General features: G+C 40.7%; 1 protein-coding gene across 1 annotated transcript; it reads left to right on the plus strand.

The window, feature by feature from the left end:
• The first annotated feature begins 39,418 nt into the window (after positions 1 to 39,418).
• Positions 39,419 to 41,279, plus strand: LOC147888604 (uncharacterized). The gene is made up of 3 exons (XM_087392986.1): positions 39,419 to 39,540; positions 39,723 to 40,188; positions 40,647 to 41,279. The coding sequence occupies exons 2-3, from the start codon at positions 39,747 to 39,749 to the stop codon at positions 40,949 to 40,951; spliced, it is 747 nt and encodes a 248-aa protein (XP_087249112.1). The 5' UTR covers positions 39,419 to 39,540; positions 39,723 to 39,746; the 3' UTR covers positions 40,952 to 41,279.
• Positions 41,280 to 72,089: the final 30,810 nt, after the last annotated feature.

The following is a 72,089-nucleotide window of genomic DNA, read 5'->3' on the forward strand; positions in this document are numbered from 1 at the left end:
GAAGCATAAACCACTGATTCATGGGTGTTGGATAGTGGTGCCTCCCGTCACATGACCTGCAAAAAGGGTCTATATTGTTCCATGCAGCCTCTATAGGAACCCATCACTATGATAGTTGGAAATAACACAAAATGCCCTGTTGAGGGTACATGTACAGTTTTATTTTTTTCTATAGATGGAGATGTTAAGAAACTATCTAATGTGCTATATGTTCCACAAATCAAGAGAAATTTGCTATCAGTTGCTTCCATAACTGACCTTGACCATGAGGTGAGGTTCAACAAGATAGGAGCAAAAATTTTGGATAATGCTGGCAATCTTGTTGGCACAGGAGTAAGGAGGAACAACCTGTATGAGCTAAGGGCTCTTACAACCACCGCTGGAGTGGGCACAAGTAGACTTTGGCACGAAAGATTTGGCCACATCAGATTTGCAATGTTGAAGGAGAAATAGAAGCAAGGTATGGTTGCTCACTTACCTGCAATAGCAGAAATCAAAGAACCGTGTGAAGCTTGCATGATCGGCAAGCAACAGAGAGAGGCATTCCCACAAGAAAGCAAGAATAGAGCAAACGCTCCTCTAGAGTTGGTGCATGTTGACTTGTGCAGTAAGATGCCTACATAGGCCTTGGGGGGATCTTCCTATTTTTTATTGATTGTCGATGACTATAGTAGGAAGATGTGGGTGTACTTTCTTCGCGAAAATGCTCAAGATTTTGGTAAATTGAAAGAATGGCTACAGCTTGTTGGAAATGAAATAGGGAGAAAAGTGAAGAAAATCAGATCGGATGGTGGTGGTGAGTTTATTTCTAGAGAGTTTGGAGATTTTTCAAGAGCAAAAGGATCAAGCAACAAACGACGACACCACATATGCCTCAGTAAAATTTGGTTGTTGAATGCCGAATGCGGACCATTATGGAGATGGGGAGGTGTATGTTAAAAGGTGTTGGATTGCCAAACCACTTTTGGGCCGAGGCTGTCAATACTGCAGTTTACATCCTTAATCGTGGCTATACAAAGGCACTCAAAGGTAAAACACCACATGAGGCTTACAGCAGTAAGAAGCCATCTATCTCCCACTTCAGAACATTTGGGTGTGAATAATATGCGCATGTACCAAACAAAGAGAGAAACAAGCTACAACCAAAAAGCACCAAATGTATCTTCTTAGGCTATTGTGATGAGAAGAAAGCCTATAAGTTGTATGATCGAGAGGAAAAGAAGATCATGGCGAGCTGCGATGTGGTGTTCAGGGAGCAGCCACATGCAGTGAAGGCAGAGAAGAGCTCTTCCACTTTATCATCAAGCAAAGAGGTAATTCACTATGGACTTGTCCCAGGAGCTATAAAGGAGGAGGAAATATCAGATGATGAAGGTATAAGTCACTAACCTGTTGTTACACCACCGAAAAAGCCATTGCCACGATGGGTAAGGCAACTCTATGACCAAGATAACTAGATGCCTATGTCTATTGAACAGCATGCAGATGGACCAAGGCGGTCTCAGAGAATCGAGGAGCAAAGGAGGGCTTCTACTCACATAGTCTATATGGCCTTGATGGCTAAGATTATTGCAAAAGTAAAGGAGCCTATGAGTTTGGAGGAAGCACTTGGAGAGTACGATTGGAAAAACGCTATATGCAAGTAGAATATGACAGCATGATGAAGAATGAAACTTGGGAGCTGGTAGATCAACCACCTAACAAGTGGGTTTGGAAGGTAAAGTACAAGGCTGATGGGACTTTGAAAAAGTACAAAGCCAGATTGGTTGCACAAGGATTTTTGCAGGTTAAAGGATTTGATTTTGAGGAATCTTTTGCTCCGATTACTAAAATGACCACTATTCGCACAGTACTATTAGTGGCTGCTCATAAAAAGTGGCCAGTTTATCAAGTGGATGTTAAATCAGCATTCTTGAATGGTGACCTCAAGGAGGAGGTGTACGTGGCTCAGCCACCAGGGTTTGAGGCCCTCCATTTTGAGAACAAGGTATGTAAGCTCAAGGCTTTGTACGGGCTGAAACAGGCCCCAAGAGCATGGTACCAACAAATAGATAAATTTTTTCATAAATTAAACTTCAAAAGATGTGCCTCAGATGCTAACTTGTATGTGTACACAAGAAAGGTGAAAAATCTGCTATTATTGTTCTATATGTGGATGATCTCCTTATTACAGGTGACTATGAAGACATGATCTAGCAGACAAGAAAAGCATTGAGCACTGAGTTTGAGATGACAGACTTAGGCTTCATGCACCATTGTTTGGGGATTGGAGTCTGGCAAGAGCCAGGCAAGATCATCTCTCAGCAGAAATATGCAAGGGAGATCTTGAAGGCATTTGGTATGTCCGAGTGCAAGGAGATAGCTACACCTATGGAGGTAAATGCGAGGTTGTCTATGGAGGATGCCGCACCACCAGCAGACATCAAGAGGTACAGGAAGTTGATCGATAGTCTCATCTATCTGTGCAACACCAGACCGGACATCAATTTTGTTGTTGGTGTTTTGAGCAAGTTCTCCAATAAGCCCCGAGAGAATCATTGGAATGCAGGGATGCGGGTGCTCAGGTATGTAAAGCGTACTCTTGATTATGGCATCACTTATGGTATGGGCACTTCCTTGGCTGGTCATTGTGACTCGGATTGGGTTGGAGATGATTCTAGGAAATCAATTTCTAGATATTGTTTCTCTTTAGGTTCAGGTATCTTCTCTTGGATCAGTAAATAGTGGCATTATCTTCTACCGCAGCTGAGTACAAGGCAGATTGTTTTGCCGCTTGTGAAGTAGTGTGGCTGAATAGGACCTTATGGCACATGGGAGTGCACGAGGATGAGGCAACTGTGCTGAGGTGTGACCATCAAAATTGCATGGCCATTACTAAAAATCCAATGTTTGATGCGCGCACAAAACATATAGAAATTCAGTACAACTATGCGTGATTTGATCGAGGACAGGATAGCTACCAGGCATGCCACGACCCAGAGATCCTCCCCTTCCTTGAACCACTTGGCCTCATGCAACTCGTGGACCGCCTCCCTTGCTTTCTCGATCTCCACCTTGTCACCCAGTTCATGGATAATTATAACTCCATAACTAAAGTGACTAACTTCTAGGACGAAAAGGGGAGGACTCATCATTTCCAACTCGACATCGACGCCGTTAGGGCAGTTTTTGGTTTTCCAATGATGGTCGAGCCCTTTGTAAAGGTCTAGAAGGCACAAGGGTGGGATCCCCTTCGATGACATCAAGGATCCTAGCTACAAACATCAAGGATCCTAGCTACTACAAACAGGCCACACGAGTCCTCCGGTTCCTCACTAAGATCGATATGGCCACCACACCAACTGACCTGACTATTTTCATAAGGAGCTCCATGCACAGTGCCACAAACCTATGCAGAATATCGACAACACCATGATCTTCATGTCCCTAATCAAGCATGTACTTCAAGTCCAGGGGCCAGCCAACCAGTATGGAGCTGCCGTTCGCAACCCCCGCCATCCCATTCCAACCTCAACAACCGCTCCAGCACACTCCACAGCAAAGCAGCAAGCCAAAGCTTCCCAAAGAGAAGAGTTTTCATGCGCGACCTCCCAATGGGCAGAAATTCAGATTGAAAGATCCCATGAGAGGGCAGCAACGGCTGCAGCACGCCAAGGCCTCCAAATCTCCCTTATTGCCTCGCAGGTCATCCCACCCCCTTGGGTAACCGCACACTTCTTGGAACAGTAGCAACAATAGCAGCCAAACAAAGGGCCACAGCCGAGTCTTGAGGACCAGCTGTACAAGGACCTCTACTTCTAATTTGATGAACCAGCTGGCCCAAGCACTCAGGTTCTGCTCCCAAACCTCAACCTGAGTGCCCTCCTGACGGCCATCAAGCCCAAGGCCCCCGTCTTAGAGCCCACAAGTCCCTCCAGCGTCGGCTAGTTTGATATCCAAGAGGCCCTCGGATAGTGCGCGTCACCAGCCTACTACAAACTACTTCAAGAGCAAGATCTGGCCAGAGTCACAGTCAATGGAAGACAGATTCATCAACTTCCTTGTCCAAGGTGTTAGCATGGCAAAGAACATCTTCCATCGGTGCCAGGAGACCTTGGCTGAAACATCCCATGTGGCATCTCTCGCCCAGCAAAACGGATTTTTCAGCTCACTCAAAAGCTCGAGGCAGAGAAGTCTAAAGTCCTCACCGTCCAAGAATAAAGCCAAGCCATAAAAGAGGCAGCCGCAGCCTTGACAGAGTAGAATGCAGCACTCGATCAAGATCTTGTGAGCGCTATGGCTCAGAAAGAGACATACGCCCAACAAAGTGAAGTGGCGGAGCAGACACTAAGGGAATACAGGACTGAAGCAGATCAGATCCAAAGTGCCGAAGCGCACCAGATCCAATCCCTCCACGATGACATCCAATCCGAGGCAAGGGGATGTAATTACTTCTTCCACCAGTTGCAAGCTACTCGGCGTAACCCTTCTGAAGACGTGGAGATGGACAGTCAAAGAGAAATCGAGTATGAAATGGTTGTAGAGGCCTCTGTTGACCTCACCACACACGCACTTGAACAACGCACAGTGGAAGATGCCTTCCACTTCCATCACAATCTCCTCAAAATCACCTCCGTCAACCCCTTACCACATAGCTACATTATAGATGTTTTGTGCCGCCATTCTCTTCCTGGCCACCCCATCCTTGCTATGGCTTATTTCAGCGGAGATCTTAATATTTGTAATAGACCAAGATATCTTACACTTCCCCTTGCACCCTATTAGCCTAAATTTTTGGATGTGGTGTCGATGTATCTTGGAATCCTCCCTTTTTCCCATTGAAAATCGCATTTTGAACCTCTCTAAACCCGATGACCTTCTGTCGTGGGCTTACAGTCCAAATTCCATGGTTGAAGGCCTCGGTTGGCTGCAAGAACGCGGTCATGAAGAGGCAGTCCAGGTACACCAATATCTATTAGCTCATAATGTCAGCCACTAGTATCCTCCCATGGGTATCCTCATTTTTTACAATAAAGTCTTGGAGGTCGTGAAAAAGATCAATGACAATGGATTTAGCCAGTTCAAGACAGAGCATGTAGCCTATCCTCGACAACTTTCTGAGGAGGAATCCAATACCGCCATCACCATCTTCAACTCTACTGCCCAGCCGAATACTACCCATCTGCCACATCTCGCCTGCAATAATAACCTCCCACCACCTTCCTCTCTCTGTACATACCTCAACTTCCCTAACCCCTCTACCTCCGCACCACCATCCCCACCACACCCATCCATGAACACACACGTGGGGCGATGGAGACACCTCCTGACTCATCTCAAGGGCCTCCCGATGACTTAACTCCTAAGCAAGTCCAAAGAATCCTTTGTGCTTCCTTTTCCCCTCAGGATCCTTTTCCACCAGACATGTAGCCGATGCAGATAGAACCAGAATAATTTCCAATAGAGTGGGATGACCAAGTTGAAGACATTCCAATCAGCAACCCCAAATGGTTCCGTGTTCTCCACAAGTGCAGGCCTTTCGAAGACCTCACTTACCTCAGTCTGTGAAAAGGAAACTCTAGAGTTTTGATCTTAAAGCAGTGGACCTCATGGAGGTGAGAGAATTGACCGCATTCATTGAGCAGACCTTTTGAAGGTGACAGGCCTCACACCCCCCAGAGACACGCGGCAGATACCAAGAGTTGGATCCCAAAGTTGTACCCATCAACGACACCAATGCTAGGGTACGACCAGATTGGAGGATTCCATTTTTTAAAGAACCAAATTTTTGGCTCGTGTACTCCCAGACAAGTAGCTCCCACAAGATCCACCCCACCTATGTGCCCTTCGTCGTTGTTGTTGATGAAAGTGGAGCGTGTTTTGGGAACTCTGAAAGAATGACCCAAACAAGAGATTTGAGAGGGCAAGCCTTCTAATGCCAAGATTATCCCATCTAATTCTATGATTACCCAAAGGTCCTAGGGGATATACCTTCTAATTCTAGGATTATCCCATGTAAACTCATAAGGTTAAAACAAGTGCCATTTTCAACACATGGAGAATCAACAACAGAGGCAGAGCAACAAAAGTCTGAGACAAAAAAAGAAGAATGAGAGCGTTGCCACATTTGGGACTTTTCCCAACTCTTGTAAAAAGTGCCAAGCGCTCACAAAATATGGATGAAAGTCATGGATGTTGTAAAAAGTTCCTTGGAACCTCGACGGCCCAAGAGAAATTGTATATATGAAATAGAATAGTGGAGAGTGGTAGAAAGGGAGTGAAGGAATAGGGTTGGCCCTCCCTTCAAAAGGTGATATATATGAAAGGCCAAAAGTTTGACTTTGGTATTCAATTGTTGTATGCAAGTTTTAAGGAATGCAAGCTCCCTCTCTTTTTCAAAGAGTGTTGTTTATGGTTTCGCATGTTGTTGCCTTTGTGAATGCCTCTTATCCCCCTTCCCCTCTCTTGTCCCCATCTCCCCTCTCCCCCTCCACTCTCCCTCTCCCTCTTCTCCTTCCATCTCCCCTCCCCATCCCCCTTCTTCTCTTGAGGGTGACAACTCCATAAGCTATTAGAGTGACACCCTTGGATACCAAGTGCTTGTAAGGCTCTCACAAGGAGTTGCATGGTGTAGAGACTCCATCGGCATTCTTCGCATGGTTAAAATCCCATTTTCCCTTGTTTTTCACCATGCATGACACATGAGGGTCAAAAAACATGCATCAGGGTGTCTTATTTGAACGTGCATGTGTCCGATGGGTGATCCACTTTGCATGGGAATCAATATCACCTACTTTGAGCCCCATACAAAGTATCGTGCCTATCGAATCTTATTTGCATATTTAGGATCCCATTTTCCCTTGTTTTTCACGATGCATAACACTTGAGGGTCAAAAAACACACATCCGAGTGTCTTATTCAAACGTGTGAGTCTCCTATGGGTGCATCACTTTGTGCAAGCATTAATATAACCTCCTTTTAGCCCTTGTAAAGTATTGTGACCATCAGATCTTGTTTGCATGGTTGGGATCCCATTTTCTCTTGTTTTTCATGATGCATGACACATGAGGGTCAAAAAACACGCATTAGGTGTCTTTCTAGAATGTGCGAATCTCTGATGGGTGTGCCACTTTAAATGGGATGCAATATCACTTACGTTGAGTTTTCATCGATGATAATTCTACTTTGTTGGTTGTAGAGCATCAACATGTAGATCGACCTTTCACATCTTTTCAAGTTTTGTTGTGCTCTCTGATTCACGTATCAATAATGAAAAGACCATGGTTCTTTATATATATAGGTTGGGATAATGCACTAGAATGGATCTCCTCATATGTCTTTACTCAAATTTCTAGGGGCTCCATTTTTTGTTATTTAGGATTCCCATAGGAGTGCTACCTGGCAGAAAATACTTTTGACTCCTTTTCCTAAGCTCATCTCTTTGTGGTGCACAAGTCTTGGAGAGTGTTCTTGGCGAGCACTAAGTTAATAACTGATTAGTTGCTAATGGATCTCTTGGTTTGAACATTTGGTTGAGAAAATGGTAGTACGCTAATCAAGTGGCTCCTATTCAAATTAGCCCAAGGATTTTATGACCTTACGATATTCTCCATCAACCTTGATTTGTCTTATGCTCGACATGGATGTGTAAGGGTGCATGGGACCCTGATAATGGAACGTCAAAAAGTATTTCTCCACCTTGGAAAGTATTTCTCCACTCACCGTGGCCCCTCCCGCTCCCACGAACGCTACGCCACCTCCAAAAATCAATGTGCACCGCTGCAAGCTCTCACCCTCTTACTCGCCACTCCTTGTATCCAATCTCTCACCTCCAAGGCCCTCCAAGGATGCCGCTATTGATCGTCTCTAGAATTGAAGGGTAAGCGTCCTACCCATTCCAAAGTAAGTGTTCCTCCCCATTCTAGACTTGACAGGTAGTGAGTAGCAAAATCATCCAACAGCAGTTCTAGCCTTATGACAATTCTGATGGGACAGAAGCTTCAAGCACATGATGGAGAATACATGTTGCAATTATGATCTCTACCTGCCATGTCGATGTTGAGTTACGTCACAGTAAGCGTATTTTGGGGAAAGTGAAGATTAATGAGAATATGTAAAGTGAGTAGGCTTGCACACCTCCAGGTCGCTTGAAGCAAGGATTAGAACCGGATATTGTGCATTACACCTTAGCGAGAAATTCTAAATCCGTCATGAGATAGCCTGTGCACATAGCCTTCTAGATATCTTCTTTTTGGCCATTTTGCATGGCATTGGCGATATGATGAGGAAGGTTTCCTGCCACAAATTTTGCAACTCTTTGTCCCCCATGCCCATCAAAAACGCCGAAAAAAGCCTATGATCATAGGGAATGGAGTTTAGCTTATGAATAAGCAATGAGTACCTTGACCCGTCTACAACCAGCTAGGGACCTCTCTCCCTCTCTCTCCCTCCCTCTCTCTCTCTCTCTCTCTCTCTCTCTCTCTCTCTCTCTCTCTCTCTCTCTCTCTCTCTCTCCATTAATATGCTCTTTATCGATGGCTGTAAAATGAAGTAACAATGAAGTGCGTGGAGTGCCTTAACTTTGGAAGGGGCTGTTCTCGGTGGGTGCGGTGCATGCACCCCAAGGTGGTGGTCCAGACCACCACTCAATTCTCAAGCTAGGTGCTCAATCCGGCTCCAGTGCTAATACAAATCCCTTCAGGCCCCTTTGAGCACCTAGGTGCTCGTTTCTCCACCGCACTGGCCCGCATAGGAACAAGCCCGAAGAGTAGTTTTATACCAATGCATCTCTCTCTCTCTCTCTCTCTCTATCTATCTATCTATCTATCTATCTATCTATCTATCTCTCTCTGTATCTCTGTCTACTATCCAGGGTGAGGCCCGTGGTGGCTCCAGTGCTAATACAAATCCCTTCAGGCCCCTTTGAGCACCTAGGTGCTCGTTTCTCCACCGCACTAGCCCGCACAGGAATAGGCTCGAAGAATAGTTTTATACCAATGCATATCTCTCTCTCTCTCTCTCTCTCTCTCTCTCTCTCTCTCTCTCTCTCTCTCTCTCTATCTATCTATCTATCTATCTATCTCTCTCTCTCTCTCTCTATCTCTGTCTGCTATCTAGGGTGAGGCCCGTGGTGGCAAGCCATAGAGTAAAGTGAATTTCTTGCTAACGCACAGCTTAGAGGAATTTGTTTGCTCCTTCTCCACCATATTCTTACTTTTCCTCAAACGTTCTACCCGCCCCTCATTCTCATCATTAGCATTGCTCAGTTCTCCTCTCTCTCTCTCTCTCTCTCTCTATATATATATATATATATATATAATTTATATTTATACATTTATATGTAATCTATAGATAGATAGATAGATATAGATATAGATATATATGTATATGTATATATCTTTATTTAAAGTTTATATTTATGTATATTTATTTCTATATATTTGTGTGTGTGTGCACGCACGCATGTGCGTGCACGTATATATCTTTATTTTTATTTATATCTTTATATATTTGTATTTGTATATATATACATATATATTTATATTTATCTATTTACTCATATATACACATATATCTATATACATAAATATATAAATCTCTCTCTCTCTCTCTCTCTCTCTCTCTCTCTCTGTCCTGTCTCATCACCACATTTGGCCCCGCTCGCCCCGTCATCTGGCCTGTCGTCGTTGCAGGCCACTCTTCCACACCTCTTGCCACGTATATTTGGGGCTCTCCTCTCTCAAACCTCTCCGAACCTCCCTCGAGCCTCCAGCAAGCCTCCGTGAGCCTCCCCCGATCCACCCTCTCCTTTAGAAATATAGAGATAGAGATGGCGCTTTCAAAAAATTTGCCCATATTTAGATAAATAGGAGGAAACTTGCATTTAATCAAGCCATGAACTTGCACTCTCTCTAGGAAGAGACCAGTAATTTTGGAAGGAATGATCAATTGTAAATGCCACAGGTTAGAGTAATTGCTCACATAGTTGATCATAGTAGCGTGTGCAAGCTCGCTTGTGTTTTTGTGATTGTTGAATCAAGCAAAGGTTGTAACGAGACCATTTTTGAAACACCTTCTTTTTACTTAATTTGAGACAACCAAAGGCATGATTAGCTTGATTGTTCATGGTAGGACTATATTCTTCTTTCCTCCTTAATTGATATGCATATTCTTAGCTTCCTTTCCATATAATTCTGATGTCTTTTAAAATAAAGGCAAAGAGAGAGAGAGAGAGAGAGAGAGAGAGAGAGAGAGAGAGAGAGAGAGAGAGAGAATTCCATGCATATAATCTCTCTTACTGAATATAATTACAAATTCCATGGTTATAATTTTTGCAGAAAGAATATAATACCATTTTTAAATTTAAAAATTATTACATTTTTTCTCACTCATACAGCACATCTTCTAAGCGTAATCAATATATTGTTGACTTGATTGTGATAATCACTAGGCTGGTGGAGGATACGGGTGGAGTTCAACATCTTCCACGCATGGCTTCCTCATCATCACTCCCTGCCAATGCGTATGTCAAAATCCCCCTCTCCACTCCTTTCATTGCAAACCATTTTTTCTTATTGAATGATGTGCTTTTTGTGTCTTCTCCACATTGCACGATTGGATGCCAGTCTACACTCTCTCCATTAGGGAAAAAGGGAACTCATTTTGGGGCCCTGTAAGAAATTCACTATTTTTTGATTTATTTCTCTCCTAAAAGACCTCAAAAATAGTAAAATACGGAAACGTGGCTCAGAATTGTCAGTAAGGACTACAGAACTGTCATTTCAAAAAGGAATAAGATAATCTTTTGTCTGACTAACACGATTTTGTATTAAATATCCTCTTAGATTTTTTTTTGTTTACCAAAGATTCCGCATCTCTTTGGCCGACGTGTGTAGGTCTTTCATAAAGAGTCCATCACTGAACTTAGTGATTGCAAGTTTTCAAAATATTCACATGGATACTGCCACACTTCCACGATTCATGTTACAAAATGACTATGAGATTGAAAAACAAACTTCGCAACCTGAGAAGCACAAAAAATGGCCGATACTAGTGAGTCACTATCTGAGAAGAAGCGATTACACCATCTTCACATCGACTTAGAAGAACAATATGCTCCAGCACAAAAAAGACGAAAGGATACGGTGTTGAATGCTCAACAGCGGGAAAATATGAGAAGAGAAGGGCTTCAACATATTGACTTATGGTGCGATGGAAGCATATATCCAAAATGTCAAGTAAAAAACTCTACACCTCCATTTGTCAATCCCACCACATTACTAAGGTTTGCCAGCGATGGACAAAATGGACTTCTTGGTTATATTTCAGCGCAGTCTGCATTTGCGGAAACGTATAAAATGATGTACCTACAAGAAAAGGGGGCCAAGATGGAGGAGATAGCCATTCGTGCAAAATTGGAGCAACAGTTGCAGAATGAAATTGAGGAGCATTCAAAGAGTAAAAAAGAGTTGACAAGAGCAAGAAAGAAGAGAACCGTGCTTGGAGACAGACTACGTAGCAGGAAGATTAAAAACATTGCAAATTTGAAGGCTGGGACTGGTGGATGCAAGCGACGAATTCAGGAAGCAAGGTTAGATTGAAATTTATCATTTTGTATACTCAAAAAGGCTCTCTTCCAGACTATATCTATTTCGTTGAGTGTCGCAAAATAAGAATGGAGGTGCTGAATAATATAGTCATATTGTGTTGTTACTACAGGAAATTATTGGAGCCTGCAAAAGAAAATATGGACCCGAACCTTCTTCCTGTTAAACAAATGAAAGGATTGCTTTCTTGCGGTGTAGCAAAAGGTTTGATTGAGGAAAAAAAATACAAAACAGTCAAACGCAATGTTGTAGAGGACTTTGTATCCAATAATCAAGTTGATGGCACTATAATCCAAGAGGTTCTTGATGTTAGTGGAGTTAGCAGGAAGGGATATAGTTCGATTTTCCATGCGATATCCTCAACTTTGAAAGATCAAAGGATTAAACGAGTTTTACTGCCAAATCCAGCAACCGTGTGGAGGATAAGAGGTCATTTGAATGAAAGTATAGATGAATTTATTGGGCAATATATCCATATTGAAGAAATATTTCATGGTGTTAAAGGAACCACTGTGTATGATCCTTGGAACAATATATTTTTAGAACTGCAACAACTTCAAAAAAGAATGGTCGAGTTTTATGGAATAACATTTGAGGAGTGCAAAGGCATTTTGAAATTTGTTATCAAACTGGATGAGTGTGAGGTTATAAAGGAAAAGAAAATGGAAAGAGTTACTATTACATTGATGAATGGAGCGATTGATGCATCATTGACTGAAGCGAGTTCAAAGTATTTTAGTGTGCAGTCAGAGAAACACATATGGTGGTTAGGCTCGTTCCAGGTATGATCATGGGTTGTTTTATACTTGATTTTGGTCATTGTTTTCAAATCTGATATAGTAATACTTTTGTTTTCTATAATCTCGGAGGTGAAGACCGAAGACCATGAAACACTAGATTGGGTGTTTCACCACACGGAAATACCAAGAATAATCAAAAGGGCGAGAATCTCCATGTTGCAGGAAAAGGTGATTTTCAAGTAGAGTGGCACATGGCCGGGGATCTTAAAACACTTAAGTGCATGTATAACATTAGTAAAGGAGGCAACTCAAAGTCTCCTTGTCTTTACTGCAAAGAATCAGCTCAAGTAATGGATTCAAAATGGTGGAAGAGAGCACCTAATAGAGATAAAGTTGACCCTGACTTCAAGGCCATTCTGGACATTCCACTATGTAATGTTCACATCTACACATTGCATGGTCTATGTCGAATTATTGAGAAATTGGTATTTTTATATATTGGATTTGCTTGGAAACTCCGTCCCGAAAAAAATAGAAAGGATGCTCTTCAAGCATTGGAAAAAGTGTTATCCGATATAGGTCTGCATGGAGGAGATGTTCAAATCACAAAGGATTTTAAAAAGTCGACCAATGGCAAGGAGGTACCAATCAAGCCCTCTATTGGTGGTGTTAAGGCAAGAAGATTCTTGTCTCGACCCAAACACAGTAAGCAAGTAAGGCAAGGTAGAGCAGTTTCAAAGATTAATTATGGATTGTGGAAGCAAGTCCATAATGCTGTGAAAGATCATGAGGCAGATGGGGAAGCACGAAATAGGAAGGCAGAGGTGTGGAGGTCTCTTGATCAACTCTTCATGTTCTGTGACAAAGTAACATGGACAAAGGGTGATTACAAGAACTTTGAGGAGGCAATTAAACATTTTGGAAAGTCAATGAAAGACGCGTGGACAGCCTGCAATATAACTCACTACATGGTAAGGTTATGTCTTTTTCTTTTACTTAAGTGTGATCTTCTTTTTTTTAATTACTTACTATGCATTCTTATAGTTACAAATGAGTCCTATTCATGTTTACTTGTCCATTTATGGTTTCTAAATATCTTTGATTCCCTCCATTGTCTATGTCTCTCTGCTGCAATTGAATTGTCTAGAGCTTGTCTTCGTCTTTGCTTTTGGGCTAGAAGAAAAGCAAGCTTGATTTTGGAGCTAGCAACTTTTCTTTTAGCATGCAGCCTCTGTAGTATGCCTCGGTAAAACCATTGGAAGACTTCCTTCAGACTATTCGCCTTCTGACTCCCTCCATAGTGTTGTGTGTGTCTAAAAAATGCATTACGTGCCATGTAGTGAGACTTCTCCATGCCCTGGGTAGACCAAATAGCTGGGCATCCATACTTTTTGACAAAATAGGGAAGGTGGTTGTATATGATATGCTGGGAATGAGTGAAACTATTCATGAGGAATGTGTCAACAATAGGAATTTGCAGCAAAATGCGATATGGGCTGTTTAGAGAACTATAAACCACTCTCCTCGCATTTTGTTGCAAATTCTCAAGTTCTGTTCATGTGCATGTCAAATCAAGCACTTGGTTCATCTCAGTGATTCCTGGACACTATGATCTCATATGCAAGAGAAATAATGGAATGAGTGAAACTTTTCATCAGGAAGGAGTCAACAATAGGAATTTGCAGCAAAATGCGATATGGGCTGTTTAGAGAATTATAAACCACTCTCCTCGCATTTTGTTGCAAATTTCTTGTTTCTATTCATATCAACCTACAATCTAATTTCTAGGTGATTTACCACATTCTTGAACAGTATTAATTGAAAATGTAAGAAGAAGGATGGAGCTGAGTGAAGACATTGGGACATCAAAAATCCAATGGATGGAAGAAATAAATGTTGAAAAACATTGAAACCAAACTAGAATTCTGACCTTTTTTTTCCTTTTCCATGCTGATTGAGTTGCACTGGTAAATCTCTTGCTCTTTCTCTAGCTTGAACTTTGCACTCTAGGTAACCTGGAGATCTGGTAGTACTGTCTTCAGGCAGGTTGCAGTCTGGATGGAGTGTGCTGGGTAGGAAAGGATCAGAGAGAAGGAAATGGAAGATGTGAGGGTCGTGGCAGGGATGAAAGATTGGGATCCAAGGGAGGGAAAAGTGGTTGTGGTATTGATGATGAAATCATGAATGGCACAAGTTCCAAGGAATAAAGTGTACTTTCACACGTGCCAAATTTCAAACTCCAAGAGATCTGGGTCCCATCCACACGTGTGAAAAACGACTAGATTCCACACGTGTGGGATTTAGTGATTCTTTAATTCTATTTGCACTTATTTGTGGTATCCTATTTTAGACCTCTTGCCCTCCAGTTTCTGCTCTCTTGCCTCCGTATCTCCATACTCTGCAGCATCAGCATCTTGTCCAGCAGCACAGGTTCATCCTCAGCACAGATTACTCCTCAGTAGCACAGCACATCCACAGATCGATTCCAGGTCAGTAACAATGGGTTCTCCCCTTTGTCTCTGCAATCTTCTTGCCTAAAATAGAAAAAATACATCCTGTATGGAAATGCATAGACTCAAACAAAGACAGAGAAATCACTGTAGGAATGCAGATCTTCAAGTGTGATATTTGCATGTGATCTTCTTGCATAACCTCCATTCATACTGTATTTGGTTGGAGAAACATAGAAATCACTGTAGGAGTGCACCAGCATGTCATTTAAAAAATTTGCAGCAAAATGCGATGTGGACCTGTTTGAAATTCCAAACTGCTCATATCGCATTTTATTGCAAATTTCTCTATTTGGCTTCTTCCACCCCTGTGATTGCCTTTTCTTTGTTAGAACATGTTCTGGTTTTGTGACTTCCATAGCTGTAATCTTCTTGCATAAACTCCATTCATACTGTATTTGGCTGGAGAGACAAAGAAATCACTGTAGGAGTGCACCAGCATGTCCTTTCAAAAATTTGCAGCAAAATGCGATGTGGACCTGTTTGAAATTCCAAACTGCTCATATCGCATTTTATTGCAAATTTCTCTATTTGGCTTCTTCCACTTCTGTGATTGCCTTTTCTTTGTTAGAACATGTTCTGGTTTTGTGACTCCCCTTAGTCTCTGCAATCTTCTTGCCTAAAATAGAAAAAATACATCCTGTATGGAAATGCATAGACTCAAACCAAGACAGAGAAATCACTGTAGGAATGCAGATCTTCAAGTGTGATATTTGCATGTGATCTTCTTGCATAACCTCCATTCATACTGTATTTGGTTGGAGAAACATAGAAATCACTGTAGGAGTGCACCAGCATGTCATTTAAAAAATTTGCAGCAAAATGCGATGTGGACCTGTTTGAAATTCCAAACTACTCATATCGCATTTTATTGCAAATTTCTCTATTTGGCTTCTTCCACCCCTGTGATTGCCTTTTCTTTGTTAGAACATGTTCTTCATGTCTGTGATCTCTTTCCAATCCTTTGTATGTAGTTTTTCAGAGTGATGGCAAGAACCAAGTCAACTGCAAGGCAAGTTGGCAAAGGACCAGGTCTTGCAGCAACAGCAGCTGGGGCAGGTGCCAAGAAGTTTAGTGTGCCTCCAAAGGGAAGAGCTTCACATGGCAAGAAGGGTAAGCCAATGAGCTTGCTCAAGCAAAAGGCCAAAAGATTGAATAAGGGTGCAGGTGTGCTAAGGGAGATAAGGAGGCAACAGAAAGCCATAGGCTTTGCAATACCCAAAGCACCCTTTCAAAGACTGGTGAGAGAAATTTGTGACAGTTGGAACCTTGGGTTCAGGTGGAATAGAACTGCCATTCTTTCCTTACAGGAAATGGTAGAGGATTACCTGGAGAAATATTTTGAGGATGCAATGCTTGTAGCAGCCCATGCTCACAGGGTGACTTTGATGGCCAAAGACTTCAACACTTTGTCCAGAGTGAGATGGAGGTATGACAAGCTGGTTCATCCTGTGGAATGGCAGGACATCAAAATGAGAGATATATTGCTAATTCCACCTACAAGGAAGGTGAAGGTTGATGAGGTAAAGGTTGTTGAGGTAACACACTCAAAGAACACCAGAGGGAAGGCTGCTTATGAGGACTCACTGAAGCAGCAAATAAAAGAAACAAAATCTGTTATAGATGTGGAGACTGGAAAGAAGGAGCTACACATACATAGAAGGTTGAAGGAGCTGGGCCCTGATGTAGTTGTACATATTGAGGATGAAGTTTCAGTCAATGATTTTGATTTGACAAAACAATGCTTAGCAGCATTGGCTAACAAGAATGAGTATTGCTCAGATACTCTCATTCTTGCAATGCTCTAGTAAGTGTCTATAAATTTTACATTTTTTGCAAATCAATCCTCCTTGTAACTCCTTTATAACCTACCCTAATTATGTTCTGATCCTATGCAGCATGATGAGAAGCTGGCTTCACCCCTCTACAACATACAGCCCATATTGTTGATCCAGCCATTTCTTCTAGATTAAGAGATGCAAAGGAGACTCCCATGAGTATTTCCAGCTGGTTCAAACACTGCAATTTTGAAGTAATTGATATTTTGCTACTTCCATACCATAGCAGGTATGTGGGTGACTACTTCTTTTAAGATTCTTCTTTAATATTGGGAACTCTTGTAGCCTTTCATTTTCTTATGCTTTTTTCCTTATGCAGTGACCACTGGAGTTTTGTGTCTATTGACATCCAACAGAAGCAATGCTTTCTATTCAACTCTCTAAAAAACACACATAGAGAGCTGAAATTGTAAGTGCTGTGTGTGCTTTTTGAACTTAAAACTTCATTATTTTGATACCATACTAACTAAATTATACATATTGCAGTTGTATTAGAAGGCTATTAGATGCATTGGATCATTGTCCTCCAAATGTCTCTCTTTTGGATTCAATAGAGCCAATAAGTCTAGAGGTAAAAAGTCTATTAAATGCTATGTCTTTGAACTTATTGAATAATTTTGTTTTGTGCTGATGCTCACAGTTTCTAACATTTTTTTCTAACTGTACAGACACCACAACAAAATGATTCAAGTAGCTGTGGATGGAGGGTGCTGATCAATGCAAAATATATACTTTCAAGCTACTTTGAAAAGGAACAGCCAGATCTGGTAAGGAAAAATACTTTTCATTTAGCTTGAAGATAATTCATAATGATACAAAGTGTTCTAAATTATCCTCTGCCATTGCAGATGAAAGAGGATAGCTTCAGCCCCAACTATGTACATAATTTTAGAGCTCATACAATTTGGAGGTTTTTGAGCTATGCCTCCCCCAAACCTATTGTACCAGCTACTGTGGAGCTGGGTGAAAGCTCTAAAGTACAAGAAGGTGTCATACACCTTGATCCCACAGATGAAGCACCTAATGCTGAGGACCAGAAGCCACAGGAGCAATCACAGAGTGCTGAGGAGGAGCAGACACAAGAGCAAAGACCTACTGCTGATGTTGAGGAGAAGGTGGAGAAGTAGCAAAGAGAGGCTTCTGGGGCAGTGGAGGAGACAGGATGGAGCACGGACAGGATGGAGCAGCAGAGAGAAGATCCTCCAGAAAATGTAGAGCAGCCTCTGGGTGAAACTGTACATAAATAGAAAATGGATGTTAGAAATATGTTCTACAGATTCAGCTAAACAATTCTGTACAAAATCTTACTTGATTGAATACAAAACCTTTCTTCTCGGGGGGGTCAGTCATCATATGTAAGCCTATCACGTGAGTTCAACAGAAGGATATTTTTTATTCCTAAAATTTACAGAAATAAATATACATAAGGGACTATTTAAAATAGTTTTGGAAAAAATTTACAGATTTGTATAGAAAAGGGGTACATTTTATTAATGAAAAAATTTACAGATAAGGGATTTTAAATATAGGTCTTGAACGCACGTGATATAGAGGGTTTATACATAGTGACCCCCCCGAGCCTTTCTTTATGGAGTCTGTGTTATCTCAATTTTAAAATTTTCTATGTCTTTGCATTTAACTGAGCTCTCTCTTCTTCTGAGTAACTGCAAAAAAGCAATATGAATTAGAGTGGTAAACTAAACTAATAGCAATGCTTAATGAGACTAGGATAAATCAGATGGTGTACCTTTCTGTTGTTGTAGATAAATAAAAAGTTGTTTGAGATAGAACCTTCAGTCTCAAACAGAATGTCACTGCGCAATTGAGCTAGGGAGCAACATTCTCTTAATGAGATATTGGCTACCACATCACCATTCTCAACAACATCAATATCAATAAGTTTATTTTCTGCACCAAAAGACTCTTCATCTTGATCCATTGGGACAAGCTTTGTGCCTAGCATTGGACTGCGCTTGTAATAAAAAGAGAAAATAAAATTTTGTGATGCAACCATGTACTTCAGTTGCATAGAAGGTTGGACCACCTCACAAAACACTGAACTACATGTCTTCTTATCCCAACCTTTATCCAAAAATTGTGGCATGCATGCCGAATTTGTTGCTTTAACTGTGAACATTGTTTTTGAAACCTTTACTGGAAAGGTATTAAACAAGTCTACAAAAACTGTGAGAGGCATGCACAAAGAAATTTTTACTATCCTAGTGGCAATATTGGGCCTCAGAGCTTTTTGTACTTCTGTAAAAAGCTTCGCCTTATATGCCTCTGTAACACTAGAATGTGGGTGAGGCCAATCCACCGAATTCCACACCGGAAGGTCTTGTTTTATTAATACACCATGTGTGTTAGCTTTGTCCAGCAACTGATAAAAATGATCAGTAAAAAATATACCCGATTGAGCTAGCTCTGTTGCACATCGACCTTGGTATTGTTGTTCTCCTATCGATCCATGCAGAACATCTATAAATCCCAGAATACAATCGATGTTTTGCCATGTCTCATACGATGAAGGATATAAATCTGAAATAAAACAACACAAGAATGTCAATAAGCTAAGAGAGAAAGCTTCATCTTAAAAATCCATACACCTCATGAAGAAAAAAACCACAATAGAAAAATATACAATTAGGCCTGTGTTGTGGAAGATTTTTTGGATAGTCTCACAAGACAAGTTCTTTATGCATGTACACGTGCTGAATCAAAACTTCTTTCACGGATATCTTCCCTTTGGTGATTTTAAAATCTCGTACTCTTCCCTTCCACGATGCCAAGAAAATGTTTTTTGTCTGGGGTCTTTTTCTTTTGCTAGGTTGCATGAGCACCCATGCTCCTTTCGAAACACTAAACCTTTCCCAAGTTCCTTCTGTTTTGATTGTACTTGAATTCTCTACCGATGAAATAGAAGAAGCAGGTCGACGGGGTAAGGATGTTTGGTATAATTCTACCTTCGTAGCATTATCATCCACAGAGCGTCTTCCACAAGAACGGCCGTGGTTTTGGTTCACCATGGAGATTTTCTGAATCTGTAACAATAGCAAAGTAATGTAACTAAGATAACAATTTGAAGTTTCAAGAAAGAGAAAGTGGGCAAACAGACAGTTGACGAGAAACATCTTACTCTACGCCAAACAGGATCAAGGGAGCAGTTTTGGAAAAGAAAGGCTGTTGCACAATGAGGCAATGGTGTAGAATGGTAGACCTTTCGCACGAAAGGCGGCACAACATTTGAAAATTCAAAGGAAGGTGGAAGCGGGAAGGATCTTGTCAGATAAAATGTCAGTTTAGATTCTATCTTCTTGTCCAAAGATCTTCTGAGAATAAAAAACCAATCTCCTCATTAATGTAGCACGCTTGTACTTACATAAAGTATTGTTTCTTTTTTCTATTTTCTCTTATTTTCGTGAATTTTCAACGTTACGTTGGCCTTCTATTGATTGGTTGAGAGCTTATTTTTCCAAACCGTAAAAGGCCCCAAAATGAGCTCCCTTTTTTCCTAATGACTGTCATGTGCACAATACCTACATACGTTTGCAATACATTGTTCTCTTTAATGTGGACATTTGCCTTTGAAATAGACTTGCATTAATCGATTCCAAGCCCATATGCTTGTCCAAACTCAAACATGGATATCATGTAAGCAAACTCTAATGTCCACCAGAAGGTAGCTTTAGTGCGAGTCAGCTAGATTGGGAACTAGTTGAGGATGCTTGCTCCCCCTACAAGGTTATGCATGTTGCATATGTAAATGACTTTATTGAGGGAGAGAGCAAGAACCCTGATGTTTGCACCTTCTTCTGCATTGACATTGATGTGGCTACCATCGTGGCAAATGATGTGTCACTGTGGATAAGAAGATGACGTGGCAGTCAGCTACCACATGGCTAACCTATGGTCCAGTTGGCCTAACCATAGTTAGAGTAACCCAATATTATTTGCGATGTGGACTCACCCATCTAAACTAACCAAGGGTCACAAAGTGTAATAGTGGCTATATCCAATCGGCCACGTGTTGATTCCTATGAACCTTGGAGAAGGAGAAGATGAACATGAAGATGAACAAAATTGTGAAGGCATCAATGGCAGGAAGGAGGATTCACAATCCTCTCATGAGATCAGGAAGCAAACGGGCTATCATTGGGGCTATCGTCTCAGGGGCGGGCACCTCCAAACTATGTGCCTTCCCTGTCTCTACGGCTGCAAAACCTCCCTGCTTCTACACTTCCAGTCTGCCTGCTTTCTGCTCACGGTTCCTACGTGTATACTGGCTGGCGAATCTTCTGCTCGTACCGATTGCATCTGCAAAACTGTAACATGTGTGCTCCCTCTGAGCTCCTGCATGTGCATTCGCACGTCCACTGTGTACACCCGCACGCATTGCGGATAGATCGTGATGGTTTTCTGGGCTCCTGCGTCTTCTGGTCGCGGATAGTTTTTTTGGGTTTCTGCAAAACTATAACAGATCCCGCGCCCCCCCTCTCTCCTCTTCTCTTTCTCTTTCTCTTCTCCTTCTCCTCTCCTCTCCTCTCTTTTTATTAAAGAGTGAAATTTGCCCCCTTCACAAAAGGGAGACTTATCATTGGGCCAACAACTAGGAAGTGATGAAAATGTAATGATTTTTGCTTATATATTGAAATCTCGAGAACTGTAACTCTCTAACCGTGGGGAGTTTCCTCTTGCTGTAAAGAGCAAAAGTATTTCATTTCATGTGCTCTATTCACATCTCCTACTAGATCACCGATTCGGAACTTTTCCAAGTTCACTTCACGGACGCACACCACACGAGGAGGGTGGATATTTATGTCACTTCTCGACGAGTTTAAGGATTTGGTGCCTGGTCCTCCGTGCCTTATGGCTACTAATGGGCGAGATCTCTTTCTTGATCTTCATGTCGATCTGCAACAACTGATTGTATAGTACATTGCTCAAGGAGACGACGGGTGGGATGATACACCGTGGATGATTCAAGGTGAAGAACTAGTGATACGTTGGGAGGACTTTGATTTTAATTATACTCATTGTGTGGTGATCGAGCAATTATACTCATTGTGTGGTGATCGAGCTACTTGCTACTTTGGAGGTAATTAAAAGGGTGTCCTTCTTCGAAGAGTGGGATGCTCCCCAAGCTTGGGGGGAGATTTGGCGCATCTGCTTGTTAATTCCTATGGATAAGCTCGTCTTGAATGGTTTATTCTCAATCTCACTACAAAGGTTTCTAGGGCTCGGCTATGGTTCGTAATGTTTTGACCAAGGAATCCCTTTGTACCTAATCAACCCTTTGTGCCTCATTTTGAGCTTACTGTATTTTACTTCCGTCAACCTAACCATCTAAACAAACCCCCCCTTTCCCATCCCAACACCTCTCTACTATAACTAAAATTCTGCCTACTACTCTAACTAATCTCTCTCTCTAAGTAATCCCTTCCTTTTTCACTAAAAGCCCCCCCAAACCCAAACCCAAACCCAAACCGTTATTCCTTCCTAACCAAGACCATAACCAAACCCTTCCCCTTAACCTAGCTAGCTCCCTAACCTAACTAAATACCCTAACCAAACCCCCACATCCCCTCACTTTCCCACCACCATCGCTTGCTGCATTGCTTCTTGATCAACGGATGTTTCGTTGATCTCCAACTTAGAGGGTGAGGTGGAAGGAGTGGCCTTTGGTCTTTGTCTTGGTGCTGATCGGGATGAGTTAGGAGGGAACAAGGTGGTGGTGCAAGAAGATCCTATAGATACACTTCGTGTGGAGGATGTGGAGCACACTAAACGATGCCAACGTGATGAAGAGCTTCTTGGTGATTTTCTATTAGGTAGTGAGAAGCTCCAGTACTTGGATATGTTAGATGATTTTCCATGTCTCTTTGCAAACAAGCTATTCACAGGTTCGACCAGTCTCTCTTGTGGAGCACAAGATTGAGTTGAAGCCATAAAGCAAGCCAGTTGCGCAATGCTTAAGGCGATTGGGGGTGATCCAAGCTGAGGCACTAAAGAAAGAGGTAACAAAACTACTTGAGGCGGGATTCATCTTTCCTGTTGATGATTCAAAATCGATATCTCCTATAGTTGTCACACCAAAGAAAGGAAATAAGTAGCGGGTCTGTATGGACTTTTATCCTTTGAATGCATGCACTAAGAGGGATCATTTTCCTTTGCCATTCCAAGATGAAATACTAGACCTTTCTTCTCCTGATGCTGGACTACAACGTCACTTGGGATGTTATCATATTCATTCTCCTTTAAGGAAGCAAAGAGAAAGATTTGTTGTGGTTTTCTTTGTGTGAAAATATTTTCTTCATCTCTCTTTGCAAGTGATAAGGGTCTTTATTAAGATTGGGAAGAGCAGGAAGCTAAGAGGTGCGTGAAGTTTCATTACCCCCAACTTCATGTCACAGTATATATACATGGCTGTGTATGGTTGGTTGCGACAGACTTGTGGCTAGGGGCATGTGGCTGGATGAGGACATGTAGCGGTTTTTTCTTTGAGGACATTGCGTGTAATTTTGGTGTGTCGATCTTGGATGATTTTTGACCGTTGATGTGTTGGTGGCACATGGTTCTTTTGGACCATTGATATGGAGCATTTGATGTGGTGTGTGTCTAACACATGGTGCTTTGTTTGTTGCTAATTTGATGGGCGTATGTGTGTGTGCCAATTGGTGCGTGGTGGTTTGTGTGTGGCACGTGTGTTTACTAGTGGAGCACATGGCTTCTTTCGATTGGGTGCATGATTTTGGTTTGGATCTCGGCTATGGTTCATTTGAGTGTGGTTTGGATGGTTGGATGTCTTTTGTTTGAATTGCTTGGTCTCTAGTAGGTTTTGTGCATGTTGTTTAATGTTTGAAGTTTGGCAGGGATTTGAGGGATGGTGTTTCACTGGTGTTTCATTGCAGATGGCCACAGGGAGGTTTTGGTGTGGTGTTTGGAAGGCGGTTTGGGTTTTGGGTGTTCTTCGAGGTGTGGATGGGTCTCTGATGGGTAGTCGGCTAGTGCTAATTATGAAGATTCTGTAATTTGCCTTCAATGGCAATGTTGTTCTTTGGTTTGCATCTTGTTGTTTGTTATTTAAGTTTATGTTGGCTCTCTGTTGTTCATGTGGCATATTTGTGTGTTTGGTTTCCTCATGGAGGAGGTAGATCCAGCCTCGTTTAGTTTGGGAGTGCCCTAGATAGATTCATTAGCTATTGGTTGTAGTTGTGTTGTTCAATGTTCGATTTCTGGTGGGGGGTGTTGTTCTAGAAGTGTGGCTCCTATGTGCGTGTTTTATTATGTGTGTGTTCCTTTCTTGCCTATTGTGACGAGGGGGCAGAGCGGTTTGTTAGGCAGTGTGGGATTAACAAAAGTCAAGGTAAGGATGATTGGCGAGGTATATATTCGATTCTTGGAGGCAACTTCATGGTTACCATGTGAGTGTGATATTGGAGAGTCTTGAGTATTGATTTCTTGATGAGATGTTGCAAAAGTTCTTGCTCCAAGTCATTAAATTAGATGGGTCTTTATACCCACCTGCGAGTCTTATGGCAATGTAGAGGTGTTTTGGACACATCTTGCATCATGAACAGGATGCTCAAGTAGTAAGTTTTAAAAATATAGAGGTTCCTATCGATATCGTTAAGAGTCCTTTGTTCCAGGGGAGTCAGTGTGCCTTGGTGAGACGGTTATGAATTGCACTCTGTAGAACATGTCTTGCCGGGAGAAGGATATGGACTTTGTGGATGGGTTTGGTGAGGAAAGAAAATTATGGATGACCTCGGGGGGATCACTCATCATATGTAACCCTATCACATGAGTTCAACAGAAGGATTTTTTTAATTTCTAAAATTTACAGAAATAAATATACATAAGGGACTATTTAAAATAGTTTTGGAAAAAATTTACAGATTTGTATAGAAAAGGGGTACATTTTATTCATGAAATTTTTTACAAATAAGGGACTTTAAATATACGCCTTGAACGCACGTGATATAGAGGGTTTATACATAGTGACCCCCCCAGGTGGATGACATAGATTTCTCTGTGTACCATCCGAGAGGCGTTCAACGCCCTTTCACTTTTTATTACTTAAGCTGATTTTGCATTCAAGGGGGGGGAAGGAGTTGCATAGTGTGTTGCGTGTAGATTTCAGTAAGAGTTCGGATGAATTGGGTGACTACATCAAGTGAGTATGTTCGATTTAGTTTTTGCTCTCATGGTTTTTTGCTTGTGTGTTTTGTTTTTTACTTTTGGTGGTTGTGTACGATTGAGTAAGAACTATGTAGTACTCCTTAGTAGAAGACAGATTTCTGGCTTGGTGTTAAAGTTAATGAGTCTGATGTGGTGTGCACTTATGAATAACTTCTACGTCATCTACCTTCTCTTGATGATCATTGTCCAAATAGTAAATTCCTGTTTCTGTAGTGTATAGACAAGTTTGTCTCTCAGGTTAGTTTCGTTCTTCTATTTTGTTTTTTATGAGTTTGTTATTGCTTGTGGTAGTAATTGAGTGTCTGTTTTTTGTTTGTTGTGTTTTAGGTCTAGTTCAACACTAACCTGGTTAGTGAAAAATCACTTACTAAGCTCGTGAAGTCTATGCTTGCAACTATGAATCCTTCATCTGGTGAGAGGTGGACTAATAAGAGTGTACGATCGAGTACTATTACAAGGCTATGTCTGTGTCAAGTGCCAGAGGAAGTATGTCAATTAGTTATGGGTCATCATAGGGTGTCATCTTCTCGTCATAAGTATGACAAAGAGCAACAGTATCAAAGTCGTTGCAACTCAATCTACCTTGCCAAATCCTTATGATCTGTTCGAAAATTTACAGAACTATGCAAATGTTCTTTGAGAGAGTGTTAGGATATTCTGTATGGGATTATTGCTTCTGATCAAGCAGTTGGTTTTGTTAGTGGTTGTGTTGGTTTATCTTCAAGTGATGTTGTTTGACTTCTATTTGGTTTTTATTTTTTTGTGTTATGGGATTATTGTTGTTTGGTTTGATGTTTGTTGTGTGTTTTAGTAGGTGTAGGTGTCTCTATGGGGATAATCTTGGATCTAATGATATGGATTTTTCTGTGACTACAAGTTTTGGTTGTGGTGTTCTGGTTTCTGGTGGTTCACGCTTTAGTGTTAAGGATTATTTTGATGTTTCTCCTGGCATGATGATGAAATGTTGTGATGATAAAATGGGTGGTGTTGTCTCTATTTGTGATACTATGGGTGTTTCTGTTGGTTTTTGTACAGGTAGTTTGTCTTTTTATGTTGATTAATTTGTTGTTTGTTTTGAATTGGTGGTGTTGTCTTAGTTTTTGAAATTGTCATTTTGTAGTTTTGGATTTGTCTTCAGGAGAGAATGGTGGTGTTGGTGTTGTTTCAGAAGTTATTGTTGATGCTAGTGTCGAACACCTATTTCATTAATTTTGGACTAGTGCACTGTTCAAATTCGTTTCGTGAGATAATTTTGGATAAAGCATTTTAAAAAAAGAGGCTCTTATAAAACAAAACTTTGATCAAAAAGTAAGATTTTAAAAAATCAAATTAGAAAAAATGACGTGACATGTTATTAAAACCAGAGTACATTAAAAAAAGAGGACATCACATTGTTAAAAGTGACAAAAAGTAAGATCAAATTAGAAAAAATGGTGTGACATGTTATTAAAACTAGAGTACATTTAAAAAAAAGCATGACACATTTGTACAAGAAGTAGATCATATAACTTAAAGCCATATGGTGTCAAAAAACACCTTCCATTAGCTCAGCCTAGAAGATCTGATCTTTGTCTCTCTTGTCTATTACAACTTTACATTAGAGAACTAAAAAGTCTTTGTGGAACTGTAGTTTCATTTCTTGTCTATTACAGTTACTTTAGAAAACACATAAGTCTCTATGGAATTAAATTTCCATCACTTGATTATTACATCATTAGAGAGAGCATATGTCCTCGAAAGTGTCTACTGGGGAATTGGCTTCATGAAAACAAGCAAAATTTAAACCTGCAGGCCATGCGTAACCAGGGCTAGCATCGCAAATCTCCTCACAGACTCTCCTCATGTAAGCATTCAACAACTCTTCTTTTCTCTCTTGGCTTTCCTCATCTTCACCATTTTTTTCAATACAGCTTCTAGCCACCGCCATATCCTATACAAAAATTTAATTCTTAGCATAAGAAGTATGTGATTAAAAGAAGCGAAAAAGAAAGCTAGGCATATTCACCTCTTCTGCTGAGTTCAAATCAAGTAGCCATGTACGTAACATATCCTCCTCGAATGACTTTCCCTTCATTGGTCCATACAAAAGGAATCTAAGACAGAATTTGAGTTCAGTAAATAAAGTCACGTAGTAACTAGTCATTGTCTTAGAGGGAAAGTGGGAGAAGGAGAGTGAGGGAGTGATAGCGAGGGATGCACAGTGAGCCACCCCTCCTTCAAGAGTGATAGAAAGTGAGGGAAGACGTAAAGTGAAAGACGAATACAAGTTAATGAGAAAGACTAGGATGTAAGAAATAAGAGAGTGTTTATGGAAGGACTAGGATGGAAGAATACAAGTGCACTAAGGCACGATGTGTTCGCTATGATAAGGATAAGGGTTGGAATAAAGTGAGTGGAGATTGTTCAACTAAATAAAACTTTGCAAAGCATTGGGAATGCTGTACTTTAAGTGAGTGGAGCATTAGAAATTGATACTTTGGAGTGAAATATATTACAAATATTACATCATCACATATTCATATCAAAATTCTCATCACACAAGGTTATATTTCCAAATAATCACATCATCACACATTCATATCATAAAATTATGTGCATGAAATAAATATATAAATATCATGACTAAATGCCACTTAAGTAATGTCACAAATTGGTGTATAATCAATAAAAACAAAATCATGATTCATACATTGCAACAAATAAATGTCAACCATAATATTCATGGAATAAACAATATCATGAGAATATGCTCCTCATGCATATATACAAACACAACATCATGCATGCATCACAACTCTTCTGATGCTTCTAGTGGAGACTGTGGCAACTCTTCTGATGCTTCCAATGGAGGCTATGGTGCTCTAGATGTACACTCAGTCTCTACTTCTTCTGTAGTATGTAGTGCTTTCGGAGTAGACTCAATATCCTCTTCCTTAAATGCAAGCGGAGGCTATGGTAACTCTTTTGATGCTTCCAATGGAGGTTGTGGTGCTATAGGTGTACACTGAGCCTCTACTTCTTCTGTAGTATGTAGTGCTTAAATACAAGCGGAGGCTGTGGTAACTCTTCTGATGCTTCCCATGGAGGCTGTGGTGCTGTAGGTGTACACTGAGCCTCTACTTCTTCTGTAGTGTGTAGTGCTTTCACAATAGACTCAGTCTCCTCTCCCTTAAATGCAAGCTTTGATATTGCTTTAGTTGCACATTGTATTCTAATGGTAGCAATTAGGTCGAATGATTTCAGCCCTAAACAATTGTATATCCTCCTCTAAATATTTGAGCTCCAAAGAGTCAGACCTGTGGCTTAAGTGAGAAAATTTCTTTGAAAATCAACATGCAGTTATAGGCAACTCTCCACCCACAACTATGCCCATCTTTCTGCTCTACTACTAAACGCTTTTGGAAGTCTAGCGAGTCTTTATAATGTCATGTTTCTCTAATAGCAGATACTAACTTCTCAACCGACTAGCTCATCATGACATATTAAAAAAACTTAGTGTGTCTATTACATAAGGTACATAATATAGAAGTAACAACAGATTAATAGAACACTTACGTTTGCATTGAGCCATGAAAGCCTGCAATCGAGTTGAGAAACCAACAATAGTTGTCTTCAAGGTCCCAAACCACTAGACTCCAATGTTCCCTACATGAATAATTAAGAACCATTATTATTTAACACAATGTTGCCAGTATAAGCTGAAAATAAAGGTTGCCATGATACTTACATCTCGTGATATGCCATAAATAGGACTCGCAGGCCATGTAAATATAAAGGTTGTAACCATTTATAAACATCGGCTATCGTCTTTCTGCTATCGCTAAGGTCTGTGCTTCCTCACATCCAGATGGCCGACACGTCAATAGAGGTGTGGGCCATTCTAAAGGATCTATACGTGAGCTCTACTGAGACCTCAGGGGGGTCACTCATCATATGTAACCCTATCACGTGAGTTCAACAGAAGGATATTTTTTATTTATTTAAAAAAAAAAAAGATACATAAGGGACTATTTTAAATAGTTTTGGAAAAAATTTACAGATTTGTATAGAAAAGGGGTACATTTTATTAACGAAAAATTTACAGATAAGGGATTTTAGAAATAGGCCTTGAACGCATGTGATATAGAGGGTTTATACATAATGACCCTTCCGAGATTGAGACTTTCACAAGCTCCACCATCTCGCTTCTCTCTCTCTCTCTCTCTCTCACGCAAACACACACACACACATCTATGCAAAACTTAACCACAATGTTTTAGCATTTTCACTCCTAAATTGGTGTTAGCTTTTGCTCTTTTAAAAAAAGGTGATATAGTTTGAGCGTTCAAAAAAAACTAAAAAGAAGCGCATGCTCTCTCTCTCTCTCTCTCTCTCTCTCTCTCTCTCTCTCTCATCGTGATCCCTAATGGTCCCATGCACAAAAATCACACCTAAACTTGGATGTCACATGTGTGCATCTTGAGAGCGTGTTCCTACGCACTTTGAGAGCTTGTAAACAATTTCGAAGGTGCTTTGAGCAACAAGTTTGACTATGAAAAGCTTGTCCAACAAGCACATACAAACATTACCAAACCCTAGCACGTTGCTCCAAACAGTATAACACATAATTGTTGTTGTAGACAGATACTGCCAAGGAGTTCCAATAGTAGTAACAATATGTCCATGAAGCCATTGCCTCAAACTGATGTTATTTACACTGTCCACCATGGCCCATCCTTATTGCCTATGTCATAGTCACATGAGACGAGAAATGGGGACAGGGGGCAACTAGAATTGGTAGCCCCTATGACTATATAGTCATATGGAACAAGGATGGGGATGGGAAGAAGCTACTTAGACTGATGGTCCTCAACCCAAAAATGGCCATTCCCTATGATAGGGTTTATAAACACAAAGTCAAAGAGACTCTCGATTGGTACACTTGCCTGTAAAAATACACATGGATGTAGTAATCCTCTAGATCCATATCCATGCAAGAGCATCACAAGTGCTCAAGTCTAGTTTAGATGTCTTCTAGGGTAATTCAACAAAATGTGCCACAATAAAGTGTGCTGTTATTGATATAATGAGCTGGAAATCTAAAAGTGTCTCATGCCCATAGCCAAAAGGTTTCTTCATAGTGAGAAACTCTAGGGCGCTCATGATAAAGGTGACTCGGGGACAAAATTTTGTACATGTATTCTTGCTAACAATAACAACGCATAAGAAGTCACGTCATAATGTAAATTAACAATGATTTGCCTCCTCTCCATTTTCTTTGACATTAGCTAGTGCTGTACGTGGTCCACTTAACCTTTCCTGAATTTTAACAAGCAATGTGGTACACTCTTCATGGCCCCACTTGAGAACTTGGGTGGAGTGCATATTTTTTAAAACTTGCTTGACACAATATATCCTTCTAGCAAAAGCAATTATGACAGTTCAGTAGTAGTGTTGATGGAGCGTATCGATTTATGTTGGTACTAAAGTATGCATGCCCCAAGCTGCTGGAAATTAGTGAGAGAGAGAGACACATAGAGAGAGAGAGAGAGAGAGAGAGATCCTAACAGAATGATGTTTTTTAGCAAATACTTTGCATCAATAGCCTTTTAGAGGCTATTGACTTGTTTACGATGGAGATAAGCACATGAACTACAAGTTTGATACTGACACAAGGCTAGCATGCTTTTCTCGTCTCTTGGAGTATTGGTATTACATGTGATCTGACAAGGCACGAGGAAGCAATGCACTCAATCATTTATAGATCAATGAGTGTTTGATAAATAGTTTTTCATGCTTCTATATGTTCATCCCTCACTGTAAGCAATAATTAGCTATGTAGATTGAAGGTGGTGCTTGATCATGGAGCTCACCATTTAAACATGAAGAAGCAAGTTGAGAATTGCTTTATTCTCGTGTTGTACCATTCGAATATGAGAAATTTAGGCTAAACATGTTGAAAATAAACACATTCCTTTATAGCTTGAGATAAAAACCTCAGAAGTTGTGACTTCAAACCTCACCAAGACAACACATGCTATGACCCACCTACCAGTCGGACACAATATTTCAGTGCCACCTTGACACTATAACACTGCTCAAATCAAAACATGAGGAAATGCTGGGGATTTATTCTATCTCGTGTTGAGTTGAAGATGATACTCTCTTAAATGGAGATAGCAAGAAACAAAGACTAGGGGATATTTTATAGATGCTTTACATGGATGGAATCGGCCTTGCATTGTTTTTGGAATTATCATCGTAATAAACCAATTTTGTATGCTACTGGTGGATAGATGGGTTGAGTTGCTGGTAGTCATTGTAAATTTTCTTTTGGTAATATAATGATCCCGACATTCTTTATAGCTTAAGCCCCCCACCCCCCTGTTTCACTCATGGTTGGGGTGTTCGGTGGTTGTGACTATACCTCTCTTGTGACAAATTCTTCCTTAAATTCTAAAATTAACATTCTCAAGATTTTCAAAAATTAGTTATATCCATGTCCCCCTGTGTGTGCAGGGTTTGCAATACTGAAAATGCATGTAAAAATAGCAGTTGAACCTTTTTCTATGAACGCAAGGAAACCCCACTAATACATGGAAAGTTTAGATTTTTAGGAGGGTTATTGGAGTCTTAGTGAGCCTGACTTGATCCTCGTTGAGCACTTGGTGTAGCCCTCTGCCATGAATAATGGAGCCCTCCCCCCACAAGCGTTGGGTGGGCTTAGAAGTGCCTCTTGTGTAACAAATCCTTCTCAAATTCAAAAAGTAACATTCTCAAGATTTTCAAAAATTGTTATAATTGGATATAAATTGATGTGAGGTTCACTAAAAATCATTTCCTTGTCAAACTCATACCCTGGGCACATGCACTCCTTTGAGCATCAATCCGACAGAGGTGGTCTAACGTGGCATTCAAAAGTGTAACGGAAGTAAGTAGGAGGGCTTATCAGTGCCTGACCTATGCAATCGGAGTGCACAAGCAGGCAACGGCTGGTAAAGCCTAGATAACCACTCAAAAACTACCATGCTATGGTTTAACCCATATTTCGATGAACGTCCATCTCCCATAATGCATTCATAACATGTGCCCGTAACTCGATGTAGGTTCGATCATCTTCTGGCAGCCATGTGCCCATAGTTTTGATAGGTCTGATAGGCAACATCCTTGACAGATTTCAATCTCCAGCAAGCATGTGCCCAATCTATCAGAGGCTGTTCACGAGGATCACAAATTGGCAACAAATTGCCAACTGGTCACATTCACGTGCACAATTGCCACAAAAATCTTTGAAACTTTGTGGAGACATGTTGGGAAGCATGCAAAGGACAAAATTTTTCAGTCTGCCTCGATCATTGCTGCCAACAAGCAAGAGAATGTGGGGACCTGTGTCACGTGTGTGCACTATGTATCACCGCTGCACAGCAGAGCTGCCAAGATGCCGATGGGGCGTGTGGCAACTGCAACTGAGCATCTCAACCGTCTAGTTAACACTCATCCCCAGATGGCCCTCCCCCATGATCTGAATAGGAGGAACATATTTTGGCCCTGACCCTAGAAGGATTTAGTGATCATCTTGACACTGAAAGCGAATTGTGTTGGTTGGTGCACATGTCGGCTTCATTGGTTGTTGTAGGGCTCAGGTGCTATTCTTTGCTAGCACATTTAATGGTGAGTTGATGACTTTCCATGCTTAGGCAGCTAGGCTTGTGTTGCAGATCCTCGCATGCATGTCCCTTGATTCCTTTGTTCATCATCAGATGATCTCCCTGAGTCCCTCCTTCCTTTTTGCCTGCAGCCAACCTTCTTCATCTCCGTCCTCCCCCTCCTCTGCTCTCCTCGCCTCATCGTCTATTTCTTCTTTCTATCAGATGTGCCCTTCTCATTGCCCTTTCTTGCTACATGGCTTGCAGATTACCGTCAAGAACAATCGATTGCTCGTCTTTCTTAGGCTGTGTTCACTTCTCTAATATGCATTTGCCTCCTTACAGGCCGCTTGCTCACAAGCACCATCTGTTCATATTGTTTGCTCCTTCTCTTAGCTCAACTATAGCACTGCTCTTGGAGGCTGCTCTGTGCATAGACTGTAGGTGTTTAAGCGGGTCCTTAATGAACATCTAGCACATCTGTCTACATTTCCTCTATGGGTGTTGGTCTACTTTGCATTTTCATGGGTGTGTAGTGTTTTGCTATTTGTTGTGTCGGCTATGGGATGTTGTTTGCACCTAGGTTTGCAATTACTACTGTCTATAGTCTATTGAGGCTATCGGTCTGCTAGCTTTTGTTATGCTTTTGATCTGTATGTTGCATGCATAGGCTATAGATTTGCATTGCCTGAGAACTTGTTGTAGTTGGATCGCGTAGATGCGTGGCTTCTTGTCTGTTGTAGTCAAACTAACAATAGCTCTACACTATGTGTTTGACACTCCGGAGGACAAAATCTTGTCCTCAGGCCTCCTCACGTCCCTCTCTCGCCCTTTCATGTCAAGCTCACCCCCTCCTCTTGTACTACCATCCCTTCAGTTCCCTTGCCTCCCCAGACTTCCAATCTTTCTCCCTTTCATCCTTGGCAGTACGGGTCCCCCCCCCCCTTTTCCTTTCAAGATTTTTGAATCGATGATGTCCCAACAGCAACCACCGTCGCCGACGAGGTAGTCTATCGCAATAGGCAACACACTCAATCCTTTTGCCAAGGAGTTTGTTCTCGGATCATCACCTTCGAGTAAGTATTGGAGATAGCAATTTTCTATACAACTTTCTCGCTAATATCTGTTTTGAGATAGTAGATTTTGTATGGAGAGCACACATTTCACAAGTTTCGTTATCGTTTGATCAAGGTTTAATTTTTCACAATCTCGACTTGATTGCACTAAACATTTGCAGGTGTCTGTTGGGTGCTCTACGACATCCCCACTCAAGAGCAACACAGTTCATCCTTATTCTCCTCCAATCATTTCATCAGCACAGCCCACATACTATGAAGATAAAAGTCAGTTGTTCCATGCAAAACTTCCTTCTCCTCCCCGACAAATTTCTCTTCTCTTTGGGGTAGGCCCGATGAATATTATTCACCTTGTTTCCTTTAGTTCTCTACTAAAAATCCATGACGTGCGTGAGCGTGGCACTGTGCAATTGCTATTTGTAATTTGTTGCGAACGCATTCGTACGTGTGAACATGCTTATAGAAGGATTGATGTATGTTTTCTCATGAGTCTTCGGCTATAAATTCAAGAAAACTAATTGAGATTTCGACCTGCGAACAACCGCTTGCCCTTAAAATAAAAGTGTAGTTTTTAAGGACCAGCTGCCAGCATTTTGTAATATTTAAAAAAACATGAGGAATGCTCATAAATCATTCATAAGGCCTACCTGAGATGTGTAGTGTGGAGAAGAGGGCAGAAAGTTGAGAGAGAGAGAGAGAGAGAGAGAGAGAGAGAGAGGATATGTGGCAATTAGACTCCAGCTGCATTAGGAATATGTCCAAATCTCAACTAAGTCGTGGAGAAATTCCAATCAGGAGCTGCCAAAAAAGACCAACGAATTTCCAAGAAATAGAGGACCGAATTTCGTTTCTCCTGACTATTCTCATTACTAAGACCTCCCCTTCCACCCTAGGGCAAACCAAAGGGCCGAATTTCATTTCTCCTGACTATTTTCATTACTAATACCTCCCTTTTCCCAAGGCAGGCCAAAAAACAGGCATTTCATATAGGTTGCCTTTATTTTGATTGGTTGGGAAAAAGGTCTTTCGTGACCAGGACTAGGACCAGGTTCACTAACATCATTTTCCAATAATACTGTACTTTGTTTGGCAAGGATAAAAGTAGATAAGAAGGGACTGATGCCTTTCAAGCTTAATGGTTCGATGATGGGCAGAACAGATTTTGACGAGAGAGTTCAAAGTGCTTGGCTGGCAACAGCAGATGGGTTACAATGCCCGATCCGCACGTGAAATAAATGCATCCGAGCTAGTACTAAGACTACAAAGGACTATGGGAGAAGTAAAGCAAAGAAGAACAGGTGTGCTAAGGAGCTAGCAAATGCTGTCAAATTAGCTATGATACAGGCCTTGTAATATTCTTCGTCTGATGCTCATCTGGCATCCTTGTTGAGCACAACAAAATATTTTTTGAGAGCTCAAGCACAACAGGCTGACAGCTGCTTGAGTGTCGTCAAGACTCAGATGACTTGAGGAAGGAAACAAGCCTTCTACCTTCTTTTTTAAAGTGGTGAGAGACAAGAAGCAAAGAGAAAACATCACAATGATTCATAATGCAAATGGAGATCTGGTCACTGGTAACGAAGAGATTGCCAAGGTATTTGCAGATCACCTAGCTAGTATAGCTGGTATGAAACCGCTTATGCCTAGTAATTATCAAGAGAGAAAGTTAAGAACTTCTTTGTTTGCATGCCAAGGAAGGTAGAGAATTATGAAGCAATGCTGCTTTAGAGACCCTTCTCAGAGCATGAAGTCAAATATACAGTGATGCAGTTGGAAAAGGAGAAGACTCCTGGTCTCGATGGTATTCCAGCAAAGTTTTTTCAACACTACTGGGATTTATGCAAGTAAGAAATAGTCAATCTGGTCAATTGGTGCTGTAAGAAGGGTGAACTCCCAAGTAATATTAATACGGGGGTAATCAAGTTGATTCCCGAAGGTCACAATAAATTGAATCCGAGTCAATAGAGACCATCGTCCATGCTTAATACAATGTATAAAATCATTGCCAAACTGTTAGCTAATCGGATTAAGTTTTTGCTGGGGAGACTCATTCACTACTACACACGGCCCTATTTCGACGTTTAAGCACTGACATTTAGCATGCACAGGGCACTAAGAAATCACCGTTATTGGAGAGATAATAGAAAATTAAAAGGGCTCAGCAGTGATGGCCACTATAAGGCGGTTGATGAGCCACCACTTCAGGAGCGGCATAGCTACTGATTGGTGGTACCAAGATGAGGGAAAGAAGCAGGCAGTCATCGATGAATTGAAAAGACAATATCCTAACCCTCCAAATTGAGAGTTCAATTTCGATTACATGAAAGAGCGCACGGGAGTCCTCTTAAAGCATCGTAGGTCAACCTTGCGTACTTCCATCACAAAGGGAAAGGCTGAACCTGGTTGGGCAGAGAAAGCTGATTGGAAGTTTTTCAAGAAGCACAATAGGGGCCATCCTGAACTGTTTGAGGGTCAAAGGAGGGCTACGAGAAGACGGCTAGACTCCATAGGTACTTTGCACTTTGGTGTAGACAGAGGGTTGGCGTTCGAGGAAACCGTGGTAAGTCTACTTCTCATTTAATGTATTGTTCTATTTGTTTTACTACATATTGCATGCACTTTATCTAACTCTCGTAAATTGGGCCCACATCAAGCTGCGATGGGTCGACTTTCTACAGACACAGAGACGAGATGCGTGTTTTGCATAAGAACAAAGCTGTGGTTTATTGAGCAAGAGGCGCTGGGAGTGACGGTCGATTAGGCTGAGGTGGCTACTCGCACGATACAAGTCTAATCTCACTTTTTAAGCTGTTTTATTCTTTAAGTTCCAATCTAATTTCCAATTAATATGGTTTCACTCTTAGAATCAAAGCTCGAATGTCCCATCAATGGAGGTGAGCGGTGATGAGGGATTAGGCTTACACGGCTTCGATGATGGCCAAGGATCAGGGGCAGCTCACGAGGGCCAGGGATCAGGCCAGCACGACGAGGATGAGAATGAGGACGACGATTCGGATGAGCAGTAGTAGTAGTAGTAGTTTGCATATACTTCGCCATGTATATGCTTTTGTATATCGGCTCGTTTGAGCGATTTTGTATCACCCTTTTCAAAAGGGTGATTTTGTAACAAACAATGTTGTATATCTTTGACATGTATATGCTTCTGTCGCTCAGTTCATCTAAGCGATTTTGTATCACCCTTTCCCCAAGGAAAATTTTGTAACAAAAAACATTCTTTTGTAATTACTAAATAAAAAACATTAGTGGGGCAAAACAGGGCTTGCTGTGGCCCTGTTGAGCCCCACTAATGTTTTTTTTCAACTTCTGTTAATCGTTGCTATATAGCGACGTTTACCAGTGTCGCTATATAGCGACATTTACCAATGTCACTATATAGCAACGTTTATTAGTGTCACTATATAGCGACGCTTAAATAGCGACTGTTCTTTTCCGACGCTTATAGCGACGTAAATACTGACCTTTGCGCTCGTTAAAAAAAAACTTGTGTAGGAATATATGAGGCAATATTAAATGCATTATTGGCAGTCGATTATGCACTCACTCAGAATGAGAAGATGGTGATGTTAAATCTAGATCTGGAAAAGACATACGACATAATTAGTTGGGAATTTATACTTACCACAATGGATGCAATGGGGTTTGGCATTGGATTCTGTAGGTTGACAAAAATGATGTTTTTCAATGCATAGGCAAGGGTGTCAGTGAATAGCTATCACTACCACAGGTTTGCATTGCATAGATCAATACAACAAGCTGCCCGTTGGCACCTCTATTGTTTGCTATTGTCACGAAACCACTCCTGAGGCAAATTGACTTTCAGATGAACAGAGGCTTTATAAAAGGTTTGAGATTACCTAATGGCTCGTCCTTTTGTTCACAATTCTTTGCGGACGATAATACTAATATCCTCGAAGGTATGGAGAAATTTTTTAGAAATATTCAATGAATTTGTAGTGCTGTCAGATTCAAAGGTGAATGATGATAAAACTGAGGCAATTTGGCTTGCATGGGAGGACAGTCCAGAATGGACATGTCATTTTCAGTTCAAATAGATACCAAAGGGACATATAATTAGATACTTAAGATGCCCTCTGGGCGTTGCAACATCTATGAGGAGCAAATTTGATTGGGCATTTCAAAAAAGCAAAGTAAAGTTTAAATGATGGGCTGGTAAAACTCTCTCATTACCAGCTAAGATTATAGTTGCAAAACATGTTCTAGAATCTCTATTGGTCTATGTGCTATTTGTGTTACCATTTTCTAATGCTTATCTAAAAAAAGTGGATAAATGCATTGCTACGTTTATATGGGAAGGTAGATGGCACTCGTGCAGTTGAAAAATATTGACCTCACCCAAGGAGGTTGGCGGCCTAGGGTTAATGAGGATAAAAGAAAAGAACGAATTGTTATGCTCTAAATGGCTTCTGCAATTGGGCTATGATTAGCCTTGGGCAATAATAGCTAGGAGACTAATCTATTTGAATGCCCCAAAGGGAATTGGAGAGCCTTGGCAAAATGTAGTACTCTTGGAAGTGCCCATCAAAATACCGCAATTAGATTTACTAGCAAAAATGATTAGTGTATGGAAACACAAGGCTAAGGGCTGCACTTGGGGTGGCTATATGGAGATGCTTCTCTAGGAAGATCTCTGTGGTGGCTAATGGATTGGACCTTTAATGACAGACCTGCCATTATTCGCAGTAATCCGAGAATGGCAGTGAGGCTCTATAAAAAGGTGCTGAAAACATTCAAGCAAATATGGGATCTGGGAGGACTGAACTGGTTTACCCCTGAGCAGATAACAGTGAGTTATGATCTATCTTCAAATGAGCAGGATCTAATAAGAGAGATGCTAAACTTCCTGAAGGAGGAATGACCTCCAAGTCAATTTTATAAGGAGTATGAAGGATTTAAGGGCTTTTGCTGCAAGTTGGGGAAGCCATTATCTAAAGTGAGGTTGAGAGATTTCAAAGATGATTCAGCAACTTCAATCCCAATGCTGGCAAGAGAGCAATGGAAAGCGTTTGCTCCTCTTGAGAGTACAGCTATATGGCACATGCGATTAAGACGAGTGTGGAAGGCTACCCCCTCATACAAAATGAATTTCATGCTATGGAGAGTCCTGGTTGAAAAGCTTCCGGTGAGAGCTCGGATCTCTAAATGGAATTCGAGAGTCTCCCCTCTATGCCCATTGTGCAACAAGTTTAGAGAGACGCACATGCATGTGCTGTGGGAATGCAAGAATGCCTGTGATGAATAGATAAAAAATGGAGCAGCTCACAGATATTCATAAGAATCAAATGGAAGATGGCTTTACTAGGTGACAAAGGGGCTCAATGATTTACTCCATGAGGCTTTATAGCTTATTAGAGGTGTGGTCATCATGCAAATTTGGGCATTTAGCAATAGAATTATCTTTAACAGATTACAAGTAAGAATGCCTCTTGAGGAGATTATGCTAGATGCACTATTTGGAAAAAAGCATGATGCTTGCAAAGTTTTCAGTCAACATTGGGACTAGATGTCCTTGCCTTTTTTTTAAGGCAGAGGGCTTTTATCTTATGTATTTTCCCTTTTTTTCCACTTTTAATACAATTTTGGATTCCGCAAAATATAATAAATAAACAGTAATAATTTCGAATACAAACTCATGGCTTATCCGATTAGCTTCAACATAGAGCGTGCCTTTTAATACAATTTTGGATTCCGCAAAATAAATAAATAAACAGTAATCATTTCGAATACAAACTCAAGAGCGTGCGTACTACGTGTTTTTTGTCGCAGTTATTTCTAGAAAGACAGGCGCACAGTTTTCTGTCACTCCGTGTGGCCAAACGATTATATATAAAAGGGGGAGAAAGATCGAACTAAGCAACAAGGAGAGAGCTCGAACTGAACTGAAGAAATTAGATATCTGAACGACAGACTGATTTGATTTAACAACAGGTGAGAAGTGTCTTAATATGTGATAGGATCGAATATGTCTACAACGCAGTATTGTTGATTTGATTGATGCAGTGATGTTACAATTGTGTCTGCTAGTCGGCGCTAACTCCATAGGGCCTTTGTTCAAATCTGGTTATTATTCTCGATCGAACTAGAAATCTGATTAATCTCGCTTGGCGCAGTTACTGCATACAGCTACGAGGAGGATGGCATCTAAACTGCTTGGCAAGTTAAAGCCAGGATCCTCAAAGGACCCGGTGGATGCAGACTCCAAGCCCGCGAAGGAGGACAAGAAAGCCATGGAATTGATAGCCAAGTGGGCGTCCAAAGGTAAAGCCAAGGAATTCCCTGAGGAGCTCAAGGGCTACCTCCAAAACCACCCGCCATTACAGGTGCGCGCCACTCAAACACAAGCAGGCTTGTACGATTACGCCCTCAAATTCAAGAGAGGCAACGTAGTTGTCCTGCCCTCCGGTGATGTGACCGTTGAAGGGACAGAATACCAAACGTTTAAGGCTCTGCTTGTTCCCATGGTAAAACGTAACGATGCCGGCACGGCGATCCAGTCGTTTCCGCGACAGCAATTCACGATGCTAGATCTCGCAAACCCGCCGCAAGATCGACTGATCGCCACACCCAAGCTTTCAGGTAAAATTAGCATCCTTTCTCCTACTAGAATTCATGCCAACAAACAGGCGTACCGTCAATGCACGACAAGATCATCTACATCTCTTCCTCGATGGCACCGAACTGTTGTTTTAAAGCAGTGCACATACTGCACTGGGAAAACTTGTTTGTCTTAGACAACAACTCATGGATAAGAAATGGCACCAATTTCACAATATCGGGCGCTACGTAATCAATCAAGCACCGCAAATATGAGATTCGGACATCGTCTAACCCTGCCTTTCCCACTGTTGTCTCAATGATTCCTAGATTATTCTCAATTGATTCTTCAATCATCTTTGCAACATTGTATATCTCTGTTATAGTTTTAATTGTAATGATCCATTTACTCTTGAATTTCTTCATGCGATCCTTTGACAACTTTTGGTTACCTGGTGCTCTATTAATGATAGATTTCTCTCTTTTCCTTCTTCTTGCAGGCTGCAGCTTCGTGGTGGGGATCGCCGATAAAAACGTGTTCTACTTGGGGCACGCGCAGCCACCGAGTTCAGGGGGACAACAAAAGACCATGGGAGCGCAGCTGGCGCGCTACTTCAAGGAGGCTAACAAAGACACGGTATTTGATGGCGTGCAAGTGAGCAGAGTGGAGGTCTTTGGCGCGGATGCAGAAGGCTACGGCGTGGATTCAGAGGCGACCATCTTGGGTTGGGTATCGGACAGCAAGCTGTTCTTGGCCATCAGGAGCTCCACGGCCGGTCTTAGAATCGTCACATACCCTCACTAGAAGAGAGAATCATGCATCCGTTGCATGGTTAAATAATCTGGGTCTTTTATTTCAACATATAACGCAAGGCTATGGAGTTCATTTGATAATATGTTAGCCTCTTCCCTCATCCCAGCAAAATTTACTTTCCCACATAGATAGACGCTATCATACTTAATATATGGAGAGCACATGTGGCCACCTCTCATTTTTATACAAATTCATGTAGCAGAGAGGGAGACGGTGGTCAATCTGGAGTTGGACTTCTCTCACACTACATCGAGGGTTCCATCCATAGAGTATCAATAGCATGTTATGGTGTTGTTACTCTATGGAGGGTTCAATTTGTAGCGTCAACACCGTATTAGATAAAGTGGGACAAAAGTTGCATTTTGGGAATTTTGAAATTGGGTGGATTTCATTAAATTTGGGAAAGGTTTCATTAAATTTGGAAAAATTTTCATTGATTGTGGGATTTTTTCCAATATTGAATATGTTGATATTTGAAAATTTCAATGATTATGAAAAACTTCATTGGTTGTGAAAAGTTTCATTGGGTATAATAACCAAAACAAAGCATGCATTTATGGTAGAGTTTGAAAATCATGTATTTAGTGGTGTTAATAAACACTGTTTGCGGACAACATGTATATTTTATTTGAGGTGTTAATAAACACCAGTTGGTGGTGTTAACAAACACCGTGCAAAGTGAACCACTAGAAACAAAGTTGTTGGTGGTGAAAGACAACTTCTAAAAATTGTCATATTAATAATATGCAAATATCCCTTGATAAGATAACAACAATTGAGAAATATCACATGAGAACACATATTACAATGGAAGTTTGGGAGATCAAGAGGGAGAAAATCATCACCATTTTCTATGCTCTGATACCAAGCAAACTCTCCTATGCTTTGATACATACACTCCATGCAATCTTAATCTTCTTGGGTCTATTTATGGCTTTTAATGTCCATGACTAGACCAATGCATCAATACACTCCCATACCTGTGGATCCAACCTATTCTATGCCCAATACTTGTTCTAGTAGTCAACATAGGCATCTGCATCACTGAGCTCCTTTCTCTTAATTGATGGTGTCTAATACTGAATTAATAATTTCTCAAAGTTAGGACATCTTGGCACTTGATACGGCAACCCCAAGTCATATGGGGTATATAGGGTCTGATGGCCTCACCAAGACGAAGTCGCCTTGCTTAACATCCACCATTGGTCTAAACTCTTCCCTTGGTTTATCTTGTAGCAGCTTGCAATAGTGATCATTCCATTCCTCATAGCCTTCGAACTCATTAATGCAAGCATCTATATCATCCTCCTCATGAGGCGATTGTGTTCTTGGCCAAAAGTCTCTGTACACTCCTATCTCTGAGATGTTTTCCTGTTCGAGCTCAACAATCATGGTTTTTCACTAGTCTATCACTGGCCTAATGTAGGACTCATACGATGCATTATTTCCACTTGCAAATCTCTCCCAAAACTTACTGTAATCCTTTATGCTTGATATTAATTGCAAGTGATCTCTAACAAATGCAGCCATTGGCAGTATATCTGGACAACTTGTTGGCAACAATGGTCGACCCTCACTATCTTTTTTCCACAGCCCGATTCCCCCTTCAATGGTGGGCATCCGATTCGGTGATTTTGGATGCACCTTGTACTACATCATAGGTCTGTCACCTTGCATGTAAAATCGAAATTGTAATGGCTTTGCATGACCAACTAGCATTTCTTTCCCATCACATAGGTAGCAATCCACATAATCCTTGAAGTTAGGAACCCATGTAAGAAGAAATGGTGCTGGTGAAGATGATGTACATTTTTTGAATGTATCTATCAAATGAGGGAAAGTGAATGTTTGTCCCCACTTGGAAGCTCTCATAGAGCCTACTGAACATTGCATCAATGTCCTCATGGGTGTGTCTTGCCATCAAGAAGACCAATTGAACTGTCTTGAAAATGCCCCTTGCTACAAGAAGAGAAAGGTATGCAAACAATTTTTGTTCTCAGACCCACAATTATCTAGTTGGAGTAGCAAGTTCTCTGGCAACTTTTGGTATGGTGGCTCAACAACAACACTTCCCTCTGAAGAGGGTGGGTTTTCTCTTGTATTTGACGGCAACAAATTCGTACATGTGTATGTAGCCCTTGCAATGGAAGTTGTCATGGCATCCGTGACAGACTTCGGGTCTCTTTGTTTAGGCACCCTATTAATGAAAGTGTACCTTCTTTTCTTTGAAGATGGATCACCCCTTTTCAACATTCGATCATTGACCACCTCATCCATTCCAGCAACGTGGTCCATGGGCACACATTGTTGCAATGGGCTTCCATCAAGTAAGGTAATCTACTTGATGGGACACTTAACTAGGTTGAGAGAGCTAGCATCTTGCATAGAAGACCCACTTCTTGTAATTTGTTCTTTCTTTTCAATACCCACACCAATGCAATCGTTACCCAATAGGTCAAAGTTTATAGAGTCACCTGGGAAAACATACAAGATCACACCTTCCCCCATGGTCTTTGTTTTGCTCTCATCCCACAAGATAATCTTTTTCTTTCCAAGATTCACAAATGAAATTTTCATTTTCAATGAAGAAACTTGCATTGCCTCAACATAAGCTGGCTCAGGCTCACTTGGTCCGCCTTCTTGAGTCATAGGATCATCTAAAGAGTCACCAACATGTTTTAGAGAGCCCTTAGACCACTTGACAACACTCCAAAGTGCCTCACCAATAAGCACTGCATCCATAGTGGGAAATGGCAAGAGCATGTTACTACTGATAGATTTCTCCATTATCACCGATACATTTTCTGCCCCAATCTTCACACCTCTACAGTAGGCCTCGACCCTCCGGATCTATTGCACACACTACACCAATTCCAACCACTTTATTCCCCACCATCATCATGACCTTGTCCCTGCATTTGATAGTCATCCCATGTCATTACGATTATAGGTAAATAAATTATGAACAAGCCACAACCAAAGAATTTCATAAGACCAACAAAGATGTCCTTGTAGTGGGGAAGAATGGCAGTAGTGCCATTCTCAATGTGCGATTGTGGAGAATGGCACCGGTGCCGTTTTCCATGTGAGTCTGGCTTTCCTATGGACATTGGCACTAGTGCGAATCTCCATGTGGGTTTATGGAGAATGGCACCAGTGCCATTCTCCCCAAACCCACATAGAGAAATGGCACTAATGCTTGTTGGGATATCTCAAGGTGTATGCCTCAGGCACACCTTGGTTTCTATGTGTGAGTGCTAGAGGCACAGTTAGGTGCCCATAAGCACAGTTAGGTGATGGAAAGCCACATAGGATGATTGAGAGAATCTAGGAGCAGATTGAGGAGATGATTGTGGAGCTCTGAAGTCATCAATGATGTCAGTGAGCATGTATGAGGTGCCTACTTAAGGACCTCACTCTTCTTCATTCTATAATGCAAGTATTCTGAGTTTGTGTCCACTCTTTGCTTTCCTTTCAGTTTACCAACATGGTATCAGAGCCCTTTGATCCCCCTTGAGCCCATTTCTGCCACATCATAATCTTCTTCTTCATCTTCTTCTTCACCATCTCTTCCTCTTCTTCCCAAAGTTTGCTTAAGCTTGTTCTCCTCCACTTCTCAACCATTTCCCACACCCTTCCTGCTGGAGATCTACCTCAAAGGGGCGAACCCCTGGCTGAAAGGAATTGAAGAAAGACGCCCTCGTTTCGTCGCCATTACACGAAGATCGTCGACTTTTGCTTCTGCGTTTTCTCTCAGCATACTTCATCTTCCTCTAATTCCTTTTAGGGGTAGATTCTCCATGCCTTGGGCTATCCTGTGCTAAAATCTGAGGAGCAATGGCTACATATTCAAGGATAAATCAGTGAAAAACCAGTCGACTTTGAAGGGGCAAGCTATGGAGTTCTGATGCGTTTTTGTGCCTCTTCTTCCCAGACGACCTTCTGTGGTATATCAGCTCTCTTTTGCCTCAGAAACCCCCTTTTCCTTTGCTCTGAAGAGTAAGCTACAAGCCCTCCAAGTTCAGCCTTTTGGTTTTGACAGTTTTGACAAGCTTTTTGAAGATGATGCTACATAAGATGCTATTCTAGCATTTCTATTTTTTTGAAACTTTCAATAACATTAGTACAAGTGTAGCTTCAGTTGTGCTTTGAATTGCTATACCTGGTTTTCATTGGAAAGTTCTCATTTCAAGCCACCTCTATGAAACATGTAAGAAAAAGCATCATTGATTGAATATTGGTCACAAGTCTTTGCTACATCAAGTGCTTATATTTTGGAAGCCTTTCAGTTATTTTTTGCCTTGTAAGAGAGAAAGACACTGCCTAATATCTGGGTTAGACCCTCTCATGGCTACCCTATTGAATCTAGAGAAGTTCAATGGAAAGGGCTTCCACACATGGCAGATGAAGATGAAACTTGCATTGATGAGGGAGAACCTCTGGGGACTTGTCAAACCGACTCCAACCGCTTCTTCTACAGCCTCCAATGCTGGAGAATCCTCAACTCCGACATGCCCGGCAAGGGATCCCGCTAGAGAGGAGAAAGCATATGGTATCATTGCTCTTGCTTTAGGAGATGATTATATTCACCACATCTCTGACTTAGAGTCTCCTTCAGAAGCTTGGCAGAAGCTTGACATGATTTTTGGTGCTAGCTCTCACATCTCTAAATTATCACTTAAAATCTCTTTCTTTGAATTGAAGATGGTTAGTGGCACTAATTTGGCAGCTCATGTCAACTACATGCAGAGTCTTATGACTCAATTAGCTTCTATCAACTCTCCTATTACTCCAGATGATGCTATGGTAGTGTTACTTAAGAGTATGCCTGAAAATTATGATCATATAGTTACCACTTTGAAAAATCTTCCTAATCCTAATCTTGAAGGTATTATCTCTGCTCTCCAAGAAGAAGGCATATGGAGCTCAGGAAAGGCAATGACACTGTTTATGCTATAAACGTCCAGAAGGGCAAGTTTACCCCTTGCAATCACTGTGGAAAGACAAATCACCTTTCAAAAGACTGCTTCAAAATTAATCCATGCAAACACTGTGGCAAGAACAACCATCATGAGAAATTTTGCAGAGCCAAAGCAAAGAGAGAAAATGCAAATCTAGTTTCAGTTGATGAGCCTCCACAAGATGAGGCATCCTTTGAAGATTATGCATTTTAAATCATCTCTATGTATGCTCCAGATCTCTCTTTTTATGCCAAGGTGCTCAGCCTGGATAGTCCTCCAAAATGAATGAAATAAACTATTGTGTTTTGTGTGCTTTGTAAACACCTCTGGTCACCATATGATGTAGGCCATGTGTATGTGTTTTTGCTCCATGGTACCTCCTGCAGACATTGTGTGCATGTACATGCAAGGGAGATAACCATTGGAAGGTCTTTTAGTATCCCTTTTCTTTACCTTACACCCATGGGAACCCTTGCTAGCATGAGAACCTAGCCATAGATTTATCCTTGACCACCATGAGATGGCATGAGAAACTATGAGACTAGATGTATCCTTGACATAGCCTGAGGCATTCCCTTGAGGGGGGGTATGTTGGGATATCTCAAGGTGTATGCCTCAGGCACACCTTGGTTTCTATGTGTGAGTGCTAGAGGCACAGTTAGGTGCCCATAAGCACAGTTAGGTGGTGGAAAGCCACATAGGATGATTGAGAGAATCTAGGAGCAGATTGAGGAGATGATTGTGGAGCTCTGAAGTCATCAATGATGTCAGTGAGCATGTATGAGGTGCCTACTTAAGGACCTCACTCTTCTTCATTCTATAATGCAAGTATTCTGAATTTGTGTCCACTCTTTGATTTCCTTTCAGTTTACCAACAATGCTAACCCCCTAGTGGGTTATTGATGAATGGCATTGGTGCCAATCTCCAGAATCCATGAATGAGTCTATATAATTTTTTTGTGAAACTATTAATTATTTCCCTAAAATTATTCTCTAAAGCATGACTTCTTTCCACCATCATCATGACCTTGTCCCCGCATCTGCCCCTCTCATTGCAATTAAAAGAAATTAATTATGAACAAGCCACAGCGAAAGAATTTCATAAGACCAACAAAGATGTCCTTGTAGTGGGGAAGAATGGCACCACTGCCATTCTCCATGTGGGATTGTGGAGGATGTCATTGGTGCCATTTTCCATGTGAGTCTATCTTTCCTATGGAGAATGGCACCAGTGCCATTCTCCATGTGGGATTGTGCAGAATTTCATAAGACCAACAAAGACATCCTTGCAGTTTGGGACAATGGCACCATTGCCATTCTCCATGTGGTATTGTGGAGAATGGCACTGGTGCCATTCTCCATATGAGTATGGCTTTCCTATGTACATTGGCACTAGTGCGGATCTCCATGTGGGTTTATGGAGAATGGAACCAATGCCTTTCTCCCCAAACCCACATAGAGAAATGGCACTGATGCCATTCCCCTAGTATGTTCTAGAGAATGGCATTGGTGCCAATCTCCAAGATCCATGAATGAGTCCCTAAAATTTTGGTAATTTGATAAAACTTTTTTTTAAGCATGAATGATTTCCACCATCATCATGACCTTGTCACCGCCTCTGATAGCCAACCCCTCTCATTACAATTGTAGGATGTTAATGATGAACAAACCTCGAACAAACAACAACCAAAAAATTTCATAAGACCAACAAATATGTCATTGTGGCAGGGGAGAATGGCACCGCTGCCATTCTCCATGTGGGATTGTGGAGAATGGCACTGGTGCCATTCTCCAAGTGAGTCTGGCACCAGTCCCATTCTCCATGTGGGATTGCGGAGAATGGCACCAGTGCCATTCTCCATGTGAGTCTGGCTTTCCTATGGAGAATGGAATGAGTGCCATTCTCCATGTGGGATTGTGGAGAATGGCACTGGTGCCATTCTCCATGTGAGTTTTGCTTTCCTATGGGGAATGGAACCAGTGCCATTCTCCATGTGGGATCCATGTGAGTCCGGCTTTCCTATGGAGAATGGCACCAGTACCATTCTCCATGTGGGATTGTGCAGAATTTCATAAGATCAACAAAGATGTCCCTGAAGTGGGGGAGACATGTGGGATTGTGCAAAATTTCATAAGATCAACAAAGATGTCCCTGAAGTGGGGGAGAATGGTACCATTGCCATTCTCCATGTAGGATTGTGGAGAATGGCATCGGTGCCATTCTCCATATGAGTCTAGCTTTCCTATGTACAATTGCACTAGTGCTGATCTCCATGTGGGTTTATGGAAATTGGCACCTGTGCCATTCTCCCCAAACCCACATAGAGAAATGGCAGTGATGCCAATCCCCTCGTGGGTTTTTGGAGAATGGCACTAGTGCAAATCTCCAGAATCTATGAATGAGTCCCTAAAAATTTTGGTATTTTGATAGAACTTTTTTCTAAAGCATGAATTATTTCCACCATCATCATGACCTTGCATTTGTTTGTGTGTAGGTATTATTTGTTGGTAAGAATTTCATATATATATATATATATATATATATATATATATATATATATATAGAGAGAGAGAGAGAGAGAGGGCCACCCCTCCTTTAATGTAAGTTTCTCTTTAATCTTCTACATAATCAGATTTTTACATTGCATGTGATATTTCATTAATTACTTGCATAGTTTGGATACTCTAATTTCTATGAGATATACATTGTGAGAATGAGGATGAGAGTTTTGATCAAGAATTTTGGAACGGTTAGGTTTTACCATGACATGGATATTAATATCATTGACATGGTGAGCTAGTGTAATCATGGTCAAGAACCTAATATCCCTTTAGTGGGTTGTTTTATGATCAAATCATCAATGTATAAAATCACCATTTATTTCTTGGGCCCCTTTGAATGAAGATTCATGTTTACATCTTATGCACTCTATATCAAGATGATTCTTGATAGATGTTTACATCTTATGCACTCTATATCAAGATGATTCTTCCAAAGGAGTCATAGATCCATTGGTATGATGCTCAAGGGGCCTATTTCAAGTCATACAATGTTTCTGAGACTATGCACACTTTCCCCGTTTGGTCACCCTACATTCAAAATCTAGGTGGCTTCTCTCATATAAATGTCCTTGATATCTCCATTTAAAAATTCTCATTTCATGTCCATCTACAAGATGTACCACTTTGAATAAGATACCATTGCAATTATCATTGGTATTGCCTTCATTTGAGCTATGGGAGCAAGTGTCTTACTATAGTTGAAAACTTCCATCAATACAAACCCCTTGGTCACAAGGGGGAAGTCAATGGATGGCTACAATGGTTAAACCTTGATCCTTTGTTCAGTCAAACCTTGATACTTTGTTGAGTTGAACCTTGACACTTTGTAAAGTTTGAATACCCTAAGATTGACTTCAGCTAGATTTTAGAGATAGCAAGGTTGTACCAAGCACAAGAGAAGGAAGTCCATTAGAGGCTCTCCCACTTAGGTTTTATAGATAGCAAGGTTGTACCAACCACAAGAGAACGAATTCCATTAGAGGGGATCCTCCTATCCACTCCACTCACTAGCACCTATGCTTTGTGCATGAGGGGATTTTAAGTACAAGGGGTGTGTAAGAAGCATTCTCAATTGAGGAACTCATTGAATGCTGAATTAGCTACTCATGGAGTGCATGAATCTTATCAGGCCAAGATGGTGAATACCATGAGTGGGTGAAGTTGAACAAGAGTATAGTGGGTTCAGTGGCCTATTAAGGTGCACGTAGCCATCATAGCAAAATTTTGTTCTGGGCTACATGCAATTAAGGCAAGGAAGCTTGAATATTTTGTACTTGGCATCTATCCATAGGTACTTTTCCACAATTAAAAGGATAGTTTATGCCTTGGAGAGCTCTGAGTAGTCCGTTCCATTAAGTTGGTGGAGGTAGAGATCCAATACCTAGGAGGATCAACATTTAGATAAGCAACAACAAGCCCAAAAAATTCTTAGAAAGACAACTAGAAGAGTATTACCAAGAGAGGAGTAGTTTCTAGGAGGTGTCCAAATGTTCTCAATGACTAGATGAGAAAGCGTAAAGAAGTGGTAATCAATTTGGATGATTACCGTAATCCTTCTCTTAAGAGGCAAAGTCAGATTTTTCAAGATGAGGGTCCAAGTATTACTCTTCAACATAGCTTGAAGAATAATATTTTGAATTTTCCTTTAGTGGCCACTATGATTACTCAAATCCCAAGCCTAGGCCCACTATTAGTTTAGGCAATGTTATATGACAAAAAAAAAGAACCCTAAAAAAATCAAAAGACCTTACCTCCTCCTCTCCCTCCAAGGTCAAAATCTTCTATGTGCTGCTTGTCATGTCAAATCTTCACGAGATTTGAGAAGCTACTGGTTTCGTCCGTGCAATCCACAAGGTATATTGACCATCTAGCTTGATTTTTAGACCTTATGACCTAAGATTTTCAGACCTTTTTAGACCTTAGGGCCATAACAATTCGACCATTTGCCACCATGGCTCAATCCTTTGACCTCATGCAAATGATTTCCACCATATGTAAAAGATTTGGCCATAAAACTCTTCGTAGGTTATCACCATATGGATAAGGTTTTGACCAAGAGAGAGAGAGAGAGAGAGATGGACAATGGTACCAGTGCCATTCTCTAACCATCATCTGTGACAATTTGACATGCATGGAATAATTTGAATTCTATATGAGTTGAACTTTGGAGAATGGCACTGGTGCCATTCTCCACATCATATGAATATTTGAAGAATGGCGCTAGTGCCATTCATACATAGAGAATGGATAATGGCACTGGTGCCACACTCCTCAATCCTTGTGATTGATGGCATAGGTGCCAATATCAATATTTTACTCATATGGTGTGGTGGACAATGGCACTGGTGCCATTCTCTAACCATCATCTGCGATAACATTGACATCTAGGGAATGGGACCTGAACCATTGTGTGTAATCCACGAGATTAATCAATATATGGCTAAAGTTTTGACCATCTAGCCTAAAGTTTTGACCATCTAGTTTTGTCCTAAGATTTAAAAACCTTTTTAGACCTTAGAGCCATAATATTTGGACCATATAGCATTATATTTTTGACCATTTGCCACCATGGCTTAATCTTCTAGCCTCATGCAATTGATTTCCACCATAACCAAAAGATTTGGCCATAAAACTCTTCATAGGTTATCACTATATGGATAAGGTTTTGACCAATTGAGAGAGAGAGAGAGAGAGAGAGAGAGCATGATATGAATATTTTGAGCCAATCATCACATGCAGAATCGAGAATGGCACTGGTGTCATTCTCCTCAATCCATGTGTGTCATTCTCCTCAAACCATGTGTGCCATTCTCCTCAATGCAATACCATTCATCACATGGAGACTAGAGAATGGTGAATGGGACTTGTGACATTCTCCTCAATCCTTGTGATTAATGGCATAGGTGCCACTGTGAATATAATCATATGGCACCAGTGCCACTCTCTAACCATCACCTATGATAATTTGACATACATGAAATAATTTGAATCCTATATGAGTTGAAGTTTGGAGAATGGCACTGGTGCTGTTCTCCACAACATCATATGCATATTTGAAGAATGGCACTAGTGCCATTCATACATAGAGAATGGAGAATGGCACTGGTGCCATTCTCCTCAATCCATGTGTGTCATTTTCCTTAATCCAATGGCATTCATCTCATGGAGAATGGAGAATGGCACTGGTGTCATTCTCCTCAATCCAATGCCAATCGTCACATGCAGAATCGAGAATGGCACTGGTGTCATTCTCCTCAATCCATGTGTGTCATTCTCCACAACATCATATGCATATTTGAAGAATAATCCACATTTGACATACATGAAATAATTTGAATTCTATATGAGTTGAAGTTTGGAGAATGGCACTGGTGCCATTCTCCACAACATCATATGCATATTTGAAGAATGGCACTAGTGCCATTCATACATAGAGAATGGAGAATGGCACTGGTGCCATTCTCCTCAATCCATGTGTGTCATTTTCCTTAATCCAATGATATTCATCTCATGGAGAATGGAGAATGGAACTGGTGTCATTCTCCTCAATCCAATGCCAATCATCACATGCAGAATCGTGAATGGCACTGGTGTCATTCTCCTCAATCCATGTGTGTCATTCTCCTCAAACCATGTGTGCCGTTCTCCTCAATGCAATACCATTCATTACATGGAGACTGGAGAATGGTGAATGGGACTTGTGACATTCTCCTCAATCCTTGTGATTAATGGCATAGGTGCCAGTTTGAATATAATCATATGGCACCAGTGCCACTCTCTAACCATCATCTATGATAATTTGACATACATGAAATAATTTGAATTCTATATGAGTTGAAGTTTGGAGAATGGCACTGGTGCCATTCCCCACAACATCATATGCATATTTCAAGAATGGCACTAGTGCCATTCATACATAGAGAATGGAGAATGGCACTGGTGCCATTCTCCTCAATCCATGTGTGTCATTTTCCTTAATCCAATGGCATTCATCTCATGGAGAATGGAGAATGGCACTGGTGTCATTCTCCTCAATCCAATGCCAATCATCACATGTAGAATCAAGAATGGCACTGGTGTCATTCTCCTCAATCCATGTATGTCATTGTCCTCAAACCATGTGTGCCATTCTCCTCAATGCAATACCATTCATCACATGGAGACTGGAGAATGGTGAATGGGACTTGTGACATTCTCCTCAATCCTCGTGATTAATGGCATAGGTGCCACTGTGAATATAATCATATGGCACCAATGCCACTCTCTAACCGTCATCTGTGATAATTTGACATACATGAAATAATTTGAATTCTATATGAGTTGAAGTTTGGAGAATGGCACTGGTGCCATTCTCCACAACATCATATGCATATTTGAAGAATGGCACTAGTGCCATTCATACATAGAGAATGGAGAATGGCACTGGTGCCATTCTCCTCAATCCATGTGTGTCATTTTCCTTAATCCAATGACATTCATCTCTTGGAGAATGGAGAATGGCACTGGTGTCATTCTCCTCAATCCAATGCCAATCATCACATGCAGAATCGAGAATGGCACTAGTGTCATTCTCCTCAATCCATGTGTGTCATTCTCCTCAAACCATGTGTGCCATTCTCCTCAATGCAATACCATTCATCACATGGAGACTGGAGAATGGTGAATGGGACTTGTGACATTCTCCTCAATCCTTGTCATTAATGGCATAGGTGCCACTGTGAATATAATCTTATGGCACCAGTGCCCCTCTCTAACCATCATCTATGATAATTTGACATACATGAAATAATTTGAATTCTATATGAGTTGAAGTTTGGAGAATGGCACTGGTGCCATTCTCCACAACATCATATGCATATTTGAAGAATGGCACTAGTGCCATTCATACATAGAGAATGGAGAATGGCATTGGTGCCATTCTACTCAATCCTTGTGATTAATGGCACATGTGTCAGTCTCAATATTATAATCATATGGTGTGGTGGACTATGGCACTAGTGCCATTCTCTAACCATCATTTTTGACAACATTGACATCTAGGGAATCAGACCTGAACCATTGTGTCAATCCATGAGATTAATCACTATATGGTTAAAATATTGACCATCTAGCCTAATTTTTGGACATTATGACCAAAGATTTTTAGATCTTTTCAAACCTTAGGGCCATAATATTTGGATCATATGGCATTAAATGTTTGAGCATTTGCCACCATGGCTTAATCCTTTGGCCTCATGCAATCGATTTCCACCATAAGAAAAAGATTTAGCCATAAAACTCTTCATAGGTTATCACTATATGGAAAAGGTTTTGACCAATTGAGAGAGAGAGAGAGAAAGAGAGAGACAGACAGAGAGAGAGAGAGAGAGAGAGAGAGAGAGAGAGAGAGAGAGAGAGAGAGAGAGAGAGAGAGAGCATTATATGAATATTTAGAGAATGGCACCAATGCCAATCATCAAATGCAAAATGGAGAATGGCTTTGGTACCATTCTCCTCAATTCATGTATGTCATTCTCCTCAATCCAATGCCATTCATCACATGGAGAAGGGAGAATGGCACTGGTATCATTCTCGTAAATCCATGTGTGCTATTCTCCTCAATCCAATGCCATTCATCAAATGGAGAATGGAGAATAGCACTGGTGCTATTCTCCTCAATCCTTGTGATTAATGGCATAGGTGCCAGTTGCAATATAATCATATGGTGCTGTGAAAAATGGCACCAGTGCCATTCTCTAACCATCATCTATGACAACATTGACATACAGCGAATCATTTGAATTCTATATGAGTTGAAGTTTGGAGAATGGAACTGGCTTCATTCTCTACAACATCATATGAATATTTTAAGAATGGCACCAATGCCATTCATGCAATTGATTTCCACCATAAGAAAAAGATTTGGCCATAAAACACTTCATTGGTTATCATCATATGGATAAGGTTTTGACCAATTGAGAGAGAGAGAGAGAGAGAGAGAGAGAGAGAGAGAGAGAGAGAAGATTATTTGAATATTTGGAGAATGGCACCAATGCCATTCATCAAATGGAGAATGGAGATTGGCAATGGTGCCATTCTCCTCAATCCATGTGTGTCATTCTCCTCAATCCAATGCCATTCATCACATGGAGAATGGAGAATGGCACTGGTGTCATTCTCCTCAATCCAATGACATTCATCACATGGAGAATGGAGAATGGCATTGGTGCCATTCACCTCAATCCATATGTGGCATTCTCCTCAATCCATGTGTGCCATTCTTCTCAATCCAATGTCATTCATCACTTGGATTTTTTGGACAATGGCACCAGTGCCATTCTCCAATCATCATTTGTTATGTTCCACTGGCATGATAATGGACATTCTACACAATATCAGATGATTATAATGACACGAGTAACATTATCCTACCATCATGAGTTAGAACCATTATTATCAAAAGATCAAATTTAGTTTTAGAGAATGGCACTGGTGCCATTGTCCCCACAACACTATATGAATATTTGGGACATGGCACCAGTACCATTGATCACATGGAGAATTGAGAATGGCATTGGTTCCATCCTCCACAATCCATGTGATGAATGGTACTAGTTCCATTCTCCAAATAATCACAAAGAGTTATGGACAATGGCACTAGTACCAATTCTATAGTCATCATGTGTTAGGTTCTTATACATAGTAGTTGGGAGGACTCTAATGTGATAACCCTAACATCATGTTTTTGTTCCACTGGTAGAATAACTTTGACATCTGGATAATGGAAATAGCACTAGTGTCATTCTCCACAAAGTCATGTAGGATGGCACCACTGGCAATCTCCACAAGCTCTCATAGTGTATGGCACCGGTGCCATTCTCCACAAACTCCCATTGAGATTGGCATAAGTTCTTAGATGGATTTGAGGAGAATGGCATCAGTGCCATTCATCATATGGAGAATGGAGAATGGCATTGGTGCCATCCTCCACAATCCATGTGATGAATGTCACTGGTGCCATTCTTCAAAAAATCAGATGGTATTGTGGGCAATGGTACTAGAGCAATTGACCAAATAATCATATGATGTTGAGAATGACATTAGTGCCATTCATCACATAAAGAATAGAGAATAGCACTCGTGACATTCTCGGAATAATCATATGATGTTGTGAAGAATGGCACTGGTGCCATTCTCCAACCATCATGTGCTATGGAGAATGGAATCCGTGTCATTCTCCATAATATCATATGAGTTTTTAGACAATGGCACCATTGCCATTCTCCAACCATCATTTGTTATGTTTGACATCTGGAGAATGGAACTTGTGCCATTCTTGACAATCCATGTGATGAATGGCACTGGCATCATTCTCCACAAGGTCATGTAGTATGGCACCACTGCTAATCTCCACTTGCTCTAATGGAGTATGACACCGGTGCCATTCTCCACAAACTCCCATCTAGATTGGATTTAGTCCTCATGAATATGACGAGAATGGCACTGGTGCCATTCTCCAAAACATCATGTGTTTAGTTTGAGAATGACACTGGTACCATTCATCACATGGAGAATGGAGAATGGTATTGGTGCCATCCTCCACAATTCATGTGATGACAGTCACTAAAATCATTCTCCAAATAATCAGATGGTGTTGTGGGCAATGGTACTAGTGCCATTGACCAAATAATCATATGATGTGATTGAGAATGGCATCATCACAGGGAGAACAGAGAATAGCAGTGGTAACATTCCCCAAATAGTCATATGATGTTTTGGAGAATCGCACCGGTGCCATTATTCAATGATCATGTGTTGTGGAGAATAGCTCTGTTGTGGAGAATGGAACTACTACCATTTTCCAACCATCATGTGTTAGGTTCCTCTCAAATTTCCTATGATAAAACTCTCATGTGTCAACGTTGGCACCTGGAGAATGACACTAGTGCCATCCTCTTAAATCCATAGTTAAATGAGCCTAGTGCCATTCTTGACAACATCATGGAGGATGGCACCAATTTCACTATCTACAAACTCTCATGCAGGATTCTCCACATATTCCCGTGGAGTATGGAACCGGTGTCATTATTCACAAACTCCGATTGAGATTGGCATTATGGTCAGATGAATTTGAGGAGAATGGCACTAATGCCATTCTCCAAAACATCATGTGGTTACTTGGGGAATGGCACCACTGCCATTAATCAAATGGAGAATGAATGTCATGTTCCATCCTCCACAATCTATGTGATGAATGGCACTGGTGCCATTCTCATGGAGAATGGAGAATGGCATTGGTTCCATCCTCCACAATCCATGTGATTAATGTCACTGGTGCCATTTTCCAAATAATCATAAAGTGTTGTCACCAATGGCATTAGTACCATTCTATAGTCATCATGTGTTAGGTTCCTATACATATTATTTGTGAAAACTCTAATCTGATAACCCTGATATCATGTTTTGTGTTCCACTGGTAGGATAACTTTGATATCTAGAGAATGGAACTTGTTCCATTCTTGGCAATCCATGGGATGAATGGCACTAGTGTCATTATCCACAAGGTCATGTAGGATGACACTAGTGTCCATCTCCATGAGCTCTCATGGAGTATGGCATGGGTGACATTCTCCACAAACTCCCATTTAGATCGGCATTATTTCACAGATGAATTTGAGGATATTGGCATTGGTGCCATTTTCCAAAACATCATGAGGTTACTTGACAATGGCATCAGTGCCATTCATCACATGGAGAATGGAGAATGGCATTGGTACCATCCTCCACAATCCATGTGATGAATGTCAGTGGTGCCATTCTCCAAAAAGTCTGATGGTGTTGTGGGAAATGGTACTAGTGCGATTCACCAAATAATCATATGATGTGGTTGAGAATGACATTAGTGCCATTCAATACATGGAGAGCAGAGAATAGCACTCGTGACATTCTCCAAATAATCATATGATATTGTGGAGAATGGCATTAGTGCCATTCAGTACATGGAGAGCAGAGAATAGCACTGGTGCCATTCTCCAACCATCATGTGTTGTGGAGAATAGAATTGTTGTGGAGAATGGAACCAACATCATGGAGGATGGCACCAATTCCACTATCCACAAACTCTCATGCAGGATTCTTCACATACTCTCATGGAGTATGGCTACAAACTCCCATTGAGATTGGCATTAGTGCTCAAATGAATTTGAGGATAATGGCACTGGTGCCGTTCTCCAAAACATCATGTGGTTACTTAGAGAATGACATTGGTGCCATTCATTACATTGAGGATGGAGGATGGCATTGGTGCCATCCTGAAAAATCCATGTGATGAATGTCACTGGTGCCATTATCTAAATAATCATATGGTGTTTTTGACAATGGTACCAGTGTCATTCATCACATGGAGAATACAGAATAACACTTGTAACATTCTTCAAATAATCATATGATGTTGTGGAGAATGGCACTGGTGCCATTGTCCAACCATCATATGTTGTGGGGAATGGAACGAATACCAATCTCTAATCATCATTTATTAAGGTTCCTCCAATTTTTTTATGAGAAAAATCTCACATGACAACCTTGGCATCTGAATAATGGCATCAATGCCACTCTCTACAAACTCACATGAACATTAGCATTAGTGCTATTGACATCTTGTGAAAAGTCTACATGGAGGATGACTCTAGTGCCATTCTCCAGATCATAAGAAGTTGTGAAGTTTAGCACTAGTGCCATTTTCCAAATAATCAAATTATGGTGGGTAGAATGGAACTATTGACATTCATCACATGGAGAATGGGGAATGGCACTCTAAGTGCAATTCTCTTCAATCCATGTAATGAATGGCACTGGTGCCATTGTCCACAACCTCATGCGAATAATTGGAGAATAACACCAATGGATGAGGATGAGGATGAGGATGATGAGTATGAAGAAGAGGCGGTTGTGAAGCATGGCATCATCAAGGAGTGCATCAGGTGCTATTGTAGCAGACAACATACCACCCAAAATGGGGACTATCAATGTAGAGGACAACATACCATCCAAAATGGGGACTATTAATGATGCGATTGATACAGGGGGTATAGAAGAAAACGTAACACAAAAATGGACACAATTGCAAGGAATATCATTAATCCTATACTTTTAGAAGAGCAAAAGCTAGCAACTTCAAGGAGAATTTGGATCTACATCCACATACAATTTCTTTGGATATGCCAAGAGTAACAATCATATTAGACTTGAATGGCTTGCTATTGAGTCACTACCTATTCAAGTCGCCAATGCATCCATCTATTATGCATGACAAAAATATTTATACGGTTGTTCATCTTGGGTGCATAGAATTCCTTAGAATCTTTCTACAAAGATTTAATATACGTATCTGGTCAACTGCAATGGAGCATAACATACTTGATATGGTAGGACTACAAAATTATGCAAATGAGAGCCTCCCTTTATTTGTTATATGGTCTTAGCAAGGATGCTACACTTATAGTAAGACGAGGATAAATAGGCCCGACAAGGTTGGTGTTGAGGCAATGTTCAGACCCTTAGCAAAAATCTCAAAGGCATTTGGATGTGATGCAAGAAAGACAATCCTTGTTGATGACTCCCCATACAAGGCTTGCGTTAGCCCTCTATCAAATTGCATATTTTATTCAACGTTTGATGTACAAGACAAGGATGATAATACTCTACTTAGAGGAGAGTTGATGCCTTACTTACTACAACTCAATGAGGCTAAAGATGTGCACAGCATGATCGCTATGGACAATTACCTGTGATGGCGGGGCATAAGGATTTCAACCTTGTCCAGAAAGTAATTGATGAATGGAGGGAGGAAAGTCATGCATGGTCAAGAATGGAATATAAAACAAGAAATCTTCCTCTTGCAGATCAACTAAGAGAGAGGGCTATAGGTGAAAATACAGAACCAAAGGGTGTACACCCTAGTCAACCCATGGTGGTGATGGCCAGGTGCTTGAACTCAATGCATCCCAAATAAGACTTTTAAGGAATGCTCCACAACTCTCTAGCATGAATGCTATGCAAGTTTCTCAATTGGCTATAGACCTAGGGTACAAAGGTCTCTATATCAAGAAACACATTTCTAAGGCCTACATAAACCAACTACAGAATGCATAATTTCCATGTAGGTACAGATGTCAAAGTGTTTTTTCATTTTATCTCAAGTCTATATAACTATTGTTGTAGGTAATTGGAATTGTCTTTTTTGATGTAGAGAGATATGCGTTCAAATCATGCTTGAGTAGGTACATACCAGAACAAGATCCATTCAGACCACCAAAGTTACCTATCCCTATCAACGAAGTGTTCTGGATCAAAAATGTGACTTTCGAGGTGCATGAGTCAACCATTATAGGTGCTGGCTTGGGCTTGTTTGTGCATGACTTCATCAAGATACGGACTACTATTCTCCATTATGGAGGTGACAAGTACTCCTACAAAGACTGGAAGGAATTATGTCAAGTTCATCCAAGGCTAAAGAAGTACTCCATCCAAGAGGACCCTACTATCCCTATGAAGGATATGGTGCATATTGTTGGTGATGTTCAATGTGGCAATGTGGCAGGGTTTATTAACAGCAATGGAAATATTGTATGCAAAGCCAAACATTAGTTATGTATTTTCTCCTAACTTTTCACCTTGGTATGACCCCATGATGAACATAGATATTGCAGAATATGGTCATATTTGTATTGAATCCATAAATGATATGCATGTAGGAGAGGAGCTACAATGAGTTTTGAACAATAACATTGTATTTCTTTGTGCAATCATTACTTATGGAAATTACTACCTTCTTTCTAGCTGTGTAAATTGGTGCATAATTGTTGTGTGTGAATAATATGCAAACATGTTCATAACTACATTCATAATGGAGTTTGACGGAGTGTCCCTCATACCATTCTTTCCAATGGATTGTGCAGAGCTGGCATTAGTGCCATTCTCCCCACTGGGGCTAGAAATTGAGAGTTTCTTTGTAATCATGATTTATTTCAAGGCTTTCAATGGTGCATCAACAAGCTGTTATGTTTTCATCCTAAAGTGTATTTTTTCCTTCGTAATGAGTAATAAACATGACATGTAAAGTTATCCTTTTACAATCATGCTAGTCAGTCTAAACATTGAAAGTGCACGATAAATGATTGTCATTGCCACCTAATTTTACATTAAATGCTTGTCATTGCCCATTGATTTTACATCAACTACATATCTTGCATTCAAATGAGCATACTCACAACAAAGCGAGTTTCAATATCAATGGAAATTCTAGAGAGCTATTATGAACATGTTTTTCAACACCACTATGGCTCACGAGATGAATCTCACTCAAATGGAGAATGCTTATGGTTATTAATTACACTCTACATTTTTTAAACAGTGTTTTGGAGATTTTCAAATGAGAATGCTCACAACAAAAGTGAGTCTCAATATCAGTGGAAATTCCAGAGAGTCGCTATTATGAAGGTGTTTTTGAACATCACTATGGCTCACGAGATGAATCCAACTCAAATGGGTTTCAAAGTTTATTATTTTGTTGATGATAACATAGTTTAGACACTGATATTCTATTTATTATTTGAGAATGAAGTTGATATTTCACACTTCATGAATGGCTATCTAGTCTATTTTCACATATTTCTCATGTTTTTTCATTGAGGGGAGCTACAATTTCTTCCAAAACTACCATTTTGGGAATTGGGTTTTTCCCGAATTATCAATACGGTCTTCAACACCGTATTAGATAGTGGGACAAAAGTTGCATTTTGGGAATTTTGAAATTGGGTGGATTTCATTAAATTTGGAAAAGGTTTCATTAAATTTGGGAAAATTTTCATTGATTGTGGGATTTTTTCCAATATTGAATATGCTGATATTTGGAAATTTCAATGATTATGAAAAACTTCATTGGTTGTGAAAAGTTTCATTGGGTATAATAACCAAAACAAAGCATGCATTTGTGGTAGAGTTTGAAAATCATGTATTTGGTGGTGTTAATAAACACTGTTTGCAGACAACATGTATATTTTATTTGAGGTGTTAATAAACACCAATTGGTGGTGTTAACAAACACCGTGTAAAGTGAACCACTAGAAACAAAGTTGTTGGTGGTGAAAGACAACTTCTAAAAATTTTCATATTAATAATATGCAAATATCCCTTGATAAGATAACAACAATTGAGAAACATCACATGAGAACACATATTACAATGGAAGTTTGGGAGATCAAGAGGGAGAAAATCATCACCATTTTCTATGCTCTGATACCAAGCAAACTCTTCTATGCTTTGATACATACACTCCATGGAATCTTAATCTTCTTGGGTCTATTTATGGCTTTTAATATCCATGACTAGACCAATGCATCAATACACTCCCATACCTATGGATCCAACCTATTCTATGCCCAATACTTGTTCTAGTAGTCAACATAGGCATCTGCATCACTGAGCCCCTTTCTCTTAATTGATGGTGTCCAATACTGAATTAATAATTTCTTAAAGTTAGGACATCTTGGCATTTGATACGGCAACCCCAAGTCATATGGGGTATATAGGGTCTGATGGCCTCACCAAGACGAAGTCGCCTTGCTTAACATCCACCATTGGTCTAAACTCTTCCCTTAGTTTACCTTGTAGCAGCCTGCAATAGTGATCATTCCATTCCTCATAGCCTTGGAACTCATTAATGCAAGCATCTATATCATCCTCCTCATGAGGCGATTGTGTTCTTGGCCAAAAGTCTCTGTACACTCCTATCTCTGAAATGTTTTCCTGTTCGAGCTCAACAATCATGGTTTTCCAGTAGTCTATCACTGGCCTAATGTAGGACTCATACGATGCATTATTTCCACTTGCAAATCTCTCCCAAAACTTACTGTAATCCTTTATGCTTGATATTAATTGCAAGTGATCTCTCACAAATGCAGCCATTGGCAGTATATCTAGACAACTTGTTGGCAACAATGGTCGACCCTCACTATCTTTCTTCCACAGCTCCATTCCCCCTTCAGTGGTGGGCATCCGATTCGGTGATTTTGGATGCACCTTGTACTACATCATAGATCTATCACCTTGCATGTAAAATCGAAATTGTAATGGCTTTGCATGACCAACTAGCATTTCTTTCCCATCACATAGGTAGCAATCCACATAATCCTTGAAGTTAGGAATCCATGTAAGAAGAAATGGTGCTGGTGAAGATGATGTACATTTTTTGAATGTATCTATCAAATGAGGGAAAGTGAATGTTTGTCCCCACTTGGAAGCTCTCATAGAGCCTACTGAACATTGCATCAATGTCCTCATGGGTGTGTCTTGCCATCAAGAAGACCAATTGAACTGTCTTGAAAATGCCCCTTGCTACAAGAAGAGAAAGGTATGCAAACAATTTTTGTTCTCAGACCCACAATTATCTAGTTGGAGTAGCAAGTTCTCTGGCAACTTTTGGTATGGTGGCTCAACAACAACACTTCCCTCTGAAGAGGGTGGGTTTTCTCTTGTATTTGACAGCAACAAATTCGTACATGTGTATGTAGCCCTTGCAATGGAAGTTGTCATGGCATCTGTGACAGACTTCGGGTCTCTTTGTTTAGGCACCCTATTAATGAAAGTGTACCTTCTTTTCTTTGAAGATGGATCACCCCTTTTCAACATTCGATCATTGACCACCTCATCCATGCCAGCAACATGGTCCATGGGCACATATTGTTGCAATGGGCTTCCATCAAGTAAGGTAATCTACTTGATGGGACACTTAACTAGGTTGAGAGAGCTAGCATCTTGCATAGAAGACCCACTTCTCGTAATTTGTTCTTTCTTTTCAATACCAACACCAATGCAATCATTACCCAATAGGTCAAAGTTTATAGAGTCACCTGGGAAAACATACAAGATCACACCTTCCCCCATGGTCTTTGTTTTGCTCTCATCCCACAAGACAATCTTTTTCTTTCCAAGATTCACAAATGAAATTTTCATTTTCAATGAAGAAACTTGCATTGCCTCAACATAAGGTGGCTCAGGCTCACTTGGTCCGCCTTCTTGAGTCATAGGATCATCTAAAGAATCACCAACATGTTTTAGAGAGCCCTTAGACCACTTGACAACACTCCAAAGTGCCTCACCAATAAGCACTGCATCCATAGTGGGAAATGGCAAGAGCATGTTACTATTGATAGACTTCTCCATTATCACCGATACATTTTCTGCCCCAATCTTCACACCTCTATTTTAGGCCTCGACCCTCCGGATCTATTGCACACACTACACCAATTCCAACCACTTTATTCCCCACCATCATCATGACCTTGTCCCTGCATTTGATAGTCATCCCATGTCATTACGATTATAGGTAAATAAATTATGAACAAGCCACAACCAAAGAATTTCATAAGACCAACAAAGATGTCCTTGTAGTGGGGAAGAATGGCAGTAGTGCCATTCTCAATGTGCGATTGTGGAGAATGGCACCGGTGCCGTTTTCCATGTGAGTCTGGCTTTCCTATGGACATTGGCACTAGTGCCAATCTCCATGTGGGTTTATGGAGAATGGCACCAGTGCCATTCTCCCCAAACCCACATAGAGAAATGGCACTAATGCTTGTTGGGATATCTCAAGGTGTATGCCTCAGGCACACCTTGGTTTCTATGTGTGAGTGCTAGAGGCACAGTTAGGTGCCCATAAGCACAGTTAGGTGGTGGAAAGCCACATAGGATGATTGAGAGAATCTAGGAGCAGATTGAGGAGATGATTGTGGAGCTCTGAAGTCATCAGTGATGTCAGTGAGCATGTATGAGGTGCCTACTTAAGGACCTCACTCTTCTTCATTCTATAATGCAAGTATTCTGAGTTTGTGTCCACTCTTTTCTTTCCTTTCAGTTTATCAACATGGTATCAGAGCCCTTTGATCCCCCTTGAGCCCATTTCTACCACTTCATCATCTTCTTCTTTATCTTCTTCTTCACCATCTCTTCCTCTTCTTCCCAAAGTTTGCTTAAGCTTGTTCTCCTCCACTTCTCAACCATTTCCCATGCCCTTCCTGCTGGAGATCTACCTCGAAGGGGCAAACCCCTGGCTGAAAGGAATTGAAGAAAGACGCCCTCGTTTCGTCGCCATTACACGAAGATCGTCGACTTTTGCTTCTGTGTTTTCTCTCAGCATACTTCATCTTCCTCTAATTCCTTTCAGGGGTAGATTCTCCATGCCTTGGGCTATCCTGTGCTGAAATTTGAGCAGCAATGGCTACATATTCAAGGATAAATCAGTGAAAAACCAGTCGACTTTGAAAGGGCAAGCTATGGAGTTCTGTCACGTTTTTGAGCCTCTTCTTCCCAGAGGACCTTCTGTGGTATATCAGCTCTCTTTTGCCTCAGAAACCCCCTTTTCCTTTGCTCTGAAGAGTAAGCTACAAGCCCTCCAAGTTCAGCCTTTTGGTTTTGACAGTTTTGACAAGCTTTTTGAAGATGATGCTACATAAGATGCTATTCTAGCATTTCTATTTTTTTGAAACTTTCAATAACATCAGTACAAGTGTAGCTTCAGTTGTGCTTTGAATTGCTATACCTGGTTTTGATTGGAAAGTTCTCATTTTAAGCCACCTCTATGAAACATGTAAGAAAAAGCATCATTGATTGAATATTGGTCACTAGTCTTTGCTACATCAAGTGCTTATATTTTGGAAACCTTTCAATTATTTTTTGCCTTGTAAGAGAGAAAGACACTGCCCAATATCTGGGTTAGACCCTCTCATGGCTACCCTATTGAATCTAGAGAAGTTCAATGGAAAGGGCTTCCACACATGGCAGATGAAGGTGAAATTTGCATTGATGAGGGAGAACCTCTAGGGACTTGTCAAACCGACTCCAACCGCTTCTTCTACAGCCTCCAATGCTAGAGAATCCTAGACTCCGACATGCCCGGCAAGGGATCCCGCTAGAGAGGAGAAAGCATATGGTATCATTGCTCTTGCTTTAGGAGATGATTATATTCACCACATCTCTGACTTAGAGTCTCCTTCAAAAGCTTGGCAGAAGCTTGACATGATTTTTGGTACTAGCTCTCACATCGCTAAATTATCACTTAAAATCTCTTTCTTTGAATTGAAGATGGTTAGTGGCACTAATTTGGTAGCTCATGTCAACTACATGCGAGTCTTATGACTGAATTAGCTTCTATCAACTCTCCTATTACTCCAGATGATGCTATGGCAGTGTTACTTAAGAGTATGCCTGAAGATTATGATCATATAGTTACCACTTTGAAAAATCTTCCTAATCCTAATCTTGAAGGTATTATCTCTGCTCTCCAAGAAGAAGAAAGGCATATGGAGCTCAGGAAAGGCAATGACACTGTTTATGCTGTAAAAGTCCAGAAGGGCAAGTTTACCACTTGCAATCACTGTGGAAAAAATCACCTTTCAAAAGACTGCTTCAAAATTAATCCATGCAAACACTGTGGCAAGAACAACCATCATGAGAAATCTTGTAGAGCCAAAGCAAAGAGAGAAAATGCAAATCTACTTTCAGTAAATGAGCCTCCACAAGATGAGGCATCCTTTGAAGATTATGCATTTTAAATCATCTCTATGTATGCTCCAGATCTCTCTTTTTATGTCAAGGTACTCAGCCTGGATAGTCCTCCAAAATGAATGAAATAAACTATTGTGTTGTGTGTTTTGTAAACACCTCTGGTCACCATATGATGTAGGCCATGTGTATGCGTTTTTGCTCCATGGTACCTCCTGCAGACATTGTATGCATGTACATGCAGGGGAGATAACCATTGGAAGGTCTTTTAGTATCCCTTTTGTTTACGTTACACCCATGGGAACCCTTGCTAGCATAGCCATAGATTTATCCTTGACCACCATGAGATGGCATGAGAAACTATGAGACTAGATGTATCCTTGACATAGCCTGAGGCATTCCCTTGAGGGGGGGTATGTTGGGATATCTCAAGGTGTATGCCTCAAGCACACCTTGGTTTCTATGTGTGAGTGCTAGAGGCATAGTTAGGTGCCCATAAGCACAGTTAGGTGGTGGAAAGCCACATAGGATGATTGAGAGAATCTAGGAGCAGATTGAGGAGATGATTGTGGAGCTCTGAAGTCATCAATGATGTCAGTGAGCATGTATGAGGTGCCTACTTAAGGACCTCACTCTTCTTAATTCTATAATGCAAGTATTCTGAATTTGTGTCCACTCTTTGCTTTCCTTTCAATTTACCAACAATGCTAACCCCCTAGTGGGTTATTGATGAATGGCATTGGTGCCAATCTCCAGAATCCATGAATGAGTCTATATAATTTTTTTGTGAAACTATTAATTATTTCCCTAAAATTATTCTCTAAAGCATGACTTCTTTCCACCATCATCATGACCTTGTCCCCACATCTGCCCCTCTCATTGCAATTAAAAGAAATTAATTATGAACAAGCCACAGCGAAAGAATTTCATAAGACCAACAAAGATGTCCTTGTAGTGGGGAAGAATGGCACCACTGCCATTCTCCATGTGGGATTGTGGAGGATTGCATTGGTGCCATTTTCCATGTGAGTCTATCTTTCCTATGGAGAATGGCACCAGTGCCATTCTCCATTTGGGATTGTGCAGAATTTCATAAGACCAACAAAGACATCCTTGCAGTTTGGGACAATGGCACCATTGCCATTCTCCATGTGGTATTGTGGAGAATGGCACTGGTGCCATTCTCCATATGAGTACGGCTTTCCTATGTACATTGGCACTAGTGCGGATCTCCATGTGGGTTTATGGAGAATGGAACCAATGCCATTCTCCCCAAACCCACATAGAGAAATGGCACTGATGCCATTCCCCTAGTAGGTTCTAGATAATGGCATCGGTGCCAATCTCCAAGATCCATGAATGAGTCCCTAAAATTTTCTTAATTTGATAAAACTTTTTTTCAAGCGTGAATGATTTCCACCATCATCATGACCTTGTCACCGCATCTGATAGCCAACCCCTCTCATTACAATTATAGGATGTTAATTATGAACAAACGAGGAACAAACTACAACCAAAGAATTTAATAAGACCAACAAATATGTCATTGTGGCAGGGGAGAATGGCACCGCTGCCATTCTCCATGTGGGATTGTGGAGAATGGCATTGGTGCCATTCTCCAAGTGAGTCTGGCACCAGTCCCATTCTCCATGTGGGATTGCAGAGAATGGCACCAGTGCCATTCTTCATGTGAGTCTGGCTTTCCTATGGAGAATGGAACGAGTGCCATTCTCCATGTGGGATTGTGGAGAATGGCACTGGTGCCATTCTCCATGTGAGTTTTGCTTTCCTATGGGGAATGGAACCAGTGCCATTCTCCATGTGGGATTGTGGAGAATGGCACTGGTGCCATTCTCCATGTGAGTCCGGCTTTCCTATGGAGAATGGCACCAGTACCATTCTCCATGTGGGATTGTGCATAATTTCATAAGATCAACAAAGATGTCCCTAAAGTGGGGGAGACATGTGGGATTGTGCAAAATTTCATAAGATCAACAAAGATGTCCCTGAAGTGGGGGAGAATGGTACCATTACCATTCTCCATGTAGGATTGTGGAGAATGGCACCGGTGCCATTCTCCATATGAGTCTAGCTTTCCTATGTACAATTGCACTAGTGCTGATCTCCATGTGGGTTTATGGAAATTGGCACCTGTGCCATTCTCCCCAAACCCACATAGAGAAATGGCAGTGATGCCAATCCCCTCGTGGGTTTTTGGAGAATGGCACTAGTGCCAATCTCCAGAATCTATGAATGAGTCGCTAAAAATTTTGGTATTTTGATAGAACTTTTTTCTAAAGCATGAATTATTTCCACCATCATCATGACCTTGCATTTGTTTGTGTGTAGGTATTATTTGTTGGTAAGAATTTCATATATATATATATATATATATATATATATATAGAGAGAGAGAGAGAGAGAGAGGGCCACCCCTCCTTTAATGTAAGTTTCTCTTTAATCTTCTACATAATCAGATTTTTACATTGCATGTGATATTTCATTAATTACTTGCATAGTTTGGATACTCTAATTTCTATGAGATATACATTGTGAGAATGAGGATGAGGGTTTTGATCAAGAATTTTGGAACGGTTAGGTTTTACCGTGACATGGATATCAATATCATTGACATGGTGAGCTAGTGTAATCATGGTCAAGAACCTAATATCCCTTTAGTGGGTTGTTTTATGATCAAATCATCAATGTATAAAATCACCATTTATTTCTTGGGCCCCTTTGAATGAAGATTCATGTTTACATCTTATGCACTCTATATCAAGATGATTCTTGATAGATGTTTACATCTTATGCACTCTATATCAAGATGATTCTTCCAAAGGAGTCATAGATCCATTGGTATGATGCTCAAGGGGCCTATTTCAAGTCATACAATGTTTCTGAGACTATGCACACTTTCCCCGTTTGGTCACCCTACATTCAAAATCTAGGTGGCTTCTCTCATATAAATGTCCTTGATATCTCCATTTAAAAATTCTCATTTCATGTCCATCTACAAGATGTACCACTTTGAATAAGATACCATTGCAATTATCATTGGTATTGCCTTCATTTGAGCTATGGGAGCAAGTGTCTTACTATAGTTGAAAACTTCCATCAATACAAACCCCTTGGTCACAAGGGGGAAGTCAATGGATGGCTACAATGGTTAAACCTTGATCCTTTGTTCAGTCAAACCTTGATACTTTGTTGAGTCGAACCTTGACACTTTGTAAAGTTTGAATACCCTAAGATTGACTTCAACTAGATTTTAGAGATAGCAAGGTTGTACCAAGCACAAGAGAAGGAAGTCCATTAGAGGCTCTCCCACTTAGGTTTTATAGATAGCATCTAATGGAGAATGGATAATGGCACTGGTGTCATTCTCCTCAATTCAATTCCAATCATCACATGTAGAATCGAGAATGGCACTGGTGTCTTTCTCCTCCATCCATGTATGTCATTCTCCTCAAACCATGTCTGCCATTCTCCTCAATGCAATACCATTCATCACATGGAGACTGGAGAATGGTGAATGGGACTTGTGACATTCTCCTCAATCCTTGTGATTAATGGCATAGGTGCCACTGTGAATATAATCATATGGCACCAGTGCCACTCTCTAACCATCATCTGTGATAATTTGACATACATGAAATAATTTGAATTCTATATGAGTTGAAGTTTGGAGAATGGCACTGGTGCCATTCTCCTCAATCCATGTGTGTCATTTTCCTTAATCCAATGACATTCATCTCTTGGAGAATGGAGAATGGCACTGGTGTCATTCTCCTCAATCCAACTCCAATCATCACATGCAGAATCAAGAATGGCATTGGTGTCATTCTCCTCAATCCATGTGTGTCATTCTCCTCAAACCATGTGTGCCATTCTCCTCAATGCAATACCATTCATCACATGGAGACTGGAGAATGGTGAATGGGACTTGTGACATTCTCCTCAATCCTTGTGATTAATGGCATAGGTGCCACTGTGAATATAATCTTATGGCACCAGTGCCACTCTCTAACCATCATCTGTGATAATTTGACATACATGAAATAATTTGAATTCTATATGAGTTGAAGTTTGGAGAATGGCACTGGTGCCATTCTCCACAACATCATATGCATATTTGAAGAATGGCACTAGTGCCATTCATACATAGAGAATGGAGAATGGCATTGGTGCCATTCTACTCAATCCTTGTGATTAATGGCACATGTGTCAGTCTCAATATTATAATCATATGGTGTGGTGGACTATGGCACTAGTGCCATTCTCTAACCATCATTTTTTACAACATTGACATCTAGGGAATCAAACCTAAACCATTGTGTCAATCCATGAGATTAATCACTATATGGTTAAAATATTGACCATCTAGCCTAATTTTTGGACATTATGACCTAAGATTTTTAGACCTTTTCAAACCTTAGGGCCATAATATTTGGATCATATGGCATTAAATGTTTGAGCATTTGCCACCATGGCTTAATCCTTTGGCCTCATGCAATCGATTTCCACCATAAGAAAAAGATTTAGCCATAAAACTCTTCATAGGTTATCACTATATGGAAAATGTTTTGACCAATTGAGAGAGAGAGAGAGAGAAAGAGAGAGATAGAGAGAGAGAGAGAGAGAGAGAGAGAGAGAGAGAGAGAGAACATTATATGAATATTTAGAGAATGGCACCAATGCCAATCATCAAATGCAAAATGGAGAATGGCATTGGTACCATTCTCCTCAATTCATGTATGTCATTCTCCTCAATCCAATGCCATTCATCACATGGAGAAGGGAGAATGGCACTGGTGTCATTCTCCTAAATCCATGGGTGCTATTCTCCTCAATCCAATGCCATTCATCAAATGGAGAATGGAGAATAGCACTGGTGCTATTCTCCTCAATCCTTGTGATTAATGGCATAGGTGCTAGTTGCAATATAATCATATGGTGCTGTGGAAAATGGCACCAGTGCCATTCTCTAACCATCATCTGTGACAACATTGACATACAACGAATCATTTGAATTCTATATGAGTTGAAGTTTGGAGAATGGAACTGGCGTCATTCTCTACAACATCATATGAATATTTTAAGAATGGCACCAATGCCATTCATGCAATTGATTTCCACCATAAGAAAAAGATTTGGCCATAAAACACTTCATTGGTTATCATCATATGGATAAGGTTTTGACCAATTGAGAGAGAGAGAGAGAGAGAGAGAGAGAGAGAGAGAGAATATTATTTGAATATTTGGAGAATGGCACCAATGCCATTCATCAAATGGAGAATGGAGATTGGCAATGGTGCCATTCTCCTCAATCCACGTGTGTCATTCTCCTCAATCCAATGCCATTCATCACATGGAGAATGGAGAATGGCACTGGTGTCATTCTCCTCAATCCAATGACATTCATCACATGGAGAATGGAGAATGGCATTGTGCCATTCTCCTCAATCCATATGCGGCATTCTCCTCAATCCATGTGTGCCATTCTTCTCAATCCAATGTCATTCATCACTTGGATTTTTTAGACAATGGCACCAGTGCCATTCTCCAATCATCATTTGTTATGTTCCACTGGCATGATAATGGACATTCTACACAATATCAGATGATTATAATGACACGAGTAACATTATCCTACCATCATGAGTTAGAACCATTATTACCAAAAGATCAAATTTAGTTTTAGAGAATGGCACTGGTGCCATTGTCCCCACAACACTATATGAATATTTGGGACATGGCACCAGTACCATTGATCACATGGAGAATTGAGAATGGCATTGGTTCCATCCTCCACAATCCATGTGATGAATGGTACTAGTTCCATTCTCCAAATAATCACAAAGAGTTATGGACAATGGCACTAGTACCAATTCTATAGTCATCATGTGTTAGGTTCTTATACATAGTAGTTGGGAGGACTCTAATGTGATAACCCTAACATCATGTTTTTGTTCCACTGGTAGAATAACTTTGACATCTGGATAATGGAAATAGCACTAGTGTCATTCTCCACAAAGTCATGTAGGATGGCACCACTGGCAATCTCC

Source organism: Dipteris shenzhenensis, chromosome 21 (assembly GCF_047967505.1).
Source record: "Dipteris shenzhenensis isolate YYH24624 ecotype China chromosome 21, Dip_SZ_1.0, whole genome shotgun sequence".
Taxonomy (NCBI): Eukaryota; Viridiplantae; Streptophyta; class Polypodiopsida; order Gleicheniales; family Dipteridaceae; genus Dipteris; species Dipteris shenzhenensis.

Bases quoted from the DNA above. Each gene is read 5' to 3' on its own strand.
- LOC147888604 (XM_087392986.1), top strand. From the start codon at position 39,747: ATGGCATCTAAACTGCTTGGCAAGTTAAAGCCAGGATCCTCAAAGGAC. The intron at 40,189-40,646 runs GTAAAATTAGCA...TTCTTCTTGCAG, and splicing joins CGCCACACCCAAGCTTTCAG to GCTGCAGCTTCGTGGTGGGG.